The sequence below is a fragment of the Abramis brama genome (genome assembly GCF_963993115.1).
Source record: "Abramis brama genome assembly, chromosome: 3".
NCBI classification, from domain to species: Eukaryota; Metazoa; Chordata; class Actinopteri; order Cypriniformes; family Leuciscidae; genus Abramis; species Abramis brama.
In genome coordinates this window covers 9,402,292-9,466,474 of record NC_139965.1, presented here as the reverse complement: position 1 = coordinate 9,466,474, position 64,183 = coordinate 9,402,292, and the positions used below count along the sequence as shown (strand labels likewise).

The window sequence follows — 64,183 nt, the reverse complement described above, 5'->3', positions numbered from 1 at the left end:
TGTGGTTAGAAGAAGAGTCTCTAGTTTGCATGACATGTGGACTCAATAAATCCTGATCTTGAGCAAAATAAGCAATCTGAGTCTTTAATTAAGAATACATACAAATGTCATTTACGCCTTTTAGTTTGTCAAGAGATTTAAAGTGTAGTTTTTGAAGAGTGCGCGTGTGTGAACGAGCTTTAGTGTGTAAGAACGAGCCGATGACTGAATCTGGAAATAAAGCAAAATAACTGAGAAAAATGAGAAATAGTCCTCATGTCTGTAATATAGCAAAACATCTAGCGTTAATTAGATCTCAAACAGATTCATTAACAGTAGTTATTACTCCAACACCTGCGTGACATCATTAACCAACGTGGTTGAACGACCAATTTACGACAGTGTGGTTTCGGGAAACAGCCGTGACTAGCTAGTTGATTTCTTCAATGATGCACTATACTATGGCAGTGAAGCAGCGAGTTACGGCGCTGTACGGGAAACACACCCCTGATTGGTTATTGCAGCGTTTGGGGCGGTTCCTGAGGTCTGATTGGTTATTGCGGTGTTTGGGGCGGTTCCTGAGGTCTGATTGGTTAGTGTTAGACAGCACGCCTTCCAGACTGGCGAAATAAAGTGAAACTGGATGTGAAAGTCCCACACACACACACCTGTAGTCCTGAAGCTGGTCCTGGATGTCTGGAAGCACCTGCTGCTGGAGCTCAGAGAGCGGCCCTCGGATGTCCTCCTGCGCGTGGAGACGATTCTCTACACACACACACACACACCTCCATCATCATCATCACTGCCATCGCTTTCTGTTCAAGAGCTCGGAAAACTAGGGATGGGCATTTCAAGCAAAAATAATATTCGATGATCGCTGGGAATTTTTCGATTATAATTGCTCACCGGTAAAACGGCGTTCGCTCAAATCCCACTCCGACATTACATGTCTCTGTACTGTCTATACGGGTTGTAGTCATTAAAGAAAACACATTTATGTGTAATAATAACAATACTATTATGTAATATAAATAATAGTAACATTTATTTAAATAATATAATGTTAATTTTTAATTTCATCTATGTTGATTGTGTGAGAAGTGAACAGCATGAGTAAGATAGGATCATTAGATGCGCAGTATATCGGGAGACACATGGAGTGGGTCAGGCATGATTTTGACCATTTCATTAAGTTTTGTTTTGTAGAAAACCTTTCTTTAAAGTTAATTTTCGTTTTGTATGAATTGTATCTTAATTTTAATCAGTGTTTCATCAACCAATTGCCTGGATTTAATAAATAAGAAGCAAATACAGCAGAATATAATCAGGACATGGAGGCGCCGGCATGATCACTTGCATTGCTCGTGAACTGGAGCGCGTCTCATAAATGAACCGAAACTCAGCGTATAGGCTACTTCACAGGCATGAGAAATATATATAAAGAAAGCTTGAAATGTCTACTTTTAAACATAACAATTCAAAGCAAAAAGAAGTGGGCAACTCTCTGCTTATGTAAGCCGTATGAAATTTGCATTTCTCTCTATAGATCGTGAGTCAGCATCGTCAACTTCATCTTTGCAGCCGACACTGACACAGAAAACACTAGTTTATTAATAAACAATTAAAATGTGTCCTTGCTATATTTGACACATTCATAATCATTACTTTTGCCGGTTCTTTGTGACAGCTTATTGGCAGCGTCACCCTCTGATTACATGAACCGCATCAGCACCGAAAACATGGGGATTTTTTTTTTTTTTGATAATAATCGCACAACCAATTCGATATTCTATAATTAAATCAACTAATCGAATATTGGAAAATCGTGACTCATCCCTTCTGAAAACAGCACTGAATCTCACCTATATCAGTCAGAAACTCCTCACGGACTTTAATCTTCAGAGGCTGTGAAAAAGCATCAGAAATGGACAGTTAATAATCAGATCTGAGTCGGCTGGATCATGTGTGTGACCGGACACTCACGGCGTCGTGGTCCAGGAAGTGTGAGCAGATCTGAGGGGCGAGAGAACGCGCGTCTTTCGGGCTGGAGCCCAGGTACGCCTCCACACACAGGTAGAACAGCTACACACACACACACACACACACACACGTGAGGACTGATGGTTTATTCATACGGCTCATGTAAAGCTCCTGAAGCAGCACTGACCAGCGGGTTGGGGTCCAGGAGTTGACCGAACACATATCTCATGAACACCGTCATGTGTGCCGGACGACTCTTCAGCAGCTCGATGTCCTGAAACGGCCCGTCCATCTTACAACGGGAGAGAGTTCAAGATTAATCTCACTGGAAACATGTGAATTACAATCCCAGTGTGGCAAAACAGTATTATAAGATGTAATTTTAAAAACTAAAACTAGTAAAAAAAAAAAAAAACTGCTCATTAATTGAAATAAAGCTTAAATAAATAAAATTGTTTTAACTTTAAACACTTAAATGAGAAATGTTGCTAATTTGAAGTGACGACAATTTATAACATTTTATATTTGTATTGTATACTTTGAATGTACTTCTCTTTTATGAATGCTTTTCTTTTATATTGTTGTATTTATGTTTTATTTTTTCTTATTTTGTGAAGCGCTTTTAGATTTAACTTCTAAAGGCGCTAGAGAAAATAAAGTTTATTATTATTATTATTATTTATTAATATTTTGAATTGGCTTTCATTTAAAGGGGACATATCATGCTAAATCCACTTTTTTAGCCCTTAAATGCATTTTGTTGTATATTTGGAGTGTTTAGAAGTACAGAAAAGTTGAAATTATTCTCTTCAGGTGCTTCGTTGATATCTTTATATTCTGTTTTGGTCATATTTTTCAACCTGTTCCGATTTTTCTGTTCTCTATGACGTTTTTTGAACTATTACGTCACAGTATTTGCAGCGGAACTGCCAAATAAGGACACCGACTCCCGGCTCAACACTTCCAGCAATCCGCCATTTTTATTTCTCGCTGCAATTTTGTAGTCCAAGCTAAAGGATGCAGAAGTTACGAGAGGGTAAGTTAAAATGTTCGGTTGTTGGATGTAGTAACCCACACGCTTCATTACACCGTCTAATGTAGATGAACTGCGGCGCGTGACAGGACGCATGTTTAACTGAAAGAACGAGCAGAGAGAGAGACCCGGTCGCGCGCGCGCTCACTCTCTCTCTTCAGAGCCAGGCGAAAGTGTAAACAAGACATCACCGTCTCCAAACTAGACGCTGTCTTGCTCTCTCTCCCTCGCACATATTAATCAAAATAAATCGACACGGTGGTAAAAGATCGGAAGACCAAAGTTTCATGTGTAAATACAGTAACACACCATTGCGATACATCCATATGAAGACGTTGTTCTGCAGGTTCGTCGTCTTCATTTTCATCTCGCTCCGGCTCCGACTCTGGCTCGGACATGTAAGGCTGGCTGGACAAGTCTTCCGTTGTTGACATTTTGTTAATAATGTGTGAATAAAACGTTTCTGTGCTGCTAGATAATCGTATCTCTGCTATCAGACTACAAAAATGGCCGAACGGGGTGGAGTTGAACTGAGTGTGGGCGGGGTATGAAGTGTCTCAATTGTATTTAAAGAGACCGCACCAAAACGAGTTGCTCTCAGACGCACATCAGAAAAGGGGTAGAAAAGGGTCCTGTGGAGCTATAATAATGAGGAATTCAGACCCAAGCATTGCAGTTCCGCTTTATATAGACTACAAATGTATGATTTATATGTAAAAAGGAACGATTTAAAAGCATGATATGTCTCCTTTAAGTTTGTTTTAAGTTTGTTTACGTTTTGGTAATTTTGTTACATGCTTTTATTAGTTTATTGTTTTTATATATATTTTTTATTTTAATTTTGGTCATTTTAGCACTTCAAATTAGCAACATTTCTCATCCTTACATTTTTTATATATAATATTTAACTTATTTCAGCTTTATTTCAATTAAGAAATAGCAGAATATCCTGAACAAAAATCAACAGGCTAAAGAACACTTTGCCTGCGGTTTAAAAATACTATAGAAAAACTACTAGCCTAACTAATATAAATTTCAAGCATTATTAAAGACAAGTAAACACTCAGTAATTAAAAAAGAACCCCAAAAAATAGCAATAGCAAAAAATAGATGCAACTGAACAAAGATACGATTGAAATAAACCGTGTTTTAAGGTTTTCAGGTATTCAGGTTCAGAAACTGTAAATCAACTGTAAAATAGCACTGCACTTTATAAATAAAATATGCATTCAATCGATTTTCGATTCCCAACCCTAGAAGCGACATGTTATGAAAAGCAAATCTCAAAATTGAGCAGTGCGTGAAAAAAAAACAATGTTTCTCGCCGTAATAACTTCCTTTTCATCAACTCACGAACCCCAATTTGAGAAACCCCGTGAAGTATGCAGTGTCGACTCTCTCACCTCATTGATCGAATACCCATCATCCTCCTCTTCTTCTTCCTCTGGTCCAATGATCTGCGTCTTTCCTCCCTGAAGAGACACAAGATGATCAGACTCAAGACTCGACACCAATCGCTCTACGGGAAACAAGTGTGTGTCTCACCGGGTCGGAGGGGTGTGTGTCGGACCCCTGCCGGCGGAGCAGGGGGTTCCTGAGGAAGGTGGAGGGGGAAGAGAAGGGGCTCTCACTCGCCTAAACAGGGGAACAGGGGAACGGGAAACAAACGGTTGGGCGGATCCAAGGATCGAAGGATAGGGGACGTTTGCTTCTGAGGATAATGAAAGAAGCGAATGAAACTCACCTCGACGTCTCCTTCACTGGAGTCTATCGATAACCGACCTGCTCGAAAACAGGAAAGACAACGTTAATAACGAGAACGAATCAAATGAGCTCTTCAATATTAACATGCTGAACTCTGACCTTCTCCAGCTGTGAGATAGTTAGCAACAGCGTCAGATCGAGTGCCATCCTGGAAGAGAAGATCGCCGCATTAATGCAGTGATTCGTGCTAAACGAGCCTGGATCAAGTCTTAAGTGCATAAATGAACATTTCTGTGTTGTAAATAATTTATTTTGTATTGATATTAGGACATATTCTAATATTAATGAGCTGTAAGAGAGAAGATCCAGTAATTCGTGCTAAAGGAGCCTCAACCAAGTATTAAGAGCATAAATTAACATTACTGTATTATAAATGCTTTTTTTATTGATCATAGGACATATTCTAATATTTTGAGTATTGCTGTCAATCGATTAAAAATAATCTACTAGATTAATAATTTTTCTGTGATTAATCGCGATTAAAAACACTTACGTTTCAGTTTTTTTATATATTTTATAATGTAAACATTTCACAGTTAATATTCAAATGAATGTAAAGACATTCTAAAAACATTAATTATAGACATTCAAAATTACAGTGTAATTGAAAGCTATCAGATTTGCTTGATAGAAGAGTAAGGATAGAATAATGATAGAAGAGTAATGACCAAATCTCACCACATCCTGCTGGATCTTCACTCTGACTTGATTGGCTCTTCGTTTGGCACTTTCTATTCGCTCCTCTAGTGAAGGGGAGGGGTTTCGAGACTGTTCCTCCAGGAGGTTCTGCACAGCGAATCTCGTTAATGATGGGTTTAAATTTGACGTGACATAACACACACACACACACACACACACTAGAGGAACACTGAACTCATACCTGTAGCTCTGCCTCCTCCTGCTCCAACATCTTCCTGAGGATTTCTGTGGCGTGTTTCTTCACCTCGGGGTCCTGAGAATGACGGAGAACAACATTAAAGTGACGATCTCTATTCAGAGAGAGACACGCAGAACATGCAGACTTGTCTATGTACATTTTAATCTTCTTCAGAGACACTAAAGCCCTACACTAAGTGTACAGCCCTACTTTTGATTTATCCATCTAAAATGTGCAATATTATTTATATTCCATGTAAATTCCATTTTTATATCTATTATTTCTGCTAATCAGGGGTGTGTTTCCCGTACAGCGCCGTAACTCGCTGCTTCACTGCCATAGTATAGTGCATCGTTGAAGAAATCATCTAGCTAGTCACGACTGTTTCCCGAAACCACATTGTCGTAAATTCGTTGTTCAACCACGTTGGTTAATGATGTCACGCAGGTGTTGGAGAAATAACTACTGTTAATTAATCTGTTTGAGATCGAATTAATGCTAGATGTTTTGTTATAAAATTACAGTCATGACATCCGAGTACTTTTTCTAAAAAACATTCTCATTCTCAGTTATTTTGCTTTATTTCCAGATTCAATCATAGACTCGTTCTTACACACTAAAGCACGTTCGCACATGCGCACTCGTCAAAAACTACACTTTAAATCTCGACAAACTAAAAGACTAAATAAAAGACCCAGATTACACTGAATGTCAGATTGCTTATTTTGCTCAAGATCAGGATTTATTGAGTCAAACAAGAAACTCTGCTTCTAACCACAGGTCGAGATCTGTCGCTCCAAACACACAACTCTGCGATGCTGTTTGCGAATTTTCGTTAGAACGATGGTTTCGGGAAACACCGACTCGTTTAACTGCTGATAACGACAGAACTTGCGACCACAGTTGGCTAACGATGCTTTCGGGAAACACACCCCTGTTCGATTATTCCACATCTACGTCTATATGTTCTAGCCTTTCAAAACTCTTAAAGCCATGATGCACCTGTAATGGTTTGGGTCCTGTGATTCTCTGAGTTGGGGTACTGCTTCCTGTGGGAGGAGTTAGTGGAGGAGGCGGGGCTTCCCCACCCAGTGCTGTCCTGTGATTGGGCAAGAGGTCAGTGGGGAGGGGCTGAAGCGGGACAGACCCGACTAAAGGAGGCGGGCCCTGAAGAGTCAACGCCACATACGTCCCAGCTATCAGAAGAAGAGAACACACATCAGACACGAAACGCTTGAAACCTTCAAAAACAAGATGATCGACCACGAGACTCACATTTGATCATCTTTACTACTTCCTGATGAGACATGGACGAAACCACCGAACCATTGACCTGAAAAGCAAACAGACAGGACAAATATGAAGTTAGTTATTAATTAAATTAGTATCACTAATGATTCACAATGTCAAAGCGTGCTGTAGCTGGAATACCTTAATGATCCGGTCTCCTTCCTGAACTCCAGCTTTGACCGCTGCTCCACCTGAGAGGCCAAAGGAAGCAGGTTTGACTGTCATTATCTGACTGGGTGGATCAACATACATCACTGTTCAAAAGTTTGAGGTCAGTGAGATTTGACTTGTGTCTTGTGCTCACCAAGGCTGAAATTATTTGGGGGGAAAAATCCAGTAAAAACAGTGAGATAATATTATAATTTAATTTAACTTATCTTGTGTAATGTATTTTAAAATGTAATGAATTCCTGTGATTAAAGCTGAATTTTCAGCATCATTACTCCATCTGACCAATCAGTGCAGAGTAGACCAATCACAACAGACTGGGCCATCTGACCAATCAGAGCAGAGTAGACCAATCACAACAGACTGGGCCATCTGACCAATCAGAGCAGAGTAGACCAATCACAACAGACTGGGCCATCTGACCAATCAGAGCAGAGTAGACCAATCACAACAGACTGGGCCATCTGACCAATCAGAGCAGAGTAGACCAATCACAACAGACTGGGTCATCTGACCAATCAGAGCAGAGTAGACCAATCACAACAGACTGGGCCATCTGACCAATCAGAGCAGAGTAGACCAATCACAACAGACTGGGCCATCTGACCAATCAGAGCAGAGTAGACCAATCACAACAGACTGGGTCATCTGACCAATCAGAGCAGAGTAGACCAATCACAACAGACTGGGTCATCTGACCAATCAGAGCAGAGTAGACCAATCACAACAGACTGGGTCATCTGACCAATCAGAGCAGAGTAGACCAATCACAACAGACTGGGTCATCTGACCAATCAGAGCAGAGTAGACCAATCACAACAGACTGGGCCATCTGACCAATCAGAGCAGAGCAGACCAATCACAACAGACTGGGCCATCTGACCAATCAGAGCAGAGCAGACCAATCACAACAGACTGGGCCATCTGACCAATCAGAGCAGAGTAGACCAATCACAACAGACTGGGTCATCTGACCAATCAGAGCAGAGTAGACCAATCACAACAGACTGGGTCATCTGACCAATCAGAGCATTCATTTAAAAAAAAAAAATAAAATAAAATAATTCTTACTGCAAACTTTCAAAGGTTAGTTTAAGTGAGTGTGTGCGTTACCTGGCCGAACATTTTGCACTAGTTTGATTCTCTCGCCACACACGGTGAAGCCAAACCCCAGATTGTCCCTCTGCACAACCACACATCTTTGGACTAAACCCGTCCCTGTGAAACAAATGTCATTACTTTCATGAATAAAGTCATGTCATATAATGATTCCTGACTTTTACATATGTATATGTTTGTCTAGCATTACCTGTGTTGTCTGAGGAGAGATCGGACAGTGTCTCCCTCTGCTGGCCAGGAGGAGACCTGCGCTCCGAGTCTCCTAGTGTCAAACTGCTCAACCTAAAACAGAGGAACAATGAGATGCCAAAATGAATACAAGCGTGACGGGAAGAATAACTAGAGCTCCAGGGAGAACTAGACAAAAGCAAGGACATCCGAAGCAAGGAAGGAAGTTCATTGGACGTTATAGATGCACAATGCAAAATAAAACTGAAAGTTGGTGGTTTTAATGACACCTAACCAAAAGTGAAAGGACCTTGCACATATTTCTAAGTTTCACACCAGTACTGGCGTTACAAACAGTGGTTAACCGATACTGTGTTTTCAATGTGCAATGCAAACATCGATGTCTTGAGAGAATATATTATATAAAAAAGGGGTGTAATAACTAAAAATATATAAAAAAAAAAAAAAAAAATCAAGCATTTAAAAACAAAACATGCGTCATTCATTGACAGGGATATTAATCCTGGTCTGCCACTAATTATAACAGAACATTAAAATAAAATCAGAAAACTCACCAAGCAGCAAAAGGACTTAAAGGACGCATGAAAGAGAAAATGAAGGTGTTACAGAAGAGAAAGAGAGAAACGCAAAGAAAGAGCAAGTACACAACATGAGACAGACAGCAAATCTGAGTGAGAAAGTGAACGACGTGTGAAATCTGTGAATGCTAGAGTTTACAGCCCATGAAACTCCTCCTAAATAAGCACACAGTGAAAGAGTCGTGTGTGTGTGTGATTGACGGCTCAATTAACATGTCTTGAGACAATGAAATAGTGAACATTACTCAAGCGCGTATATCAACTGGCACCATAAATCTGTGGTTAATGACTGACAGATGGCATGTGTTCGGTTTCACTTTGGTTCATCATACCTGGGCAGGTGTGTGTGTTTCTTAATGGCTGCCCTGCAGTCACATGACACAAACAGGAAGTGGACGAACAGGAAAAACACGTGAATGGGAAAGAGAAATCAAGAGCTTGAGACAGAGAACAAGACACAGACACACATCAAAACAGAAGCACAAAAGACTGATACACACACACAGACAATGTGTGGACGTGGTCATAATCGTATGAAGTGAAACGTCTGTCACAGAGCGACTCCATCATTCACCAGTAAACAAACACAACGCTTGTAACTGAGGGTAAAAATAGCAACAAGGCAAACTAAGACACACTAGATGAATGGAAAAGCCTGTAGTGTTACACTGGAGATATGAAGGAAGCAGCAACTTTAATGTTAACTTCAGAGCGCACAAAAAAAACGTGCATTTAGCCAGTATTTTCACTGTAAACCATAAAACACATGACATATTAAAGCATCTTTGGTGTTTCTATGGTTTCTACAAAATAAGACCGGAAATCAAGGGTAATGTGGGTATGGGCGACGCACACACACGACCCGTGTCCTGGTTAAAAATGCTTATTTCTCTGTATTTAAACATTCTCAGAAACATTTGGGATAATGTAAGTGCACAAATCAACAAAATATATAACATTGTTCTAGTGTTTTTTGGATATTTTGGTAACACTTTACAATAAGGTGCATTAGTTAATGTATTAACTAACATGAACTAGCCATAATCAATACATTTGTTACTGTATTTGTTAATCTAAGTTAATTATTAAAAAAAAATCCAGCTGTTCATTTTTTGTTCTTGTTAGTTCACAGTGTATTAACTAACCTGATATTAAAGGCACACTATGTAAGATTTTTGGATTACAATATTGGTAACACTTTACAATAAGGTTCATTAGTTAACTACATTAGTTAGCATGAACTAATAATGAACTGCACTTATACAACATTTATCAATCTTTGTTAATGTTAATTTCAACATTTACTAATACTTTATTTTCGGGTTAAAATTGATCTACCAAAAACGTTTTCCTTAGTCATGCTTAAATGAATGTTCTCAGATCAATAGAAATTAATGGTCCACTCAATACGTACATTTACATGAGAAAATCGGTTTTATTTTGCAAGAAAATATAACTGACTAAAAAAGTCAGTTATACCAGTTATAAACTCACCCGTTTCTTGCAAAATAAAACCGATTTTTTCATGTAAATGTACGTATTGAGTGGACCATTAATTTCTATTGATCTGAGAACATCCATTTAAGCATGACTAAGGAAAACGTTTTTGGTAGATCAATTTTAACCCGAAAATAAAGTATTAGTAAATGTTGAAATTTACTAATACTCATCGGAATAATAACTCATATGCTATTGGTAATATTAAATTGTTTTATTTTACACTTTTATGTGATGCTATATCCACACTGCTGGGTTCATTTGTGACATAAGAATGTCAGTTATCACAGATAATAATTTAAAAAGATTAAGCTTGGTGAATAAGCTTGACTGTATGTTAGCACTCCGCTCGACCAATCAGATTACAGGACCGCAAATATTACTATCACACATGCTAACGGTATTATTCCAATCGTATAGTCGTCTTTTAGTTTTTGTTTCGTAAAGCAGAAGTAAAACAATGAGCACATTACCATAAAACAATCGCAATCGGTCAAAAGGTCGTTAAAAACATAATAAACTCACCTGTCCAGCGTGGAGGTCGGTTGTCGGACACTCATGGCTGCAAACCGTCAGAGGTCTGTCCGATTGTTTGTGTAGTGATTTTATGTCAGTTTGAGATCATTTCATTAGTGTGTGTTAGTTGTATTTCCTCTCCTTGTATCTCCGTTCCTTAGGGTGAACGTAGTCCTTTCGTCACGTCAAGGGTCAAAGTTCAACACAGTGGTCCTCCTCAACAGCATCGTCCCGTTTAATAAACACTCGAAAACCTGTGAAATAACTCCAGTACTCGTGTCAAAACAATGCAGGATCAATACGCCACATTTCTGTATTATCTCTGAAGCCTCCAGTTGGTGACCCGAACACAGATTCCTGAGGACTGAATCATAATTCTGCTTTACGGTCACATTAATAAAAAAAAAAAAAAAAAAAAAAAAAACATTAACAGATTTCACCAACTTTGCACACAACCATGCAGTCTTCAAACCCAGATGAGCAGAATCCGCTATTGTGTGTCTCCGACTACAGTGTTTAAAGGGTCACTATGATTCACAGTCACTTGGTCCTTCGGCTCTCAGTGTTTTTTTTAACAAGGTTATTCTGGTCTTTGAAGCTCATGATCTCAACGCAGTGCAAGTGAAGCTTATCAGAACCACACAACCCACAGTGATGATAGGAGAGAAATAAAGTGCATTTTAAACTAATTCATAAGCAGCAAGATCACAGTGGTGACAGTCAAATCCCTGCACCAATGCACTCAAATAAACATCTACTGTAATGATGTGCAATGCGCGAACATATATGATATCCTTGCGTTTATTGCTCGGCTCGATCCAGTTTGCTTCCAGTGTGCGCGAGGCCTTCACGCGCGTGCGACACAACGCTAGCGCGCGCGTTGTTGTGCAATAATAACCCGATCCAGACGCGATCTTCTGCACTGTTTATGCCGATAAACACGCATTGGATCGCTTTCGTTATGAGGTGCAATTATTCCCCGAATTTTGGCGATTTGCACACGCTCGTTTTGTGGCCAGCGAGATTCATTGTGGGTTCCGTAACGACTTGAATCTTGTGCGGTCACGTCTTTTAGCGTCAGTCTCTTGCTGTATGGACGTTTAAAGTTGATATCCTCTCATTGTTTCCAAGAGATGTGTGATCGGCATGTCTTTAAATGTAGTGTTATCCCAGTGTTCGAGCGTTCGCCATTCCGGAATAATACCCTCATCCTTGGGTTTATGTTTGGCTACTGGGAAGGCAAACAGACTCGCGCTCGCCCCTATCGGTTGGATACTGGTACTGCGCGTGAAATCCGTCCTCGGGTCACTAGAGTTACTGGAAAAACAAGGCAGGTTTAACTGAAGGGAAAAAAATGTAGAAGGAATTTTCACTCCGAAATAGTACATTTCTCAAAGATACGACATGTAACACTGAATTAAACGTGCATTTATGTAAGAAATTCAGTAACCTGTAAATGAAGACATTAAAAGTTACCATTCCCTGACCGGGAATCGAACCCGGGCCGCGGCGGTGAGAGCGCCGAATCCTAACCACTAGACCACCAGGGAACTGCAGGTCTGTGCGCAGGCTAAAACTAAGGCAAGTTAAAATCAGTAGATTCTGTAAACTCGCGAGAAGTCAGTAATGTTTGGAACACGTGATCATTCGTAATGTAGCGCTATGTGTGTTGTCAGACTGAAAATGAACCACAGACAGGCTACAACGAAATTAATGAATCCTGTTAAAACTGTTGTAAGTCTACTCGCAACAACATAAAACGTTAGATATTTGTTTTTTCTCATTTTCATTATCATTGTATACAATCTATTATTGGAACATCTTGTCCAGAAACATATTTACTTAAGATTATGTAGCGCCCAACCTCAGTAACGGGTTTCGATCATCGCAGAGAAAGCTGACAATACCACTCAGCATTTACTGAGTTTCCTCAAAAGACAAAATAGTATGAAAAAATAATAAAAAATAATAGTTTTTTTTTTTTGTCTGTATATAATTTATGCTAAAATATATACTAAATACAATATATTAAATAAATAAAAAGATACACAGAAAAAAAAGAGGAAAATATAACATAATAAAGTGCTAAAACCAACATGCATCTAATTTTAGCATAGAATTCCCTTCTCTGGTCTAGACTTCGTGGGTCAAATGATAAGAGAAAGGCAGTAGCTGCTACCTAATTTGGAAGAAATGGGCGTGGAGGAATGAAGTGAGTCCCGTTAAAGAAAGAGAAGAGAACATCTGGGCAGCGTCACAGGAGAGGGTTTCGATCTCCACTGTCATACAAACTGGAATAAAGGGGGAAAGTCTTTCTACATAACTTAAGTACAAGGTATGTCTATATCGTTTTGTTTTCTTCTTTTCTGTTGGGATTTGCGTTTGCATTGGTCTAGAATCAGTAATTAAGGGTTCAATTTGTGTTTTTGTAGACGGTACATTTCAGCTAGAGGAATGTGCCTCATTTACATAAATACACGCTTTTGTGAATATACTGCGTTGGGTTTATATGTGCGTAACGTATATTGCGTACTTTTTGAACCGTGTTCAACTTTTAAGCGTTTTTTTTAGCGCATTACGTATGCTAAGCGAGAAAAGTATGAATTTCGAGGTCGCTAAAATCGCTAAAAGCAGAACGTTTGTTTTTTCCCCGAAACCGTTTGGTTCACTATTACGGTCTCAACCTCATCCGAACCATAACCCAACAACCACACCCCTCACCGCATCCGCTAGAAAGATGGAGAGAGAAAAGAAACATTCGTTCACTGCGTAAATCAGTAAACTATCAGAGATGTGGGCTGATACAGGTTTTAAGTCATTATCAGCGGCTTTAAAAACTATTTTATTTTTCATTTATTTTTGTGTTTGCTGTCTCTGCTTGCGTCTAAAATGCGTAGTGAAATGTGGCGGAAGTGACCTGTAGCTGAGTCACCTCCGCTTATAAGGGGTTGGCTAACTTGTTAGATATATGTTTAAGTCTTTACTTGATTTTGGCCATGATGTGTGAAGTGTGGTGAAATACTAGATCTATAGCTGCAGCTCTTAAAGGAACACTCAAAAAATGAATCATTCCAAACCCATGACTTCATTTCCTCAACAGAAGGAGATCTTGAGCAATGTCCTGCCTGTACTTTTGTAGATGTAAATCTGAATTATTATCTGCTGAACTTGGCGTTGTAACACGGTTTAATGTGTGCTAGTGCGGACGAGGTTTGGGAGCTGAGGTTTGGGAGCTGTGGCGGAGCAGAGGGGAATATGTTTAGCAAATAACATTAAAAACATCATTAACATCTTAAAAAGCTGTTGTTTGTCTTTAGAAGATTTGTAACATAGCACACAAGTCATATAGACAACTTGTACAATGCATCTTACACACTCACTGTCATTGTGTGTAAAAGAGCAGGTTGGACATTTGCACAATTTATTTCCTCTTCTGTTAAAGTCTCCATGAAATCAAAATTACATTTTTTTTTTTGGCTTTTAGTATGAATGTTAGTCTTACGGTTAGCCTATCTATAAGATGGTTTTGATCCAAAACAATGACAAAATTCACATTTAAAACTTAGTCTCTCACTTCCGCCAATATGGCTCGATGGTTTTGATTGCATCACTCTGCACTTCAGCTTCTCATCAGATTTTCTGTCTAATCAAATAAGATTCTCTCTAGAATCGGAAGCCCCGTCCCTTACATTATAAGCTGCGCTCGGTCACTTGTTCACATATTTACTATATTCTACATGGTGAATGGCACAAAGTGCACTATATAGGGGATAGGGAATGATTCAGACAGTGTAATTAAAACACAAAACGTATTAGACCCATTTGAATTCTGCACAGAAAGCTGTATTTTTAAAGCCATATGGAGGAGAAAAGGTTAGATTAGGAGGAAAGTGCAGCTTTAATGAGCTCAACAGCCCTCGCTGAGCTGTGATATTATTAATCGCGGTTGATTCGTACGGATCAGGTCCCACAGTTCGGCACACATGTGATTCGAGGATTAACTGCTAAGTTTAACCATCATAGAGTGAAAATGCATAATTTAGGTGTGTTTTGTCTTGCCAATTTACACATTCAAACAATTTTAAGAGACTTGCGCGTTATCTGAGCTACTCTTTCGCGTTTCCTTGCCCTTGAACGGACACATACACGCATAATTATGTCAAAATACTCGTCTCGGCAAGTATTATCTCGGTTATGTCATGAATGAACAGTTGAGAAAGAAACCCGATGTTTTTAAGTTTATTTGCTCCGTGCATTCGGTCTTAAACTGAAGCATATTAATAAAACTAAAACATATTAATGTATTAAACCCAAGTTTTTATAAGCTGTCGGCCCCCAAAAAACAAGTGTTTAAGGACACAAAAGTAGATGCAGGCAATAAGACGTGAAGCATCAGCTGGAAGAATGGATAAATTGTGGGTATGCACTAAAAATACACTGTGTGCAGTAAACATTTTCTCACTGTAAGTCAAATGTCAGTTTATATATTAGCCCTATATTTCTGTAAGCTAAGCTATCCTGTAATTTGACATGTTGCACTCAGTCTCAATTCCCTGTATCCACTTCTGTGTCCTTAAACGCTCGTTTTTTGGGGTCGACAACTTAGGCCTAGTTCTGGGGGTTTTAGCTTGTTTGCTGTACACCTTGTCACAAAGCAGCTTTTAGGCATTGTTTTGTTTTTTGTTATGAGTCAGAAATGACAAGGAGGCAGCTTCACGCAATACAAAGTCAATGGAGACAGTTGGGTTGCCCCCCCCCCCCTCCCCCAGTGTGGGCGTGGCCTAAATGCGCTCTGTCTCTATGCAGTGAAGTAAACAGGCCACACAAGCTCCCCTTAAAAGTGTTGAACTTCCCAAATGGTCCACATGTTTACACAACCAGGCAGTAACATGGAGCATGTCAAATCTGTCAGCCAAAAGCATGCTTTGTTGATTCAGATGGTCCATCTGTCTCTCTTTTTGTCCTTTGCAGAGTCACCAGAAGCACCTTCATTTGACACATCATGCCTTTGGTGGTCTTTTTTTCTGTGCAGGACTGTGATATGAAGAGTGTGCAGAGTAACATATTTTACCAACTGTGTGAAAGTGAACAGCACATAACAGGCACTATAGCGGTATAAACATGAATATCTATGGGTTCAATATGCGTCACATGACTAAACTTGCGTCATCGTTTTTAAATGCCTCTGTTTTGACGGTCCACACAACAACGCGAAAACAGCATTTTCAAATTTATCCACTTTGGAGAGCGTTATCAAAAAGCTTAGTTTTCATTAATAAAAATGCCGTCTCGGTGTTAACGGAAGGCCAAAACGGAGAGAAAAAGATGTGTGGACAAAGCCTAAAGCATGATCAGCGATTAGAGCTTGTCAAATCTGTCAGCCAATAGACCAATTTCGAGCCGACGTCACAGTTACGTCACAGCGCTAGCTGGAGGCAAAACAAAGGGAAAACTGGAGGCGGCCAATACAAACCAGCACAGATTCGGCTACATAATAAGGAACTTAAATTATTATTATTATTATTAAATGTCATCTTGTTGTGTTGTTGGGTGAAAGAATCAATGAAAAATGAGTATGCTGTATCTGGAATTTTTATTTCTAGAAAATATTCACATCATTAAAATTGCACCGTAATGTCACTCTTTACATTGTCGTCTTCTTGGTGCTGGACTGCGGATCGTACCACGCAAGTCTTTACATGACCATTCAGCACATAGTTATAGGCATCTAAAGATTTATATGCCCTCAGTTTCTCTATCAGGTAGGTGTAGAAGTCAGGCCACTCAACCGGAGGTAGCGTTAACGTTAATCCTGTCAGATCGTCCATCCATTGACTGAGCGCGTACGGGTCGGCCAATCTGGTTCCGTCCGTTAAAATTAACTTTAGCCAATAACAATCGCGGTCCTGGACAGTGAGTGACCTTGCACATTAAGATAAAATCAGATTTTTTCCAGTCATTGTTAAAAAACAAGCTAACAAAACTTGCAAACTAGCGTTAGTGAAGCGTCCAGAGGGATCGTTCTGCCTCCACCTAAGCTCCGCCCACAAAAAAACATCACCATGTTTACTAACTGAAAAGGGGTCTATAGCATGCTCTGTTGATTCAGATGGTCCATCTGTCTCTCTTTTTGTCCTTTGCAGAGTCACCAGAATCACCTTCATCATGCCTTTGGTGGTCTTGAAGCCGTCCCGTTTGATGTGGGCGCGTTTGGCGGCTCTAGTGTTCACTTGTGTGGCGTTCAGCGTGGCGTCCCATGGAGGGGGGCTCAACGGCGGGACGGCCGACTGGAGCGTGTTCTGCTGGGCTTTCAGCTTCGCAGGAACCCTGCTGGTTCTCCTGGTGGAGATCCTGGGTCTGCAGTCTCGCGCCCCCGTGTCCTGGAACAACTTCCCCATTACGTTCGCCTGCTACGCCGCGCTTCTGTGCCTGTCCGCGTCCATCATCTTCCCGCTCTACTTTCTGAAGGGCTACACGTATCCAGGCGAGGTTCGGGATCACAGAATCGTCGCCACTGTGTTCTCCTGCCTGGCCACCGCCGCTTACTTCGTGGAGGTGTGTATGGCACGGGCGCGGCCGGGAGAAGTCGCCGGTTACATGGCGACGGTTCCGGGTCTCCTGAAGGTTTGCGAGACTTTTGTGGCCTGCGTCATATTTGTGTTCGTCAGCGACCCGGTCTCTTACGACAGTCACGCCGCTGTGAAGTGGTGCATGGCCGTGTACTGCATCTGTTTCGTGATCTCGGCAGCCATCGTGGTGTTGTGCATCGGCGAATGCACCGGGTGCCTTCCGTTCCCGTTCGCACGCTTCCTCTCCGCCTACGCTCTTCTGGCGGTTCTCATGTACCTCACCGCCACTATCATTTGGCCGGTCTTCAAGTTTGACAGCCGTTATTTGGGAAGCTCGAGGCGACCGGACATATGCCGAAACTATCACGGTTTGTGCCCGTGGGATAAATTGGTCGCCGTGGCCGTTCTCACCGCGCTCAACTTCCTGATTTATCTGGCGGATCTGGCGTATTCTGCCCGGCTGGTGTTCGTCACGGCGTAAGAGAGATCAAACAATCAGCTTTTCCTGGACATTGAGCTTTGAAAGCCAAAGATTTTAAATACAGTGTTTCAGTGAGTTCAGAAGCAGGAGGAAACGGTGAATAATGGCGCGTTCAAGTCATGTCGGAAAGATCGTTTTTATGAGTTAAATGCATATAAACGCCACGGCGAAGTCGTAATTACGAGTGGGAAACTGTTATTTTAGTATATGAAGGAAAATTGATAGACTAATGAAATCCGGTATTTTCTTTGAGCATGAGTTGAGTTTAAGAGTCGGGGCCGTTTCAGTAAAAAAATATGCAATGGATGCAGTGTGTTTACTGAAGGTAAATTTGTTTAAATTAATTACTTTTTCATAGATAAAAAAAAAAAAAAAAAAAAAAAAAAAACACACACCTGATACTCATTTTTTATTAAAGGATTAGTTCACTTCAGAATTAAAATTCATGTCAGAAAGATCGTATTTACGAGTTGCGCATATAAATATATATAACGCATATAAGCGCCACGACACAGTTGTAATTACGAGTTGGAAACAGTGTTATTTTAGTATTTACTACTAAGGAAATTCAGTATTTTCTTCAGTATTATCACAGAGTTTACGAGTTTGGGGCGTTTCAGTAAGACAATATGCAATGAATGCAGTGTGTTTATTGATAGTAGATTTGTTGAAATTAAGTACTTGTTTCCCCCTTTACACTAAAACTAGCTAAGTCTGTCCAAAATAACAATTACGATATAATATACACTGCCCGGCCAAAATAGTCACTGTTTGGATCTAAACGGGCAAATGCTGAAGAGTCTGTGATTGGATCAGTATTGCTGTGATTATTATGTTATATATGTGTGTACAGTTCTTCTAACCCTAATTGATGGAGTTTGTAGCTTTTTGTTTCTTAAACAACCAGACACATCATGGCCATATTCCAGGATGACAGTGTCAGGATTCATCAGGCTTAAATTGTGAGAAAAAAAAAGAAGATGAAGATTCATTTTCACACATGAATTGATGAGTCCAGATCTTAAATTCACTGAATGTGCTGGACTCTTGCATTGTCACTACCAGATCTTGAACAAAATTCGATGCCCATCTGAATGGAAATAACATCACAACATGTATTTGCATCAAGAGGTGCATCAATTTCTCTTAAAGCCACACCGCGGACTTTGTGACCTAAAGAGTTGACGCATACGAGTTATTTTAAATGATTCCTCAGGCCAATATACAGCGTTTGACACTATTAATGCTCCGAGCGGGGCTGCCCTCTTGAAATACCGCCTATGTAAGTTTGGAGAAGACGGACCGTCGTTGGCCAGGTCATGTGACCTGGAGAACGTATCGCTTTACGGCCATCACGTGACCATAGGCTCTGATATACTCATGGAGCAGACTTTTGCGACAGTGCTGCGGCGCTTGTGGCCTCTAGGGGCGCTAGACGTGAAAGTTACAGGTCTAGCGCCCGCAAAAGTTCCGCGGTGTGGCTTTAAGCATTTGCCTATTTAAATCCAACCAGAGACTTGTTTCTTGGCCGGGCAGTTTACAATGATTCAGTTTACAGCACATTCACAGATTGAGAAAAATAAATCGCTTTATTAATCAGAAGTCGAGAAAAAAATCTTTGTAAAAAAAAAGGTTCATCGCCATCTTGCTCCGACCAAAGTGATTTAAACACACCTGACGTCGTAACTTCCTAACTCATAAATACGAATTTCCCAGGAGGACTTGAACGCACCATAAGATTGTACTTTTAATGTGATTAGTGCATTTTCTGATTGTACCACTGCTGCCTTATTATGAGTGTATCGTGTTAATGTTGCTGTGTTCAACTACTGTACTTTTGCTGTGCTGTTTTACGTGACTTGAAGCGTATTTGTTTGTCATATAAGTGTTATCATTGACACATGGCATCATGATAGTGTTTCCGCAGGTCAAAGTTCATGTGTTATAATGAAAGCGAACAATCCCAGAGCAAACACGTTTTTATGTTATTTTCTATGATATTCAAATAAAGTTTCATTGTGATATGTAAACAAGTATGTATTCTAATTTGCATTTTGTTTATTGGTTTTGGGGGTTTTCAAGTTAACATATATTTGTGAAAGTCTGTTTCAAGATGTTTAAGGCATCAGATATTTATCAGACAAAAAACTGTTGCAGCTCATGGTCTTCTAAAGAAATACATTATTAAGACTTAACTGTCCACAAGCTTCCAGAATTAAATATCAGTTACGTGTTTAATTAATATAGAATTTATATAGATGAAATTATGTTATATGTTCAATATAAGGAGATAGCCAACTTTTATTCAATAACTTATAGAGTGATGTTCATCCAGACCATAAATTATCAAAGTCACAGGACTTTAAACATATTTTTTGAAAATATATGCTTTTTAACCCTCCTCTTTATTTGTATCCCTCTTAAGCTTTTGACTCGACCACTTCGATTGAATGAAGTCCACTTTTTGTTTGTTTAGATGGCATATATTCAAAGTTTTCAACCAATCAAAAATGATTGAAAAGCTTATAAGGGTTTAAAGGTTGCCTTTCTGACTCAGGATCAGGCTTATTTATTTCACAAAACAAGATTACACTACCGGGGCAGAACTGGGCCCTCATTAAATTATGGAATAAATATTTGTTAATAATATTTGTTATTGAATTAATAATAATATTTGTGGAAAAAATATGTAATATTTCAGTTACATGAATGCGTTTTATTTGTTTTCATCTTAATTGTACTTGAAATATTAGTCAAGAACAATCCGTGTAAATCCGTGTATCATTCGTTCAGTCGTTTTTTGATTTAATATTGAAAGTAGAAAAATGAGAAAACAGTTCCTTTTTCGAATCCTTTTCCTTTTTCATTTTTCATTCCGAGGTAGAAATATTCGATTTCTACACGTGGCTGGGAATGAAACGCCCCTTTCCTCTGATTTGTCAGCCGAAGATCAAACCAGAGAATGTCTAATAAGGGGAGAACTTCCACTCTCAGTGAACTTCCGGCTTCTGAACTGGTTGCAGTTCCACTCTGGCTCCACATGAGGGCGCGCACAGGACGAGTGCAGAATGAATGGAGGTCTATGGCACTATACCCCACAAAATCCACTTTTCTCAGGATATAATTTTTTGTCTAGTAATTTGAATGTTGTATTCGAAAGGAGATGCAAAGAAATTACACATTGCTGGGTGTTAGATTTTTTAGAGTCACTTATTTGCTTTAAAAAGTCTTTTAAAATGTCAATGACGTCATACACATCGTACGACCAGAGATACTGCTTTACGGCAATCCTTCAGACTCTTTGGTGCTTTCGCTCTGCACTTTCGCTCTGTGCTCTGCACTTTCTTTTCTCTCGAGGCATCGCCAACACAGCTGACACAGGTAAACACACGTGCTAGAAGAGTTTTTGTTTTGTTTGTTTCTGGTCCCGCTTCGGATGCCACGGTGCCATCAAGCGGTATCTCTGGTCGTAATCAGTCCTTCACTGACCAATCAGCGTTCATTAGCAGAATGCTAGCGTGTTACGGGCAACAACAACTCAACCTGTAAGAAATCAAAAGGAAATAAGTACTCGTTCATTCAACTTTCGACCTATAACCCATGTTGAACTTGCAAAACCTACAATCAAATCTGAGATTTCTCAACGGCAATCGGGTGAAAAAGACAAATTTAGCCGTCTAGCCCCATAGACTCCCATTCATTCTGCACTCATGGGCGATCGCCCCCAGTGGACCTCTGGTGGAACTACAACCGAAATTCAGTACAATAGGACTTAAAGGGGGGGGTGAAATTCTATTTCATGCATACTGAGTTTTTTACACTGTTAAAGAGTTGGATTCCCATGCTAAACATAGACAAAGTTTCAAAAATTAAATTGTACGTTTGAAGGAGTATTTCTGTGCCAAAAATTGTCCTTCCGGTTTGTCACAAGTTTCGGAAAGTTTTTTTCGAGTATGGGCCTGTGTCACGTAAGATGGGGCGGAATTTCCTTATATGGGTCCTAAGGGCACTTCTCCATGAATAGCGCGGGCGCGCGCGCACTCGTAGACCAGAGAGAGAGAGCGAAAGCAGTACCTCATCAAAGCGCTCTGCTCGGCTTCAGGGAAGTCAATGTCACCAAAGAAGTGTGTTTTTGGTTGCCAGGGCAAGACAACCCTGCACAGATTCCCAAAGAACCCAGCGCTAAGGGACCAGTGGATGGAGTTTGTTTTTTCAGAGCATCATCAACGGAGCTGTGTAAGACTTTGTTCCCTGCATTTCGAGATGATTGTTTTATAAACAAAGCCCAGATCGACGGATTTGCAGATCGTCTAATGCTTAAGGATCGAGCAGTCGCAATGATAAAGGTTCGCGGTCGTGATTGGAACCGGTGAGTAAAACTGCTTCAAATGTCTCTGTGTTGTTAGTGTGGCGCGTTAGCTCACTTAGCTTCGCCTCCAGCCGCTCGATTTTTTCCGGAAATACTCAGTACAGCCTATCTGTCTTTTATAAATATAATAAAACTAAATACTTTTTGGAGATATGAAGGATGCAATACTACTCTATAGGTACTCAAGATTAACAGGAGATTGAGTGAAAATTAGCTTTTCACCCCCCCTTTAATAGGGTGTGGGCAGGCTCTCCGTAGACGGGCTCTGATCAAACTGTCCCGTCATCAGTTCTTCCTCAGTTCTAGACTGCAGAATAAGAGTCCTCTGTTGTGTGGATTCTTAACGCATTTATTGCAACTACCAGACTAACGAATAGACGTAGGCAAATGTCAAAGGGGAAGTAAAGGTAAGGGGAAGTAAAATACGCATAGACATAGCCTATATGTTATTAATAGTGTTTATAATGTTAATGTTGTATTTTATTTACCGGTCTTTTGCACTATTTCTGAATAGGCTAATAATAAAATGCGTTTGTTTCCCTCTCAACATGACCCGGTGCATTGCGCACAAGCGCACATTTTTGAGATATAAATTAGTACATTTTAATAAAACACAAGGCCTACATTATAAAACTCAGAAGAGTATGTATTTTATCTCTGTTGTTCTCTGTTCTGCACTGTAGTCCGAGTCCAAAGTGGGCCGAGTCGGACTTGAGTCCGAGTCCGAGTCGAGTCCGGCCACAAAGATGATTTGAAATTGACCTTTCACAAAGACCCGCCCCTAGTTACTGTTGCTATGTCCGACAAGCCATTCTCACTCCACATGTTCTCACACAGTGAAAAATATATTGCGGAGCAAAGAGGACACTGACAATGCGCCAACAGACAAGACAGAGCTCAGTCTCAGCTTTGGAATGTGAAAATGAAATTCAAACAATAAATACTGTTTTGTGGTGCTCTATGTGTAGCGCCTCAGTTCAAGCAGCACGTGAACTGATAATCTCTTCTAGATATAGCACGAATTAAACATGAATGAACATCAGAATTGCAAAAAGACATCAATACACACCATTGTTCAAGTTCAAGTCCACCGACTTAAATTTGCTAACTGTTTGTAGGACAAAAATGGCGGGTATCTGCATTATGATTGGTCAGATCGCCTGTCAATCAAATTTCAGCGAAAGGTCTCAACACTGAGCTCTTAAATTAATATGTTAACCCTTACAAAATGATTGCAATGTATAGTTACAGTCATACGTTTACCTGTTGTAGGCTACATCTTTCTGCAAGGTAATGCTCAAGAAGTCAGGGGTAAACTTTTGAGCAAGATGATGGTGATGTTTAAATGTGTCTTATTTTGTTTTACATGCTAATATCTTATTTAGCCTCTGAAGGGCAGGACTAAATTCATTAATTAATTTTTAAACAAAATAAGAACAATTGACGATCTAGTTCAAAAGTTCACTCTCAAAAAGGATACTTAATAACACATTTTTTTGTGTTATGGCTATTTTGACACATTTTGTGTAATTTTAAGTTGATCATGTGTAAAAAGGAAAATAAAGAGAGAGAGAGAGAGACCAACACCGTGTGTCCAACACAATATGTATCAACTATAATCAAATCACATTGCTGCAACGTCACTGGCATTGAAGAAGAAGAAGCAAGTTCGCGCCTCTTTTTGAGGATGACTCGATGGATGACTTGGATGCACATGTCAGGTTTTTTAATTTATTTTTTATTAGAAATTGTCAAATATAAATTGTCAAATGTATTGTATTATTGCTATTTTTTTAGACAGTCAAATGTGCATTTAGTTAGCGACCTCTACTGTGTACGGGTATTTTCCATAGACACTTGTTGATCAAGGCAGTGAACCGCATCTGATAGTTAACGTTAGTGCTTTACAAATTATTTTTATTTCTCCTCATAGACTTTGATAGGTTTGTCCCTCACTTTCTAGAGAGAACTCATTTTTAACGAGTTTTGTTTTTCTTTGATTTGTTGCAAATGGCATGATGTCTGATAAAACGCTGCAGCTCGTTAACGAGTTTGACAAAGTGGTTACCACTTTCATTGCTATCTGTCGCCTCTCTTTCATTAAACAACATGACTATTTAAACACAGTTTGCTCATTTCGTGTACGTAATTGACACAAATTGTGTAATAATAACACATTGGTGTGTAGAAAATTAGCATGAATAACACATTGTTGAGTTAAAAGTAACACAAAATGTGTTGTCCTCAACACAGGTTGTGTTGTTTTCAACATCCTTTTAAGAGAAGAGTAGTTAACAAGCAGTGTTAGAATGAACAATATCTATTTATTTACGAAAACTAGCACAATAAACTTCCGAGATAAAACTAAAACAATCTTTTGACCTCCGAAAACCAGTCGTCCATTTTCAATGAAGAGTCTTCCTGAATTTGGTACTTCATACTAGGCTACTTTTACTATTTCTGCCATACATTCTGAATTCCGAATCTGTTTGTCTTGTATTACACTGCACTCTCTCTCTCTCTTTTTTTTTAAAATCTTTTAAGAGAAGTGCCGATCCCGGGGGTGCGAGAGACCCTGAGCACCCCCGGGATTGGCGCTTTTACATTATGAATGTGATGCTTAATCAGTATATGTAACATTATATATAACAGATTTGTGTTTTTGTTTGCCCTTTTGCAGCTTCAAATTGAGGACACTCCGAAAACACTAGTGGCTGTAGGCTACTACTTGATGAAAAGGAGATAAGTGCAGCAGAAATAATTGATGCTTCCAAATGTCTCCTCCCCTGTGCTGCAGAGTACCAGCGAATTTTAAAATGTAATGCTGATTTTAAAGAATTTATTGACACCGAGCTAACTGAGAAAGTGGAAGCCTTGGACAAGTTTCAAGTTTTGTTTTAGTTGATTAAGAGAAGTGGATCACATGCATCGGTCATTTCCCTTTTCAGTAACATAACTTATAATAAGTGACCTGTGTGTCATGCATAGATTCCAGTATTATTGTACTTTTCTTAAGCATTAAATATTAATATTGCTTTTCAATTTTGAGAATGGTAAGAAACCGTTCAAGTGGCATTTCCATTCAAACATGGTGTGGGATAATGATTACAAATGATAATGTAAAGTTGTATAGTATTCATCTACACTTTCTTTTGTCGTTTGCATGGTACATAATGGTAGCAATTGAAAACTCATATTAATAGTAAACATGCTTTACTAGTTTGGGATTGTTTAACTTTGTAAATATTATATGATCATCCACCATAGAATGCTTCAGCATTTTCCTACAGTATTACACTTTTGTGTCGCATACATTGTAATCCTGATTTCATATAAACACAATTAAAACAAAATAATAATAAAAAAATCACCATGCCATCTGGCCCATTGACACTGTTTTTTGCAAGGAGCACTATTCAGACCAGAAACAGACAACTTTATAAATTAAACATATCCATTGATAAAAGATTACTTTAACCTTTTTGTGCATAACATAAGAGCAGTTTCATTTTATTTCATATATTATTATACTTCTTTTTGTTACATTTGTTGTCCTTTGAGGATGAAAAATTGGATGTAGATGCGGCCAGTCCAAGTCATCAATATAATGTATGTTCATGGAGGACTTGCGTATACAAGTAATATACTTGAACATATTTTAACTGGCTTTTTTTTTTTTTTTTTTTTTTGAAGGTTGCGCCAAAGAACACACATGAAGCTGGTCCAAGTAGTCAACAGACGGTTTGTATATATCTGAGTGCTGAAATAACAGCACTCTTTTCATTATTTGTATCACTCTGATTGAATTTGTTTGGCCATTTCACATAATCTAACAGTCTGTACACTTGTACAGTACATCTGTACATCTTGCCAGTCGATGTTGCCTGTCTTGAGTGAATCATTCATCAGTTCATTCAAATCTGCTGATTCATTCAGGAGCAATATAAGTGAGTGACTCTGAGTAACTGAATCACTAACTCATCTAATCATAACTACTTTGTGCTTTTTATATTTCCAGCATCAACGTAATATAATTGATGTAGACACAATGCCAGCACTAACTGAAAGCAAAGGTTTGAGTACATATGTAAGGATTATGAAGCTTCAGGAATGTGTTGTGGAGTAAAGGTGTTGCACAATGTATTTTATATTGCATGATCACATTTCATTGCTGTGTTTTCTTTTGTGTGAATTGCTGTTTTCTTTTGTTGATTGCTGTGTTTTTGCAGGCAGTATTCCTATAGCCACACCTCTATTTGTGATAATTCAATGAACTAATCAGTGATGGACTTTGGGGTGGAGCGGTGAATATGTTCCCCTATAAAAACGTAACCGTGACTGAGACTGATGGTGGCAGTATCGCGCATCCGTTACTGAAGTCAACAGCGAGAGCGAGAGAAGGAGAAACCACGTTGTGCTTGCATCAGAGAGTGAGTGTTTCACTTGCATTGAGACGGCTTAAGGCTATTCGAGATTGCAGCACATTGTAGACGAGTAATCACAAAGTCGGTGATTCGCGGAGCACTGTCGGAGTAGCAGTGCGTGAGACGGGTTGATGACCGTATGCAAGAGACTACCGCGAGTGCTGAGGAGACGAGTGAATGATTGACGTGGTTATTCTGCCGTGAATACATTGGACTGGATAGCAGGCTTGCTGTCCAGTCATGCTGTGAGTACATTCTGACTTCTACTTGCGAGGTGTCTATTAAATCCAGATTATTGCCTCCTAACGGACGAGAACGAGCCGACGTTGCATAATTTTACTTGAGTGACTTTTGAATCGGCCGATATTTTAAGGAAGTTCTATTTTTAATTTAATAAACTCATAAATTGTTTATACATGAAGTAATGTGAGTTGGGCGTCGTATGCTGGCAGTTCTTTCTCTTCTGTGTTCCAGCATCGGGCTGATACTGGCCTCTATGAGGGACTGAGCGTGAATGGACGTCGGCTGTAACATAGATGTCTAGCAAAGACTGAGTTGAACTTTGACGGTCGCCTGGATTGGAGATCTGGACTTGGACTTGCTGCCCTCTTTTATTTTATTTGATTCATCTTTCTTACAGACAATTTTATTGTAATAAAATAGTTTTTCTACTGCTATTTTTGGGTGTTTTCCACTGTTCCTTTCTCCGTTAAAGGACCTGGTTTTAATATTGAGTTCCTGGGGTCTCAGTTTCAACTCTAGGTGGCGTAGTCGGCTACAAAGTTTAAATATATCTCTTAGAGTCTTTTGGCCACTGACAAATGCTTTCAGAGACCTCAAGAAAGCTCCTTGTGAAGATAGGAGTCAGTGCGTTGGTGGAACACAGTGGATTGTAAGTTTACAGTTGAGAAATTAACTAAAACAACTGTGAATGTGATAATGTATAAAGATGTTGAATACTTTGTAAACACACTGATTACTTTTAATAATTTGAACATAATTGGGGAAAAAACTGCTGATCAGCAGCAGAGAAAACTGACTGAATTTGGTTCCTGTATTTTATTTTAATGTATTATGTATTTTAACAGTGAAAAATCCTCTGGTCAAGCCAACTGATAATGAGAGTGGATGTAGGCTACTTTGCTCGTTCTGTCAAAATGTTGTTTTTCTTTCAGTGGACCCCATTAGTTTTAGTAGTTCAAAGAGTTTAAAGTCAGCCATTATCCCAGCCATGAAAAATGTCTTTTTTTTTTTTTTTCTATCATACTACAGATTCATGTTACAGAGCTCTTCAAATTTTTATTACATTAAGAACAATAACACACCCTACAGGCTTCTCAATGTGTCTTAAACCTAACCCATCATCGAGAAGCCAGTAGCCACCTACCTGAGCAGAACATGTTTGACCTTCTCCACAAACAGAAGGGACTTGGTGGGTATGAGAGTTCCTTGAAGGCATTCCGGTTGGAATTGGCAGTTGAGCAGTTTTTTTTGTTTGTTTTTTTTGGGCGGCCAATTTGCGCAGCATCAAGGCAGTATGCCTCACCCCTTGGTGTTTGCTCCACCAACACGAACAGCTTATCTCGAATGAGGGGATTTCTCGGCCTGAGTCCTATTGGTTCGGCAAGTGTGGGTGAAGGTCCTCCTCCCCTGGGGACATGGATCAAAGATGAACTCCAGGAGTTAAAACTTCTACATCTCTTTCCCCTGACATATCTCCTTCTGGCTGGCCCACAAGTGGTGGGTGAAGATTTGGTTAGGATTCTTCTGTCAGACCTGTATGAGAGGAATGATTGCATTCCAATGGATTCCTGGAAAGGGCCTGACCGTCCAATCGGCCGATTAACAGACTGCAATACAGTTGGTGAGTTGGCAAGGGAAGTCTGTGAACGGAAAGGGTTCGGCTATCCCCACACATTTGGTAGGGCATGGAAATGGTCACTTCCAAGAGCTTGGATCCTGTCCGTTGTCTGGAGTTTGGATTGTCCAAGCTGGAGTTCTTCCCATATATAAAATATTGGGATGAAAACCGGAACTGGAAGGCACGTTGGAATTTCAAGGACTTCGTTGAGCTCTATCGCCCAACTCAAATTCCATCTGCTGCGTCTCGAGCAGAAGCCTACCTCAGAGATGTCTGCGCAAAGATCGAGGAGTTGGATCTGTCCTACTCACAGAACTTGGTGAAATATCGTGAGCATGGGATGCCATTATAGACTGTAAAAAAGATGAATGACGCCCCTTCGCTCTCTTCCATTGATGAGAACTGAAGCTGCCAGTGTCCCGATATGACGCTGACACCGATCTCGGGACCAGACCTGCGCAGTAGCGATCTCGGGACCAGACCTGCGCAGTAGCGATCTCGGGACCAGACCTGCGCAGTAGTGAGCAGGAAGTAAAGCCACGAAATCAATGCTCCGCCCTCACTCTCGCAGAATGCACTCGGGTAGAGTGAATTCTGCACACTTTTTTTAAAAATTGATTGCAGTACGACAAGAGGCTTGTTAAAATAAAGTAAATACAATCTCCTCAGTCCTCCGAAGACCCCGAAAAAAATGTCCGTTGGTGCTTCAGAACCTGTCAATCACAAATGTCAATCATGCATCACGTAACTAACTAAAAACCAACTTATTTTTGAAACAGACACTTGAAGTTACACCAGGGTGATAAAAACGACTGCAAATGAAAGAAACCACCTTTGGAAAAAAGATATTTGAACTGTAATTTAATTGTTTAGTTGGTCTCACGTCCCGTTGAATAACACGGGGAGGCGGGGCTTATGACCTATACTAGGACCAGTCACTGGGGGGCGATTGAGACGTTTTGGCTTCACTTTTCAGGGCTTGTGCGGCACGCCTGGATGCCATGGTTGGAGACATGCATAGACAGCCTATCAAAGTGTTTGCCAAAAACTTGGAGAGTTGGAGCTTCTCTTGGTGCAGTCTCCTGCAGTCTGGAGATTCCATGAATCTATACCAACAAAGCTAATCCTGCCTCCGGTTGCACCACCTAGACTGGCCCGTCCACGTCCTCCTGTTCAGGAGGAAAGAAGAGAAGTGGCAGACTTTGAGATTGATGAGGAACCTGAAGAGGAGTTGGTAGAAAAGATCCAACCAGGCGGTCCACTAGGTGGACAGACCTGGCGACAAGCTACATCACTGTGAGCTGAGAAGTAAGCCACATCCGAGCCTACATTTCTGTCTCCATCTTTGTATTTAAAGGTGCTCTAAATGATGTTGGGTGACGTCACTTCTTGTTGACGTTCGAAGTATTGTCAAACAAAACGGAGGCTAGCTAGACCCTCCCTCCTTGTCATCCACGCACTTTCCTGTAACTGTCCTCCGATCTCGACTCACTCTTGCTACGTCAAAGAGTGAACCCGCCCATCTGCCGTCTTCGGCGCTCCGCGAGCCCCGTAGTAAGAAGCGGCGCGAAAAGAGGATCCCTGAAGGCGGAGACTTCAGCGTGTGCAAGCCGGGTCCTTCCCCGCGTGCCTCGCTGACACCCTCATCTCCGGTTCTGTTCGCCAAAAGTGACCAACGCCCCTCTTTCGAAGCGGCAGGGCTCCTTTCCTTTGGCGGATCTGCTGAGGAACTGGATGACGCAGTTTCAATGGCGGCATCTGAGGGTGAGGATTGGTCGGGCTCCGCGGACCCCGCCCCTCCCTCTCAGAGTGAGCGTTTTGACACCAGAGCGAGCATTGATGCCGAGCATTGATGCCGAGCTTCTCCATGTTATGACTCACGCTATCGATTAGCTGGGTCTCGACTGGCTTTCACCAGCTGAACCCGCTAGAAGCCACCTCGACGAGTGGTATCTGCCGGGGCGCCAACAGGCCCCTCGCCAGCGTGCCACTCCATTTCTCTCTAAAGTCCATGAGGAGCTCACTAAGTGCTGGCGCACGCCATTTTCAGCGTGAACGCGCTCTACTTCCTCCACCACACTCTCTACTGTGAACGTCTCGGAGGAAAAAGCATACGTGACGCTCCCGCCACTTGAAGAAGCGGTCGCCGCTCATTTGTGCCCTCCCACTGCAGGAAGTTGGAGAACAAAAGCGGTGCACCCGTCAAAGCCGTGCAGGACCACTTCGGCTATGGCCAGCCGCGCATATTCCGCCGCCGGTCAAGCCGCCTCTGCACTTCACGCCATGGCAACCCTTCAGGTGTTTCAAGCTAAGCTCCTCCGTGCTATGGACGAGTCAGGACCTGACCTGGACGTCTTCAAGGACCTCTGGAGTGCTACAGACTTGGCGCTAAGGGCTACTAAGACCACTGCTCAGGCCATCGGCCGCAACATGGCCAGCCTGGTAGTGTTGGAGCGCCATCTATGGCTTAACTTAACTGAGATCAGGGATGCGGACAAGAGCGCCTTCCTTGACTCACTGGTCTCTACAACTGGTCTCTTCGGCCCATCCGTCAGTGGCTTTGCGGAGCGCTTCACAGAAGCTCAAAAGGCTTCCAGTGCTATGTAGCACTTCCTCCCGAAGCGCACCAGTTCGGCTTCACGGCGCCCCAAGAGCACAACGCAGCCAGAGAGGACAGTGCAGCAGGTTCATCAGCCCAGCCCAGCGGCTGAGACCAGCCAACGTCTGATAGCTCTGTGGCCAATCCCGCTAAGGAGCGACCTCCTTGCCAAGTCAAGTCAAGTCAAGTTCAATTTATTGTCAATTCTTACTCTATGTACAGAACATAAAGAGGATTGAAATTTCGTTTCCCTCAGACCCATGGTGTTAAAATCCCCAACACAACACTAGACAATTATTAAAAATTATATATAAAATCACAATACAAACATTCGGCACATGATCATTTCAATAAGTTATAAGTATAATAGCAGCAATTTTTAAAGTGTCTAGTGCATTGTGTTCATATGTATGTATCTATGTGTGTGCGCATGTTTGTATGTATGCGTGTGTATATACATGTGTGCATATCCATTGCTATTATGACAAAGAGTCAAAGTTCAGTGCAGAGAGGGAAGTACTAAAAAGGCAGGAGGAAGAGAGTTCAATTTCCTGACGGCCTGGTGGATAAAACTTTTTGTCAGTCTAGTGGTTCGGGCCTGCAGGCTCCGAAACCTCCTCCCAGATGGCAAAAGTCTAAAAAAGCCGTGTGAGGGGTGGGTGGGATCACCCACTATGCTGAGTGCTTTTTTGGTTAATTGGGAGTTATAAATGTCATTGAGGGGAAGCAATGTAGCACCTACGATTTTTCCGGCTGCATTCACTATACGCTGCAGCATTTTCTGGTTGTGAGTAGTGGAATTACCAAACCACACAGTGATGCAGCATGTCAGGACGCTCTCAATGGTACCACGATAAAAAGAGCACATGATGGGTGCCGGGGCTCTAGCTTTCTTCAGTTTGCGCAGGAAATAAAGGCGCTGTTGGGCCTTCTTAGCCAGTGATGCGGTGTTAGTAGACCAGGAGAGGTCCTCTGTTATGTGCACACCCAGGAACTTGGTGCTGCTTACTCTCTCCACAGCAGCACCATTGATGGTCAAAGAAGGGTGCTGGGTATGAGCTCTCCGAAAGTCCACAACAATCTCCTTTGTTTTCTCTACGTTTAAACAGAGATTGTTTTCTCTGCACCACCTGGCCAATTGGCACACTTCATTTCTGTAGTTTGTCTCATCATTGTTGTTGATGAGACCCACCACAGTTGTGTCATCCGCAAACTTAATAAAACGATTTGTGCCGAACTGCCTGTGGCGCAGGCAAACAGGATTGATAGGCAAACCAACAGGATTGCGCAGGCAAACAGGACTATCTGGCACCCCCGTCCCGACTTGTGGGCCCTCCCAGAAGGTATCCTGAATACCATTATGGAGGCTAGAGCTCCGTCTACTAGGCGCCTCTACAAAATCAAATGGTCAGTGTTCTTTAGCCCGGGACCTCAACCCACACACTTGCGAAGTACCAACGGTACTTTCTTTTCTCCAAGAGCTGCTGGACGCGGGACGCTCCCCCTCCAAGCTCAAAGTGTATGTGGCAGCTATCACAGCCTTCCATGTGCAGGTGGCTGGCTCTTCCTTAGGTAAAAGCGACCTCAAAGTTCGCTTCCTTAAAGGAGCCAGAAGGCTTAACCCGCCTCGACCACCTTCTCTGGACCTTTCTCTGGTTCTACAAGCTCTTAAGAGACCCCCTTTCGAGCCACTTCAGTCCGCTGATTTAAGACCTTTTTTTCTTAATACCGCTCTGCTGTTAGCACAGTTAAAAGAGTAGGGGACTTACAAGCGCTCTCCACAAGCTCGTCCTGTCTTGAGTTTGGACCAAATGACTCTAAAGTCGTCCTTAGGCCAAGACACGGATATGAACCTAAGGTGCCCTCAACACCGTTCAGAGCCCAGGTTATTTCTCTATCAGCCCTCCCAGTCACGGGAGAAGATAGTGATGCTCTCACGCTCTGCCTCTGGCTCTATGGACCCAGGCCAGTGTATAACTCAGACACTCTGTTGTGACTTCACAATTCTATGTGGGAGTGATATTCTAGGTCCCTGGCTCTCTTGACCCAGCCCTATGTATATTCTGAGTGGCCTTTGTGCTTCACTAATAACTTGCATATCATAATAGAGCCGAAGTTCTGGTCTGTGATATTCAGACTACTCTGTTAGTCCCAGGGTTCCCTGGATTCTTAGAGTAGTCACAGGCGAATAGCACAGCGTTTTAAATTGGGTTCCCACAGTGTTCGCAACGCAGTACGAGAGAACGTTCTCATAAGGGAACGTACTTGGTTACTTACGTAACCTCGGTTCCCTTAGAGATAAGAGAACGAGTACTGTGTTGCCTTGCCGTGCTATTTCGCTCATATCAGGTGTTTTGCTTCAGTCGATATAGACCTGTCATATGGCGAGTTTTCTCTGAATTTATACTCTCCTGAGGCGTCCGAATTGGCGCGCTCGAGTCTGGCAGGGTGGCAAGCGCTCCTATTGGATTGCGCGCTCCTGCTCACTCACCATAGGTTTGTGCAGTTGCCGCAGCACAGCCAATCAGCTCGCTCGCACAAGCTGTGATGCTCTCGCTGTGCAGCTGCAATGCATTTTAAAATAAAGGCTTCAATATTCTCGAGAAAAGGAGTTTTCCTACAGCGTTTGCAACGCAGTACGAGAGAACCGAGGTTACGTAAGTAACCAAGTATGTTTTGTTTGTTATTTTGGCCTTGACCCAACCCTGAAGTCAATATACTTCTTTTTTGATGTCATGTGCTGACAGGGACCATTTTAAAAACTTTTTGATAAATAAAATTAGCAGTCAGGTGTAAAGACTTTATTTATTTTATGTTATACTCCTGGACCCTAGACCTGGGACGTAACAATATATTTATACCCATCTCTGCAAATTAATAAGACTAAAAATTAAAAAATTAAATTAAATTGAATGAAATATGACTAGAACAATAACACTCACTGTTTCTCCTGTTTCACGTCAGAAATGTAAATGTTGTCCAGCCTGAACGTCTAAACGGGGACATAAACAAATGAGTGATGAGGATGTGTTTACATGCAAATGTGTTCATGTGTTATAGACAACAGTAAACAGCAGGAGTATGAAACAACTAAATAAGAATTTCCACAAAAAGTAATGTTTTAATTTTATTTTCTATAATATTCAAACAAAGTTTCATTGTCATATGTATTTGAGATGTAACTCTTCAGGGCTTTTGAGTTGACATATTTGTGAAAGTTTGTTTAAAGATGTTAAGGCATCAGATATTTATCAGAAAAAAATTAATATGTTAATTAATTAATATAACTTTACTGTCTACAAGCTTCCAGATTTAAATATCAGTTTTGTGTTTAATTAATGTACATAGTATTTATTTAGATGATGTGATATTATATGTTCAATATAAGGAGATAACGTCTCAGTTACTTACATAGCCTACTTACTAATTAATTGCATAATTCAAAAGCGCTCGTTACGTAAGTAACCGAGACGTTCCCTTTCGAAATGTTTACTCATAAAAAGAAAGCTGTGTTCGGAGTTTTGCCGACCGCGACCGGATACGGCAAACGTTTAATCTATCAACTAGCTCCTGGTGGGAAAACACTCTGGTTGGTTGTAGCGCTATCCTATTGTGTGCAGAGGGAATTTGAAGACAACAGTTTATCCCGGCCCTCGGATTGAGTCCTGCCGATGGTGTGCTCCCAGACCCAACATCTCGATGTGTGTCTGGCTTGTCAGGCTAGGTCTTTGGTGGTCCAGGGTTTTAACATTGACATACGCCACAAGAAGGGTGCAGAAAATCTTATCGCTGATGCTCTTTTAGGATGTGAGGAAAGTTTTGTTATTAAACTAGTTGTGAAAATAGTAGTTTTGCTACTATAAATACTGTAATATCACTTAAAAACAGAAGCTGTAGGGGTTGGGTGCCATTTTCTTTGTTGTGAATATTAATTGTCTCTTATTTTATTGGTTAGTAAGGGAGTCAGTTCAGTAGTGTTTAGTTTAGACTTTTTCTTTGAGAGGGTAATACGTTTTCTTTGGGGAAAAGGGTTGATTCATTGTTTGTTATTTTGGCCTTGACCCAACCCTGAAGTCAACATACTTCCTTTTTGATGTCATGTGCTGACAGTGACCATTTTAACAACTTTTTAATAAATAAAATTAGGAGTCAGGTGTAAAGACTTTATTTATGTTATACTCCTGGACCCTAGACCTCTGGGACGTAACAATGTATTTATACCCATCTCTGCAAATGAATAAGCCTGAATTAAATTTAATGAAATATGACTAGAACAATAACACTCACTGTTTCTCCTGTTTCACGTCAGAAATGTAAATGTTGTCCAGCCTGAATGTCTAAACGGGGACATAAACAAATGAGTGATGAGGATGTTTACATGCAAATGTGTTCATGTTTTATAGACAACAGTAAACAGCAGGAGTATGAAACAACAAAATAAGAATTTTCACAAAAAGTAATATTTTAATTGTATTTTCTATAATATTCAAACAAAGTTTCATTGTCATATGTAAATGAGATTGTAACTCTTCAGGGCTTTTGAGTTGACATATTTGTGAAAATTTGTTTAAAGATTTTAAGGCATCAGATATTTATCAGAAAGAAAAAAAAACTTTTATTTTCATATGTTCATGCTGTCTTGCAGCTTATGTGATCTTCCAAAGAAATACATTAATATTACTTCACTGTCTACAAGCTTCCAGAATTAAATTTCAGTTATGGGTTTAATTAATGTACTTAGTATTTATTTAGATGATATGATGTTATATGTTCAATATAAGGAGATAACGTCTCGGTTACTTACGTAACCTAGGTTCCCTTAGATAACGGGAACTTGTATGGCATCGCTAGACTCTGTGGGGAAAACTCCTTTTCTACAAATTTTTAAGCCTATAATTCAAAAGCACAGTGCCACTGTACAGCCATAACAGAGCGGTGATCTGAGCGCGCTCATCGGCTGCTCAGGGGGAACTGCACGAACCCATGGCGAAACAGTGTGTCTGAGCGAGACAATCGTGGCTGGGCGTCTGCCTATAAAAGCAGCTCATTTCGCCATAGGAATCAAGTTTAATTTGAATGAATCAATGAACGCCAGACGTGAAGCGATATAGCACAGCCGTCCACGCAATACTCATTCCCGTTATCTCAGGGAACCAAGGTTACGTAAGTAACCGAGACGTTCCCTTTCGAAATATTTACTCGTATTGTGTCGCTTGACGCTATGGGGAACCAATCCAATCACGCCGTGCTTATGAGCAGAACGACATGTTCTGTGGCCCTAGCCTGGAACGCTCCAATGAGGGTCCCTATGCGTAGGGCGAAGAGCAAGATATGCCTACAATGAAGGGCTCGGACTGAGATCGGAGCCTCTGGAAGGGTAATAGCGGGTTGAGCTTGCCTCGAGGTCAACTCCAGCAAGACAGAGAGGATTTGTGGGGACAGAGGGACCTCCAGATTGTAAAATCTGTTGAAGGTGGACGGCAAGGACCAGCCGGCCGCCGTACAGATGTCACCAATAGACACTCCTCTGGTAGAGTGAGCTCTGACTCCGAGGGTGCGTTGAAGGCCCACTGAAGCGTAAGCCAACGCAATAGCATCCACTACCCAACGGGATAGTCTCTGCTTCGGCAGAGCACTGAATGTATACTCTTAAAGGGTTAGTTCACCCAAAAATGAAAATTCTGTCAGTAATTACTCATCCTCATGTTGTTCTAACCGCGTAAGACCTTCGTTCATCTTCGGAACACAAATTAAGATATTTTTGATTAAATCTGAGAGCTGGATCACTCCTCCATAGGTTTCTATGTGATTGAAACTTGCTGGCCCAGAAAAGTTATTAAAGAGATCGTTAATATAGTCCAAGTGACTACAGTGGCTCAATCTTAAGTTTATCAAGCGACGAGAATACTTTTTGTGCGCAAAAACAAACAAAAATAACGACTTTATTCCACTATTCATTCTTCTCTCTGGGCCTCTAGTTGGTTCACGTAGTGTTTTTGCGCTGCGCGTCTGTGTTGCACGTCACCACGTAGGCTCACTATTGGCCGACGCTGGTCATGTGTGTGATGCGTGATGACGTGTAACACAGACGCGCAGCGCAAAAACACTACGAGGCCCAGAGAGAAGGAAATGAATAGTGGAATAAAGTCGTTATTTTTGTTTGTTTTTGCGCACAAAAAGTATTCTCGTCGCTTGATAAACTTAAGATTGAGTCACTGTCTGCAGGCAGGAACATGTCAGAATCACCTACGAAAAAATGCAGTTCTGTTAGGATCAGCATAAGTGTATGTAATACAGTGAGCTTGATATTTAATTGTGGAACTTTCCTTACCACTTTCAAATAATGTGCATAAATGTGAATCTCTGAAAATTCTTAAGTCATGAACAGATCCTGGCCATTTTGCTTTCACATTTGTGATATGGAAGATTTTAGTCAACTGCCTTTTTCTACACTGTAGTCACTTGGACTATATTAACGATCTCTTTAATAACTTTTCTGGGCCAGCAAGTTTCAATCACATAGAAACCTATGGAGGAGTGATCAGCTCTCAGATTTCATCAAAAATATCTTAATTTGTGTTCCGAAGATGAACAAAGGTCTTACGCGGTTGGAACAACATGAGGGTGAGTAATTACTGACAGAATTTTCATTTTTGGGTGAACTAACCCTTTAAGGCCTGAACAGGGCAGAGTAAGTGAGGTTGACACTCGTCTTCTGAATCGGGAAGAACGGACAGCGTAATCACTTGTGCTCTGAACGGAGTAGAGAGCACTTTGGGCACGTAGCCATGCCTCGGCTTGAGGACAACCTTGGAGTCGTTAGGCCCAAACTCGAGGCAGGAAGCGCTGACAGAGAGCTTGTAGGTCTCCCACTCGCGTGACCGATGCTAATGCTAGCAGTGATGCGGTCTTAAGCGAAAGTAAGCTCATTAGTTTGGCGTGGAGGACGTGAACCACGTTGCTCTTCATCAACGTATCGACTATGCTAGCGAATCGGGGAGGCCTGCGAGCGAACAGGAGCGAGTAACCTCGAGTCACCGTACACAGAACCCAGATCGCCGCTCTGTTATGGCTGTGCCACTGCGCTTTTGAATTATAGGTTCAGAGAAAATGAGTTTTCCCCATAGTGTCTACTGACGCAATATGAGTAAATGTTTCGAAAGGGAACCAACTTTTATTCAATAACTTATAGAGATGTTCATTCACACCATAAATTATCAATCAAAGTCAGAGGACTTTAAACATGTTTTAGAAAATATATGTTTTTAACCCTCCTTTTTATTTTTATTTCTCCTAAGATTTTGACTCATCCACTCGACCACTTGAATGACTCCCACCAGATTGAAAGTCCTTTTTTTTAGTTTTTTTTTAGATGGCATATCTAAAAAAGACCAAGTTTTGAACCACTCAAAAATTATTTGATTGCATCTCTTTAAAGGTCAATGGTGTTTATCCTTCTTTTCCACGTCAGAGATGTAAATATCATCCATCCTGAATGTCTAAATGTGGTCTGTATAAGCAAATGAGTGATCGAAGGGCTCGAAGAAGGCCGTCACTAAAACCGCTGACAAGGGCGGAAGAAGCGCAGAAAGTCCAGGAAGGAGAGCTACGCGATCTACGTGTACAAAGTCCTGAAGCAGGTTCAGGTTTAGCAGGTGAACAAGTTTCAAACCTTTCTTTAAGATTAAATGTATTCACTCTAACAGCATATTGGCTGTGATCTTCAGCTAATGTAAGTTCAAAACATTTTCAACATTTAGCTTTGAATTGTTGTTCCCTTTCAAGGCGGTCACTTCAACATTACGTCAAAGACGTATATGGGAACTCCCTTCCTCCTCATTTTCACTGAAATCTTATAGGCTAACGCCAGCTGGAGACAGCTGGCCAATTGACGCGAAACATGTAAATGCTGACCGGTCCGCGGGCAGTATAAATAGCATGGGCGCGACAATTACGTCAGAATCTCTTTCTTCACGCTAGAAGTCTTATCTGAAGTCATCGTGGAAGTTGCAATAGAGGTTACTCACCATGTTTCCTCCCCGCATCCGATGGCTGCTAACTTACATGCCAGATATGTGCGGGTCCTATCGACTCGCTCTACCCTAACAAGTTCAACCGAGGCCGCACTCACGGACGACGGGCATGTGCCGGACAGTGCGCGCCCTCAGGGGAATAAACCCGGGCATCCGCGGGGATGAGGCCCACTGCCGCCAGCAGGCCGCTGGTGGGCCCTCTCCCGCCCTAGGACGAGTACGCTGCCCGTCGCCACTCCGGTCCTCTTCGCGGGCTCGCTAGAAGGACTCGACGCGATAGCCCCTGTTGATAGGAATACTTCAGCCCGGTATCTCAGCCAGGCTACTTCAAGAAGACTCCGTCTTCCACGGCGTCCCTTGGTAGTCGTGCGCAAGACGCGCGTCTAGAGAGACGAGGCAAAGGCCATGGCTCCGTGTCTAAAAGGGAAAAAAAGTACGGATGCTATAGATCTCTAGCAGAGAGGTCTCTAGCCGCCTCGCTCTGACAATGGAAGTGCACAGCCGCAATCCGGTGAGTGTTGTTGCGCAGTCGTTACTGCTTATGCTGTTGACGCTGGGCCTACGTAACATTACATTTTGATGTGCTTACAGCTGATGTTGCCCTGTATCCTTCAGTGCAACTGGCCATGCTGATTTAACTACATATTCACAGTCGTTGTCGCTACGCCACTGACGCTGTGTTTATGTTCACACTGCTCACTGTTATGTGCTATGATTTGTGCCGTTATATTGCCCTGTATCCTTCAGTGCAACTGGCCATTCAACTACGTATTCACAGTTGTTGTCGCTACGCCACTGACGCTGTGTTTATGTACTCACTGCACACTATATGTGCTATGATTTGTGCCGTTATATTTTGCCCTGTATCCTTCAGTGCAACTGGCCATTCAACTACGTATTCACAGTTGTTGTCGCTACGCCACTGACGCTGTGTTTATGTACTCACTGCACACTATATGTGCTATGATTTGTGCCGTTATATTTTGCCCTGTATCCTTCAGTGCAAATGGCTATTCTGATTACAACATTCACAGTTGTTGTGCTGCCACTGACGCTGTGTTTATGTACACTGATATGTGTGTGTTATGCTTATGCCGCGATATTGCCCTGTATCCTTCAGTGCAATTGGCTATTCTGATTACTACGAAGACACAGTTGTTGTGTGATGCAACTGACTCTGTGTTACGTACACGCGTCACACTGTTGTGTTAGGATTTATGCCACTATATATTGCCCTGTATTTTTCAGCGCAAATGGCTATTCTGATTGCTACACAGCACGTAATACCACGTATTCAGTTGTTGCGCGATGCATCTGACGCTGTGTTTAAGTACACACTACACACTGATATGTGTTATGAATTTGCCGTATATTGCCCTGTATCCATCAGTGCAATGGCGATTCTGACCACTACGTATTCACAGTTGTTGCGCGATGCAACTGACGCTGTGTTTATGTGTACACTACACACTATATGTGCTATGAATTTTGCCGTTGTATATTGCCCTGTATCCTTCAGTGCAATGGCTATTCTGATTACTACACAGTACTTATTCCAGTTGTGGCGCGATACAACTGACGCTGTATTTACGTACACATTACACACTGATATGTGTTATGAATTTGCCGTATATTGCCCTGTATCCTTCAGTGCAATGGCTATTCTGATTACTACACAGTACGTATTCACAGTTGTTGCGTGATGCAACTGACGCTGTGTTATGTACACACCGCACTCTGTTACGTGTAATGATTTATGCCATTATATATTGCCCTGTATCATTCATTGCAATGGCTATTCTGATTACTACTCAGTACGTATTCACAGTTGTTGCGCGATGCAACTACGCTGTGTTTACGTACACACTACACACTGATATGTGTTATGAATTTTGCCGTTGTATATTGCCCTGTATCCTTCAGTGCAAATGGCTATTCTGACTACTACGTATTCACAGTTGTTGCGCGATGCAACTGACGCTGTGTTGTACACACCGCACTCTATGTGTAATGATTTATGCCATTAGCCTATATATTGCCCTGTATCATTCAGTGCAATGGCTATTCTGATTATTACACAGTGCGTATTCAGTTGTTGCGCGATGCGACTGACGCGGTGTTTACGTACACACTACACACTCATATGTGTTATGATTTTTGCCGTGATATATTGCCCTGTATCCTAAAGTGCATATGGCTATTCTGATTACTACGTATTCACAGTTGCTGTGCGACGCAACTGACGCTGTGTACACACTACGCACTGATATGTGTTACAATTACGCCGTTATATATTGCCCTGTTCCTTCAGTGCAACTGGCTACTCTGATTACTGTGTATTCACAGTTGTTGTGGGCTGCCACTGACGCTGTGTTATGTACATTGATATGTGTCTATGATTTATGCCGTTATATATTGCCCTGTATCCTCAGTGCAATCGGCTATTCTGATTAACGACGTCGATGTCGCTATGCCTCTGACGCTGTGCTTGTACAGCATCAATGTAACTATGCTATCACGTTGCCCTGTATCCTTCAGTGCAACTAGCTATCCTATCTAACTGTGCATAGTCACAGTCGTCGCCACGGCGACTTGCGCTGCATCTGTGTACACACTGAAGCGTTATGCTGTTATGTTGCCCTCAACGTAACTGACGATTGTGTTTGAACTGCGCTTGTTCATGCAGTTCGGTCGCTTCGATGACTAGCGCTGCATTATACACACAGATGTTCTAAATGTGCACACTGATGTGTTATGCTGTTATGTTGCCCTCTATCCTTCAGTGCAACAACCAGCTGTCCTATCTAACTATGCATATTCACAGTTCTGTCGCTACGGCGACTACACTGCACTTATGTACGTACAAGGACGTGTTTTTGCTATTTTGTTGCCCTGTTCCTTCAGTGCAAAACTAGCTATCTTAATCTAACCGTGCATATTCACAGTTTCTGGATATATGTACGTGCACGGATGTGTTAGGCTGTAATGCTGCCCTGTTTCCTTCAGTGCAGCTAGCCATCCTGATCTAACTGTGCATCTCAGCTATGGTGACTTACGCTGCGTTATGTACATACATGGATGCACTATTCTTACGCACTTGTGTTATGCTGTCATGTTGCCCTGTATCTAGTGCAACTAGCTATCCCAGTCGAACTGTGCATATTCACAGTCTCTGTCGATACGGCGACCTGCGCTGCATTATTGCACATGGATGTGTTCATGCTGCGGTGTTGCCCCGTATCCTTCAGTGCCTATACTGAGCTACTGCGTATAGTTGGCGCTACAGCGACCGATGCTGTTACGTACAGGTGCTACGCTGTTATGTTGCCCCGTTTCCTTCACTGCAACTGGCTATTCTGTACTAACTCGTATACTCACAGTTCTAGCTACGGCTACGACTGTGTTTGTGTACTTCTGAGGTGCTATGCTATTATGGGGCTATTATCTAACTGCGTATATTCACAGTTGTTGTCGCTACGGCCACTGGCACTGTGTTTATGTACATTCAGTTATGTGTTAAATTGCACTTCTGTACATCGGCTATAGAACATCGGACTATGTTCTACAAGGGAGTGTCAGTTTCCTCGTGACCCCCTTGCTGGCCTATCATCCCCGGTTCACGGACCTGAGAGAGTTATGGGGCCCCCCCATGACAATCCCCCTCAGTAAGGTCCTGCTTCTACAGGCGATCGGCACGATTGGCACCCCAGCCCCAAGCTGTGGAACCTTCTTGTGTGTCCGCTGTTGGGTCCTTCGTTTGAGCAAGACACTTCACACTAATAAGTGCTGAGAGATCTCCTTGAGAAGGACCTTTCCACCTGTTCTCGCCCCAGCGAAGCACTTGGAGACCTACGCTCATTCTATTGAATGATGTTACATTGTCTCGGACCTAGTGACTGCAGCGTCACTCTCCGTCCGATACCAAACTGCGTTCCGAAGACGCTTACACCGTTCAGAGCACAGATTTATCATTGCCCGCCTTCTGCTGAAGCTGTCAGCCTCACATGATGCTGATGCTCAGAGTGCTGTTAGCCTTGTAAGGGCTTTGCGGATGTACGTGGACCACCAGGCAGCAGTCTGACTAGCTGTTTGTGTGCTTGGTGGATGGTACTAGGGACTGAGACTTTCTCACTGAATTCGACGCTTTTCATGTGATTTAATGCCTACGGGATATAGGTATGCTGGCTGTCTTCTCAGAACACGTTCGCCAGGGGTTCAAGTTTTATGCACTGCCTATAGCGTCGTGGGTTCGGTGAGTTTTATTAATGTACTCATGAACTGTTTCCACCAGCTGTGCAGTAGTCTGCATTATGCAGAGTTACCATTGCTGCTAACTCTGTGTTATGACTATAATGTTACATAGCTGTTTCCGCATTACACAGTAGTTTTCAATTTCTGTTAACTCTGTGTATGGCTATAAGGTTATGCAGCTGTCACCGCTATTGCCGTCGACACTGTGTTAACTCTTGTGCTTGAGTGCTTATGGTGTTGTGCTGCCCTCCAGTGCAGCCTTCGCTTCATTGCATTGGATATGCAACTTGGTAGGTCGGAACAGACGTTTCTTGGTCTAGCTTCGCCATCAGTTCGAGTGCTCCTAGCGGCGCTGCTGGCTTAGAACTGTTGTCTCTCGTGGGAGTGTAGCTTGACCCCGTTTAGGGCTTATCTTCACTGCTCTCACGGCGGGATTCTATACAGTTCCCATATACGTCTTTGACGTAATGTTGAAGTGACCGCCTTGAAAGGGAACGTCTCCGGTTACTATCGTAACCTCGGTTCCCTGAGAGGCGGGAACGAGACATTACGTCAGCCGCCGTGCTCGCCGTTTGATCAGCTGTGCTAGCGTTCAGTCTTGATTCTGACGTAATTGTCGCGCCCATGCTATTTATACTGCCCGCGGACCGGTCAGCATTTGCATGTTTCGCGTCAATTGGCCAGCTGTCTCCAGCTGGCGTTAGCCTATAAGATTTCAGTGAAAATGAGGAGGAAGGGAGTTCCCATATACGTCTTTGACGTAATGTCTCGTTCCCGCCTCTCAGGGAACCGAGGTTACGATAGTAACCGGAGACGTTTTTCTGCACAATCAGCTTTGTTTTACAGTAGCAGAAACTCTTCTGAGAAATACTCTCAACACTATTGTTGATCCTGTAGAGGATGATGATGATGATGATGTGAAACTTGTGCTCCAGGGACCCGTTCTTCGTACGTCGCTAACTCAGTTAGCTGGATTTGATTGTTGGCGATTTGGCATGATCTTCGATTGTTTGGTTCTTCGACGCTCATCCTGGACTTGTTGTCATAGCAACAGGTGCGCAAGCTTAAACCTGCTCGGGAGCAGGCTTATTTCATGTAAACAGGATTAGACTGCGGCTTCATAAGCGGAGCTGATACGTGAAGTCCAGCGCAGCGCGATAGTGCACTTTCTGAGATATATATTTTTTCTTGTGACTCGTGAGATTGTCGTTTACATTATTAAATTGTTGGAAACGCACATTTATTTTCGACTTGTCGGAGTCTGGCTTTAACTACAGCACAAACTTTGCATTGCCCTAAGATTATTTGCGAGTGGCTCTTTCCTTTACACTATTGGAGATGCGGAGGACTTGATGGAAAGTGCTGTCTGTCGTGTCATTCGAGTTTACCTGGCGCTTTTAGGTTTAAAAAACAGTTTTAGGTTTTTTGTGGCATTGCCAAGCCACTTAAGACCCAATGTTGTAAAGCAGTTTTTTTAAAGCAGTTTTTTTTTTTTTAGGCTATCATAATTTTTTATGAAGACCATGCAATCATGACCATGCCGATTACAGTATATGTCACTCAGGCTTCACTAACTTGATGGTACCATAGACTATAGGCTACCATAGACTGCCATCAAGGCCTCAATGAAGGGGATTAGAAAGGGGGTTCACAGTGTAAATGTGCAGCCCAGTTACTATTGGGATTCTTAATATTCCAGATACTTAATATTATATAAAATAAAATAAAAAGGCAGTTGACTAAATCTTCCATATCACAAATGTGAAAGCAAAATGGCCAGGATCTGTGCATGACTTAAGAATTTTCAGAGATTCACATTTATGCACATTATTTGAAAGTGGTAAGAAAAGTTCCACAATTAAATATCAAGCTCACTGTATTACATACACTTATGCTGATCCTAACAGAACTGCATTTTTTCATAGGTGATTATGACATGTTCCTGCCTGCAGACAGGTGTTTTATGACCCCATTCCCTGACCCAGAACCAGTTACAATGCAGCTCCAGGACAAGGGCACACAATGATATGAACTTTGGCTAACTAAAGGGAAGATTTCAGTGTCTGAAAAGTCTGAGGGTTGCACACCTGACAGGGCCTGTGACATTGTTGCATGTGCCATATTACACGACACTGTCAAAAAACACACTTTTCATTTAATGTTTAATAAAAGACAAATAAGCTTAGTTCCTTGAGTTTTATTTTAATTGTTCTTTGTAAAGAAAAGCCAGTGGTCAAGTGCCTGCAACAAGAGATATTAGACGCATGCCTCATGCAACTACAGTGGCCGAGAGAGCTGAACGCGCTGCAACTGAAGAAAACACATGCAAATAGAAAAAACATCTTCATCAGTTTCACAACACATGTGTGCTCCAAATACTCACAACACAACCAAATACAGAAACGCACTGCAAAAGTTCACAACACAAACAAATACAGAAACGCGCTGCAAAAGTTCACAACACAAACAAATACAGAAACGCGCTGCAAATAGGACAGAACACAACGGAAATGTTTCCGGGGAACCCAATAAGTGACGGACGGACGGCTGGGACGTGCTTATTGCTCGTGAGCTTTACCTATGCCCTACTCTCTTAAAAGGGCAGACTGCAGAGCCCTTGAATTGGGCACTTTGGAGGGAGCGGGGCACTTGTGTGCCATTATGTTGATGAAGGGAGCAACCAGAGAATGTCTAAGCAACGAAAGACAATGTAATTTCCTCATTATTTTCACCTGGGATGTTCCCATGACAACGCAGCGCGTGTCCATCAGCTGAATAGCTGTTCTTACCAGAAATATAGTATTATTGCTGTTAACATAACTGTTGCAAATAAATATACATTTTATACAACAAAGTTTTTAAAATATGCATTATATCTGTGTGTGAGTGTATCAACTTTAAAACTTGCCGTCTCATATTTGGACCCTAGCTGCATTCTAACATTTCTTATGAAACTTATTTTAACATAACATGACAAAATGTGTACAATGTAACTGATGTATAGATTAATGTCTTTCCCTCATGTTCTTTTTCTCTATATTTATTTATTTATTTATTTTAGTCTTCAGCTCATTGTTCTTTTTAGTATTCTTATGACATTGAACATATTGTAGGCTAAATACATTTTGTATATTGTATACAAAGTTGTATGTCATAAACGTGTCATCTCTGTATGTTTTGCAAAAAAAATAATAATAATAATAATAAAAGTAGACCGCTGTAAGCATAGATATCATATATAAACGCTAAATGTCTTATGGCTTAGTCACTTCCGGCATCACCGTTCGGCCATCTTGTCACAGTGAAGCTGTGAATTAAGGTGAGTGATCAGCACGCACACAAATCCTCTTATCTCGCTGAAATCTTGACGGATTTACAAACGGTTTGGTTTCTTACAAACGTTATTAACGTGGCTATAATTCCGAATGCTTGAACATGCATGTTATAATTTTTCATATGTATGCAGTGTATGTATGCAGTGTCATAACTACATCTCTGACGTTTATAACAAACCAAACCGTTTGAAAAGCGGTAGAAAATTGAGCAAGTTATGGTTTTTTAAAAGTAGCCTACATGCACCATTAAACGAGTGAGCGAGCACACTGTGGCAAGATGGCCGCCACGTGCGGACGACGACCTCCATTGGCCAGCAGCGCGCACGAGACATCTAGCCTTTATATATGATATCTATGGCTGTAAGCACGTCCCAGCCGGGTCCGTCACTTATTGGGTTCCCCGGAAACATTTCCGTTGTGTTCTGTCCTATTTGCAGCGCGTTTCTGTATTTGTTTGTGTTGTGAGTATTTGGAGCACACATGTGTTGTGAAACTGATGAAGATGTTTTCTTAATTTGCAGGTGTTTTTCTATTTGCATGTGTTTTCTTCAGTTGCAGCGAGTTGAACTCTCTCGGCCACCGTATGCAACAAATAAAAAGGAAAAGTTGTCTATACACTGCCCACCTGTTGGCCTATGTCTCCTCTGTCTGTGCAGACTCTTCTGTAGGCCTTTCTGTAGATGTGGAATCCTGCAACTTATATTGCAGCCATAAAGCATACAAGTATTAATGAAGTAAAGTTATTTATGCACTTGCAGGTAGGCTAGTTCCTCCATATGACAGTTATCTGAGAGGGTTTATTCACTGTCCAGTGCAATGGAAACAAATGGACATTACAAAGTCTTATACTTTATTTCCTTTGGAAAGTTAGAAAATGTCCACTACTGCACATGTTTCAGCCACCACTTTCTTGTGAACAGATACAAGTGTTGGTGTATTATGTAAAAGTGCACAAAAGAGGAAAACACAATGTCATTACAATGAACTACACTCTGGAAACGTGATCAATAACTCATGGCAAAATATTTTTACATTAACATAAGTTTATCAGTTTTCACTTTCACAAGTCAAAGCAATTCATCATTACTCAAGATTTAACAGTTGAAATGACTATACGGCCTTAATTTAATGCAGCAACAATTATTTTACAGTGTAGGCTACTAAGATCTTTTCTCTTTTTTTTCTCAGCCTTTTTCTTGGTTGCTTTTATAAACAGACAACCATTTATTTAACAGTGCCTTTTATAAAATAAAATACTATAATATAACTAAAAATTACCATTATGTAGGCTAGAATATTTTTGTACTTCACTTTTATTTGTTCCCATGTTCTAGTGTGGTGACTCTGACATTACAATGAACAAAGTAATTATGCAATTATTAAAATACACAAATATAGGCTAATAAGTGATAAAAACATCTAACATGGCCACTTCTAACGGATTTAAATTGTCTGTTACTTTTTGCCAGCCCTCTCTCCTGGCTTTTGCAGACTTTGAGGTGTTCCCTGGCGTTTTGATTGAAACATTAAAATTCCGAATAAACTTCGACTATTAGTTCTTGCTCTGCTGAGGAGAAAAACTGAGCGCGCTCTTTGGCCACGCTGAACAGCCAATAGCAGCGTTGCTGATCAATGTTTCTACTATCGATACATATCCCCTTTAAACCAGCGCATGAACGCGCAATTATCTCAGATAACTCAATCCAGCTATACTAATCATAAACAACAGGTGTGTTCGAAGAACCTAATTAGCCAGATCATGATTAGCACGATGATATCAGGCTTGTTCGACTTCATGCAGCTCTGCGCAGACCGATCGGCGGCTGACTTGAAGCAGTGCATGCCGGTTAGAAATTTTGTCCGACTTGATACAGCACTGACGCCACATGACTGTGACGTATGCCATCAAAGTACCGCGAGAGCAATTCGAGAGTAGCCGGAGAACTCAGCCAGCGCAGCTTCTCAAGAGCGGCTGCAGGAGGGCTGATGACGACACAGCTGTTCCACGATTGGCCGGATTCACCGCATGACAACGATCACGTGTGTTTCGTGTTTATTCGAACACCTTTAGTTCCTCTAAAGCTCTCAAATCAGTTTATTATAACAGTGAAAACTCTTTTCGTGTCGTTGTCATGTTATATTGTGTCATGTTTATCAAATTAAAACTGCTTAAAAAACGTAGACTCCACTTCATTGATAGTAGCTTATGTTGAACTTTATTCTTGTTCAAACAGACGCTGTATAAAGCTGTACATAAAGTATTGAATGAAAATGTCTCTGAAACATCTGTGTATTATTTGGCAAATATTGCATTTATTTCACTGCAGCTGTGGTAAAGTATGCAAACACCACGTGAGCGGTCACTACGGGAACCAGAAAGTGTCCTACTTCACATCTCCGTTTGCAGCTCCTCCCCGCCTGCACGCGGCTACTCTCGCCGATCGGTTGCATCCAGCCGCAGCCGATGTCGAACACACCTTTTATCTTGGATGTGTCGTTTGATCTCGGTTGTTTTAAGCAACGTACGAAGAACGGGCCCCTGGAGTATGAAACAAAACAAAACAAAAATATTACACAAAGAGATGGATTCTAAAAACTCATAACAATGTTTTAATCTCTGCATTCCAGCCAATCACAATCAAGTATTTAGACGGAGGAAATAAAGACACGTTTATTCTGAAACAGCAGAAGATGATGATATTATTTCAGTGAGATAATGAGAGTCCAACAACCTTTACTAACATTAGAAATGGACTTCAGGGGAACGAAATCTTTAATGTCTTTATCTCGTCTCTGTTGTGAATGTCTGTCGTGATCTCCTCCTCAACAAGGAAACATCTTTCCTTTCTCTTCATTTTCTCTTTGTTAATTCCTCAAACCCTCTTCTCAACACAAAGGCTACATCTGAAATCCCATTCATCACTATATAGTAGGAGAAAACAGTATGTGACAGTAGAAGTATGTCTGAATTCACAGCACTCAAAAGAGTTGTTAAAAAGTACCCGGATGATCTACTTCTTCCTGTGAGATTCTGAAGTGTGTATATGATGGACACTTTACTATCCCATGAGGCCACAGGAGAGGATTGATGAATGGTAGTGAAGCGACGCAACTGACGCTCATGATAATGACAACATGGTGAATGTAGTACGTCTGCATTACATTCATACTACACACACACACACACACACACACACTATATATATATAGAACATTCTTTTTTTCTGGTCATGAAGTAATTTCTTATTCAAAATAAGCACCGACTTTAAGAGAGATTGTGATTTCAGACACAGCCAAACTCTCTCAATAGTCAAACTCACTCCTTCATCTCACACACGTTTCTTTCTCTTTGACTGGAGTCTCAAACAGGGGTTTATAAAGGCTCTCAGTAACCAGTATCACCAGTCTTCACTAATGAACTCAACCCTCATCAATCAGATCATTAGTGGGTTGTTCAGTTCACACACAAACAGATAAAAAGTGACCAAAAACACACATCAAGTTGAACAGGGATGATACACGAGTTATACAGTCCAGCAATAAAATTAGAGACACTGTTTAGTTATTAAAATGAAAATATAAATTATGAATGTTCATATGTATATAGTGTTCTGATCAAGGATGTTAACATAGACTGATACAGACTGACAGGCGCCAAGATGCAAATAAGGGGGAAGAGTTGGAAAAACACACAAATAAGGAGGAAGTAAAATATGAAATAGGGGTTTTCAGAGAAATAAACAAGTGACGTGATGAGCTGAATGAGGGATGAGAGCAGATATAATAATCACGTAGTTTAAATCTGCAGACAGAAACATCAGACTCAGGACAGAAACACACGACCTCTAAAGTAAGAACATGTTCATTCTTCAAACACAATTACACTTTCAGATGTTAATATTGTCTCAATGATTGTGAATCAAGTTATGCTGCTAAAATATTTTTATTACATAATCATGTTAAAACAAGTTTGTTTGTTTTTTTACTTGAGTTTTTGAGTTTTTCACTGTGTTTCTTCCTCAGAAATGGACCAAACTCTATATTTGATTCTTCTTCTCATTGGTGAGTGTGTTTGTTGTTTTATTTATGGTTTATAGTTTCATCAGGTTTGACCCTGTTATGAAAAGCATTAAATCAAACGCTCTCTTTCACAGCTCTCTGCTCCGTATCTGAATGTGTTCAGCGTCAGTATCACTTTATAAACATGAACAAGACCTGGACTGAAGCTCAGAGATTCTGCAGAGAGAAATACACAGATCTGGCCACCGCTGACAACATGAACGACATGAACGAGCTGAAGAAGAGTGAGACTGATGGAGGTGATCAGAATATCTGGATTGGGCTGAAGAGGACGAGTGTTGATAAATGGCAGTGGTCTTCAGGTGAACCTGCGCTCTATCTGAACTGGAGATCTGGACAACCTAATGGTGGAGTTGAGAGCTGTGGTTTAATGAAAAATGGAGAATGGGAAGATTATCCATGTAGTATCAGCCTGACTTTCATCTGCAGTTCATCTAACAGTAAGTGCAGCTCCATACAATCACAATAACATTCATATAAACATTCTTATAAAAAGATACACCATATACTGTACAAAATTTTAATGCAATACTAATTTCCTCTACTTTTTAATGTGGTCATAAATATAGGGGACACCACTTGAAGTAAATTTCTAGACACAAACCGATATTGGACTGGAAAAAAATTAATTAATGCATGTTGATATTTTGTTTTTGATAACTTTCAGAATCTGCCATTAGAGAGCATAGAGAATAATTTTTTATGAATTAAATTAAATTATTTAATTTTAGGGTTTTTTTCAGCAAAATATTCACAATTGTTACTTAATGTTTTATCAGCAAAAACGTCATGAATATACTGTGAATATTTAATATATCATCAGCTGTAGAAACAGTCTTTGAATGTCACGTGTTTCTGATGCTTCGCCGCTCTTATTCACATTAAAAAACATAAACCGTAAATCAGAATAAGAATAATGAACAAACTGATTCATGAAAATGTTTCCATTTGTTTTTCTTAAAGTGAACACAGGACTCGTCTTTGTCAATCAGAAGAAGAACTGGAGCGGCGCTCAGAGTTACTGCAGACAGAATCACATTGATCTGGTCAGTGTGAGGAACCAGAATGAGAATCAACAGATTCAGAAGTTCATCAATGATAGTCACATATCTAATGATGTCTGGATCGGTCTGTTCAAAGACTCATGGCAGTGGTCAGATCAGAGTGACTCCTCATTCAGATACTGGGATTCTGGTGAACCTAATAATGTTGGAGGTGTTGAAAACTGTACAGTTCTCAATACAAACACTCTGAGACAATGGTATGACACCCGTTGCGACAACCAATATCCTTTTGTGTGTCATGAAGGTGAGCAGATCCTCACAAACACACACAATCCATCCATCACCTCCAGATATCTTAAAGTTCACGCTACATGTCTGACATGACAGATTCCTCCACAGTGTTTGTTCTGCATGTTGTTTTTGATCAGTCTCTCTCTAGTTTTTGCTTGTGGTTTGTTTTGTGTCCAGATAAACTGATTCTGATCAAAGAGAATCTGACGTGGCCTGAAGCTCTGAGATACTGCAGACAGAATTATACGGATCTGGTCTCGGTTCAGTCAGTCGAGATGCAGGAGGAGGTGATGAATGTGGTTAAATGTGCGTCTACTGAGGCGGTGTGGTTGGGTTTACGTCACTCCTGCACTGTGGGCCTCTGGTTCTGGGTGAGCGGAGAGACTGTGTGCTATCAGAACTGGGCTCCAGGGAACGGCACAGGAGACGAGGACTGTGAGTCTGGAGTGAGATCTGGAGCAGTTCAGTCTGGAGGAGATCAGCGCTGGATCAGCCGTCCTGAACACGACAAACTCAACTTCATCTGCAGCAGATCTGAGGAGTGAAGGATATGTTTGTGTTCTTTCATAACTGGCAAACACTTCTTGTACTGTTTTTATATGTGCTTATATCAATTTACAATGATAATTTCGGTAACTGAAGATTATCGTATGTTTTTTTTAATATCAGATTTTAAAATACTTTTCTGCAATATATATAAAAAATTTTTTTTTTTTTTTTTGACACAGTCTGTTCAATCCAATGTACTTGCAGTCAACTAGAAAGTAGAAGATGGCTTTAAAAAAACAAAAGCCACATCAGTTGATTTCATGAGTGTTTTGGTGGTTTGGCAACTTTCTTCTGATCACTTCATGTGTTTTGCACTAGTCATACAATTAAAAATTACTTGTTTAAAAAGTGATTGTGAGCATCGATGTTTGTTTCAATGAAGTGAAATATAGTTTATTCTTAAAGTAAAAAGTGGAAGTTGAGTATAAAATATCTTGTGAACTGTATTTGATGTTGAAACTAATTCAAAGGAGCACCAGCTCAACTGAACTGACTTAGAAGCAGAATTATTTTACATTTATAAAAACCTAAACACATACACACAAAATGTTTACTAATAAAAGACATATACAGTACATCTCAACATGAATTTGTGGTATGCCACATGTACTCTAACATGTGATGTTTTTTATTAACGAAGTTCGGGAGGAGCACGTTCAGATAATTAACACGAGTGGAGAGCTCTCAGCAATCATCGCTAAGAGGTGTATATATATATATATATATTCAGCAGTCTCACCTCTGTTCATTGACAGATTAGCAGCATCCCTCCATCACCCCTTCTCCACACTTCTAGTCCTAACCATTTACATAAGGGGGGAGTACTCTGGGTTCGGGCCGAACTCCCCCCGGACAGCACGCCAAATACACATTAAACTTTACTCCCTCTAATTGTATGTAAGTGTGAACTCGTGAAGTAAAGTCAGCGACACCGGAAAACTGCAGCCTTACAAAGAGAAAAGGAGCAGTTCAGTCTGGAGGAGATCAGCGCTGGATCAGCCTTCCTGAGACTCACAAACTCAACTTCATCTGCAGCAGATCTTAGGAGTGAAGGATATGTTTGTGTTCTTTCATAACTGGCAAACACTTCTTGTACTGTTTTTATATGTGCTTATATCAATTTACAATGATAATTTCTGTTACTGAAGATTATCGTATGAGTCTTTTTAATAAAAGATTTTAAAATACTTTTTTGCAATATATCAGGGGTCGGCAACCTTTTTGTCATAAAGTGACATTTTTAAGTTTCCGAGTTCATCACTGTACCATAACACACACATAGCCTATATATATATATATATATACACACACACACACACTCATATAAATACACAAAAATTTACATTTTCATAATGGCTTACACATATAGTACAGAATTTTAAATATTTCTCTTGAAATTTGTTTTAGATTTAGATAGACAATTTAATAGTATTAATAACTCCTAACTAGAGATGCACCGATTACAATTTTCTAGGCCGATTCCGATTTTTCATTGAGTTTGACCTGCCAATTTACCAATTTACAGCACACACAAATATTTATTTTCTATATATTTTTTTATATATATATAAAATACCATATCCTTTTACCCAAACTGAATAATAAAAACAAGTTTAAATGGGTAAATTTTATATAGGCTAAATATTTTGAGTCTTCATGTTCTTTTCTGACATAACCTAATCCATTTCTTGTTAAAACACACTAGACATGCACATTCTGTGCATTTTGGGCACTTTTGTTTGAAATCATATTTATTTTGTCCATCAGAAGTGTGCTTTCACTTAATTGAGCATGAGCAGCGCAGGCAGACGCTCCTGCTCCCGGTGTGAATGCACTCATTGATTAACATGCACGCCGAAAAAAATATGTGTGAAATGGCCGTAATTCACAAGGTTTCCTAGGTTTCCGTGTGCACGTGTGATGCTGATGTTGCGCGATGTTAATCATGGGGAGCCCGAGTGCATTTGACCGGCATAAAATCGGCATATGTCAGACTGACCGATCACGTGAAAATCGGCCAATTCCGGTCACCAGCGGATCAATCGGTGCATCTCTACTCCTAACTTAATAAAATACGTTTTTTTACTATGAGGAATTATTACGTCAAAATGTAGATCTGTGTGCAGGTAGACAACTTTATCTGAATACATAAGCTGTGTCCCAATGTGAAGGCTGCATCCTTCGAAGGACGCACCATGTAGCCTTCTAGGATTTCCTAATTGCGCAACCAGGTGTTTCTGATCACCGCTCCTGGCGCCAAGCAACGGTGCGAGAGGACTGCTGCCATCCTGATAATAATTCATTTGATATACCCTAATTGAGTAAACAGCTATGGACAGGGCGTGCACAGACCTTTTGAGGGGCATGTGCTGAAACTGAAAAAGGGCACCCCCCCCTACCTTTTTTTATATCAAAATTATTTAGTAAGCCTACATAAAAGGAAGAAATGGTCACATCTTCATGACAAATTCAATAACACAAAATAATAATAGTCTCAAAAGCTTTAGATTTAGGCTATTCGATTAATAACAACCATAATAATAATATAGATAATGTAAAAAATTTCTAACCCTCCCAAATCAAAAATTTTAAGTGACCGATAACATCTAAATTTTTCAATTGGCCCAGGTGAAATTCTTGTTGCAATAGTCTGTTAACATTGGCTCAATGAGAAATAATACGTCAGACTAATTGAAAAATTTAGATGTTATCGGTCACTTGAAATTTTTGACTTGGGGATGTAATTTTTTTTTACAGTGTAGATAAACATGGTTTTACTACAGTAATGTTGTAGTAATAAAAAAAGAAAATTACAGAAGATCACTGTGAAATCTTTATATGTTATCATGCAGAATGTAATTCATGATTTAATTCATTCCAAGGCTTCATTTATTTGATCCAAAATACAGCAAAAACAGTAATATTGTGAAATATTTTTAGTGAATAAGAGACCTTCAAGAGACCAACATCCCTGGTCCTCCACAGTATCAAATTTTTGCCAGGTAGGCAGATACATGTTGGATATGCTATAGTAAAGGTATGGCTATAGTTTCTTATAATCTGGAATTGAGCTGGACATAATTACTTAAATTATATTTCAAAATAGTTTGTCAAAAATACTTGACTCATTGCTCTACCTTCCCCTCTTCTCAATGTCATATATAATCATGTTAACCAAATAATATTAGCTTATAAAACCAAACAGAATAGCTAAAAAAGAGTATAGCTATATATATATAATTTTTTCTCTGCAAAGTTCAAAAAAAAAAGTGCATAAAGTTCAATAAAAAAAGAAAGAATTTTTTTAGCTATTCTGTTTGGTTTTATAAGCTAATTTGTATTATTTGGTTAACATGTTTATGTATGAGTCAAGTATTTTTGACATTTCTATAAACGCAATTTAAAAAAGAGGGAGTACACAAGAGCAACAGAAGGTTGCTGTTGTAATAGGTTTAAAGAAGCCCTTAAAACCATGTTTTACTAAATGTTATAGCCTATGTGAGGACAAGCAGAGAGTATAGAATAATATAGATTAAAAAATTAGCTAGATAGCGAATACGTGCATATTAACAGCCTTGAAATAACCATAATTGAATATTATTACCATAACATGATTAGCCTAAATGTTAAATAATTAAGTGTATCAGCAATCATAAATCAAAGAAGAAATTTCTTAGAAAAAGAAACTAACTGAACTGAACTGTGTAAGTTCCAGTGCGAAACAGCACGGGGGCGCACCTGTTATGATTTTCCGATGGTAAAAATAAATTATATGTTGTTGTATTACTTATCAATATATAGTTTTTGACCAGCAAATGTGTGCAAATGTGCACTTTTTTTGTCCGTCATTAAAACGGCGTCGGCGCCTGCCGGCATCACATTACATTTTCATCAACAGGTTACAAACTAACTTATTTGTTGTAAGTTAGCTATATAGGCGGGGCGCTCAGTTTTTCCTGTTGTAAAATACATTTGGCCAAAATCGCATTTTATAAAAGATGAAATGCTACTGTATGCACAGGCTATTTAAGTGTAACGTTAGGCTATGTATTGGCTATGACTAGATGGCAAATGCTAGCCTAGCTCTCTCTCAGGCGACGTCCCACATGTCTCAGTCAGTGAGTCATCAAATAAATAAAATATGAGCCTTTATAGACATGGTGTTTAGTAGTATTTATTCAAACAACAATATATTTATTTACCCTTCGCAAAACTGCGTTCAGCTGCTGTCTACTGTGCGGCTGCTGTGGAACTTCAGTTGATTCAGTGAATATAGAGGGGGCGGAGTTATCAGCTTACTCACAGCTTGAGGATCGAATAAGATTTACACAAGCTCGGTTTAAGAACTTTAATTGGCTAAATATTTGTAAAACAGACAGACAGGCGTAAAGGGTGACCAATAGCATTGATTAAAAAAAAAAAAAAAAAAAAAAAGGGCACTTCGGAGTGTAAGGGCAAAAAGGGCATGTGCTCTGCACAGGTTGAGCCCTACCTGTGCACGTGCCTGGCTATGGAGCCAGAATTGGCTATTGTCATTTTTATGTTTGATATTTTACTGGAGGACATGGTGAGGATGTTTCAGCCCCGGCGCTGCCAGGTCATGTATTTTCGGTTTAGCCCTGTTTGAATATAAAACCCAATTGAATATAAAAAAGTCCAGTATAGGGCTTGGGCGTCGTGACGTCATACTTGGCGTGGCGGCCATGTTGATGGCCTCGCGAATGTAAACATACAGCAAGTCGAACGAGGAGAAGCAGAGTTGGGAGAAAAAAAATAAAGAAAAAAGATATTAAAGTCCCGAAAAGGATGTGGAATTTACGGGGATACGTTAAATAGGGAAGCCAGGGACCAGTAACGTTATGTGGACAAAATCGGCAAAAAAGTGTAGTTAGTAGCTGTCAACCCTCCCGTTTTTTCCGGGTTTCTCACGCATTTGAGCTCTTTTCCCGCTGTCTTCCCGTTTTAGTATTTTCCTATAAAATATCCCGAAAAATGACAATTTCAACATTCATCTTTCTGTTGCTATCCCTCTGCTGACAGCAAAAATTCGTACTACAAAACTGCAGCATTAACTAAGCGAGTTGTTAAGCTAGATCTAACGTGACTTTGCTTACAGATTGGCGTGAGATCGTGCTCTCACAACAACCACGCTGTTATATTAAAAAGGCCAATATCACGCTAAGGTTGCCTTCAAGTAAGCAAAACGATGCTTTGAAAACATCTGTTTCGCTGGAAGGGCAAGGGGGTAGCAACAGGACAATAGTAACGTTACAGAGACTGACAGGTCCGATGGAAGGGCTAACATTAATGTTATGAGAGAGTAAGGTATTAAAATACGGGATATTTTACAGGAAAATTTGTCCACATACTGGTCCCTGGTTTCCCTAACGTATCCCGGTAAATTCCACATCCTTTTCGGGATTTTAACATCTTTTTTCTTTCTTCCAACTCTGCTTCTCCTCGTTCGACTTGCTGTATGTTTACATTCGCGAGGCCATCAACATGGCCGCCACGCCAAGTATGACGTCACGACGCCCAAGCCCTATTTCTCGCGCTCGTCATCGGCAGCTGTCACAGTTGCCAGGCGACAAGAACAGTCCTCCGTAGACTAGACCGTCCGAGCGCTTCAGATGAGCCCTTTGTATGAGACGCAGCTGTAGTTAGAAACAATTTGTTAATATTGTGACAATAGACCTACATTTTGTTTCTTTAATTTTCGGAACTGCATATTTCGTTAAGTATTCACGTATAAATGTGAAGTAACCTACTGAAGTACTTTTTTCCCACACATATGATTACATCAAACTACACAAAGTATATAATGTAACAACCTTGAAAATATACAGAAGTAAAATTCAGTAGTAGCATAATATAAATACAAAACTATAATAAAAACCCTGACAAAGAGTTTTTTCCCCTGCAGAATACATACCTCTAGTTTTACTCTTGATACTTTAAGTACATTAGAGTATGCAAGATAATTTTGCTTAACTAAGGTTTTAGTAGTTTTTCCCCAATACAGTATTAGTAGTTATTAAAAGTAATTTTTTCAGAAATATACTCTCTAAAAAAAGAAAAGAAAAAAAAACCCTCAGTGACATGGGAGCAGTCGATTGAATCAGCCCTGCAAACCTGTTGGTAGACAACTTAGTGGACAGTGTAAATATGCACTCAAACACTCTGGAGACCATCCCAGATGATGTCCCACCAGCAGGAGGCCTTGCCAGGGGCCGGTCCAGCACCACCAGGGTCTCCCTGCTCAGCTCAATAAAAGTATACAAAATTTTTATGTATTGTAAATGTTTATGTTGATTTGTTTAACGTATGTTGTTCATAGTTGGAAAAAGTACTTTAATGTAGCCCATGGAACAAATGATTTTCATTTACCAATTGTATTTGGAAAAAAAAGTATAGAAGAATTTGTTTCATGTAGAAATTATTACTGTCATTACAAAAACAAACAATGACCAGAACAATGCATTCTCTTTTATTTACACATTTAAAGTTGCATAAAAACAATGTACAGATTTTTTCTTTCCTTTTAAAAAAATAAAAGTTAAAAAAGTTAAACAAGAATAATAGAAAAAATATATTCTTCAATCATTCTCTCAAGAAGAGAAAACAGCCTGTCCATCCTCTCCCTACTCTCCTCCTGTGCTCTCCTCGCCTCTGCCTTCGTGCGGGTGCTGCTGGTGCCCGTGCTGGTGCTGGCCCTGGCTCCTCCTCACCGTGGTCACACACTGCTGAACTCTGCCCTGGTGTGTCCTCAGGGATTGAGGCAATGATGACACGGGGGCAGGGCCGGCGCTAGCCATTTGGGTGCCCTAAGCACAAATGCTTGGCGGTGCCCCGCTAAATAAAATAAATGCAAATAAATAATTTTACATTAACAATGGCACCAAACATGAAAAGAAATAAATTATATAAAGGTTAAAATATAAATACCAAATACCACCACAATTACTAAAAACACAGATTTGGAACTGAACAATGTAAACACAGAAAGTTAAAAGTGCAAAGGTCTGATGAGGCACAATATAATAATTCTGTACATAATTTGACAACTCTGTGAATATGAAAATATACAAACACTGAGATTGTGTTTTTTTTTTCTTATTGCAGTTTCAAAGTTTTTAAAATAAAAGACTCAACATGCAGGGCTAAAAGCCCCGGATCTTTTGCACTACTAGCGACGCCCCTGGACATGCCCCCACCACTATTTTCTAAGGTCGATATTGTCCCCACCACTTTTGAAACATCTCGCGGCACGAATGTACCAATACAAACAAACAAAACATCTCCAGTTAACCAGCAGAGCATTCATTTCATTCGTTTTTTTAAATAAGAGGCGATCTAGCGCTGAAATGTGTTTTTTTTTTAAATCAACTGATCAAAGTGCTCGTTGCCGCTGCGATCAGTGGCGCGGATACTATGTTTGTTTCTGGCTCGCGCACAGCCTTCACTCAGACGCGCGCTTCAATCCGTTGTGGAGACTCTCTATTCGTTCCGGTGAAATTAGAAAACAAAAAGCACAAAAAAAGTGTCCCTGCCTGATATACAACCACTGAAAAACATAATCGGTTTTGATGAGAAAAAAAAAAAAAAAAACTATATGAGTGCGGATTAGAACTCAGAACCTCTGACACGCTTGGCAAAAATTCTACCCCTGGACCACTTAAATACACGCTTAATTTCGTCGGATCAACATATAATAGGCCTCATTGAACGACCACTTAAACCCAATCAATGTACTAGCCTATTTAAATCGATTGCTGGACATCGTAGTGTTATATCTGTTTTATGATTAAGCATTGTGTTCCCCCCCGCACCCGCAGTGTCCCACCCACTTTTTAAAACAAAGTTACGCCACTGCATACACGCAAGGGCTACAAAACTAACATTTTTATTTAAAACATTGTCTTACATGCAAGCGACGCGCGACTCGGCGCGAGCATCATCCCGCTGTCTCTTCTTTTTTCTTTTTCCCGCCCCCGACTCTTGGTGCTTTTCGACGCGATGTCTGAGGTCGGTGTCTGCCAAATTTTGACATTGATTGAGGCATAATCGAACAGACCACTGGGAGGTGGGGAGGGGGGGCACCAGAGGGAGACTGGCACAGGAGATTCACCTCTTTCTCGACTAATTTGGTCTAGGCCTATATTACTTTTGTATTGCTTTTGTATATTAACATGCTTTAGACATATTTTATTTGTTAAATACTAGTAGCCTATTGTGATGATTTTTCACGACGATTTTTTGGTGCCCCCACAAGCACTTGGTGCCCTACGCGCAGTGCGTGATGTGCGTGTGCGGAGCGCCGGCCCTGCACGGGGGGTTGGTGCAATGCCTCTGTCCCAACACCTCATCCATGAGGACAAACCAGGACCAAGTTTCAGCAGTGGGTTTCCCCACTCACACCCTCACCTGTCCCAGGACACTTGCAATCCTAAGGGCAGAGCAAATTAACCATGGCTTGTTAACAACAACAGCACAATACACTTCAGCAAAGACGTGTGTATTAACTTTCTTACTTTGTATTTTTTTTTCTTCTGAATTGCTCTAAAAAAGCTTAACACAGGGGTGCAATCTTAAGTGCATTGTTAACACTGCAAAATATGACACATCCAGACACGCATACAAAATACTTCAGAAATCATATTTCTATATACTCAAATTTGGTTAAAACCACATAGCTTTCATGACAGCACCACAAAAACACATAAAAGTGAAACCCTATCCCCTTATCTACTGCTTTTCTTATTGTTGTGGACTTTATAGGGTGAGTGATATTTCTTATAATACACAAGTGAGATAGACTAGTGCAAATATTAGGTCATTAAACTAATATTAGCACAAGTTTTGCCTCAAACTACCTGACAAATGAAGCCACGCAATGATGACGAAGGAGTTAAGATGAAGTTTATAATAAACTTTCTCTGGTTACGCTAGCTAGGCTATTTGAGTAAATGAAAACATAATACTTACATTTAAATGTGAATTTGCTGTCCACCACCGATCTCTAGTCTCAGCCGCCTTTAAAAATATATATAAAAAAATGCTGTCGTCTCCGGTGCGCAATGACTTATGGGGTAGAATAGGGTAGGATAGGCCGGTAAGTGTCCATTTATGTATCCTTTCTTTCACGGGGAAACGAAGGGCGTCGCTTTTGAATCAGGGTAGCCTTCGTCTAGAAACAGTGTAACTTGCATTAGACTAGTCTATGAGCAAATGTTAGACTTGTCTAACACTAAAATAGCTTTGTGAAACCGGCCCCTGGTGTTGAGGAGCAGATCATGACAGACATTCACAACAGAGACGAGATAAAGACATTAAAGTGCTCATATCATGCTTTCATTCCCCTGAAGTCCATTTCTAATGTTAGTAAAGGTTGTTGGACTCTCATTATCTCACTGAAATAATATCATCATCTTCTGCTGTTTCAGAATAAACTTCTCTTTATTTCCTCCGTCTAAATACTTGATTGTTATTGGCTGGAATGCGGACATTAAAACCTTTTTTAGACTTTTTTTAGAATTCATGTCTTTGTGAAAATTATTATTTAGTTTCATTTCATACTCCTGCTGTTTACTGTTTCTTTGTTTGTTAATAAAACATGAACACATTTGCATGTTAACACATCCTCATCACTCATTTGTTTATGTCCACATTTAGATGTTCAGGCTGGACAATATTTCCATCTCTGACGTGAAACAGGAGAAACAGAGTGTTATTGTTCTAGTCATATTTCATTAAATTTCCTTCAGTCTTATTCATTATTTTTTCAGAAGGCATCGCTGAGACAAGACCATAGTTAAAAGAAGTCTGGTTAAACTGTGTAATGTTAATTTTATGTAATTATCAGCAATTACTGAAGATTATTTAGATTATTTACTTAGATTATTTCTCATGTTATTTAGCTGTACACATTTTCGTTTCATATTTGAAATAAGCAGTGGTGGAACAACTCTCTCCAAACACCTCATCCATCAGGACGAACCACGGTCCAGTTACAATACTTAAAACCCAGCAGACACTGGACGTCAAAATTGTGTTGAAAATTTAAATTTGGTTGACGTCTAAACACAACATTTGTTTGATGTCAAGCTCTGATGTTGGGCAGAACAAACACCACTGAATAAAAAAATCTCTGAATAAGATCAGTGAATCAGACCTTCCAAGGATGCAGCCTTTAGGCTTGTTCGACTTCATGCAGCTTTGCGCAGACCGATCGGCGGCTGACTTGAAGAAGTGCATGCCAGTTAGAAATTTTGTCAGAAACAATAAGGTCGGCAACCTAAGGCACGCGTGCCAACACTGGAGGGTTAAATGCTGGCACACAAGCAAATGCGAGAGAAGTGTATAGCTGTGTCCCAATGTGAAGGCTGCATCCTCCGAAGGCCGTATTTGAAGGCCGATTGCCGATTTCTAAGGAGGGAACATCAGGGGGATTGTCGGAGATCTCCAAGGAAAAGGTTGCTATGCAAACTTAATCAGATCATTAACAGAAGTCTCTTATGTGACCCACGCCGTGTGAGCAGTAGCCTGGCGCACTAAAAATATAAGCGGGAGAATGTTATCATTGAAAAGTGGTCAGGCTAATGTCTTGTGTTTATTGCACAAGATTAATGGATAAGCTGATTTATAATTATTAGATTATTTTCAAATGTCACTCACCCTGCTGTGCATGCACATAGCTGTTCCTCAATCTGTGTGTTTCCCATTTGAATGGTCAGCGTACGAGGCGGCTGCTGCCTGCGTTGGGACCTTTAGGCTTTAGCTTCAATTTTGATGAAATTATTCTCTCAATGATTGCATATTATGTCGTGGATATATCCCTTGAATGCATACTGCAGTCCCTTTTGTCTTGCTCTCTCAGATATTTCACCTGTTCGCCAAAAATGACTAATTATCTCCTTAGGAATGTCTGACACCGGTGCATACATACTGTAAGAGACGTGCCAGGCGCTAAAGCTTGTCAGGCGTAGCAACAGTAACTAAGGAGGGCGGGGCTTAGCGAAGGGTCAATTAACAGAGGTTTAGATGTTGATGTTTTATTGAAAATAACAAGTTTGGTTTGAATTAAGTAATATATAAAATACGTTTGGTTTCATTGTTTGCTTTAGTTGCGCAGTTTGACTTGATTTGTTAATGTTAGTTTTACTCTGGCTGCTGTTTCTGATAAAAATATAATCACAGTGGTCTGATTCACTGATCTTATTCAGAGATTTTTTTATTCAGTGGTGTTTGTTCTGCCCAACATCAGAGCTTGACAATTTTGACGTCCAGTGTCTGCTGGGTTTTAAGTATTGTAACTGGACCGTGGTTCGTCCTGATGGATGAGGTGTTT

At 40.6% G+C, this 64,183-nt stretch overlaps 3 protein-coding genes across 9 annotated transcripts in view; 2 read left to right on the top strand and 1 right to left on the bottom strand.

Annotated features, from left to right (window-relative positions):
* The window catches only part of arhgef11 (Rho guanine nucleotide exchange factor (GEF) 11), a 39,110-nt gene extending 26,863 nt beyond the window's left edge, over positions 1-12,247 (bottom strand). For 3 of the 6 annotated variants that reach the window (XM_084108132.1, XM_084108134.1, XM_084108135.1), the window contains exons 1-16: positions 11,000-12,247; positions 8,401-8,492; positions 8,205-8,309; positions 7,065-7,114; positions 6,909-6,966; positions 6,636-6,829; positions 5,637-5,708; positions 5,435-5,542; positions 4,856-4,904; positions 4,737-4,774; positions 4,538-4,627; positions 4,396-4,464; positions 2,147-2,251; positions 1,963-2,061; positions 1,842-1,884; positions 648-744 (exon numbers count right to left, since the gene is read on the bottom strand). In XM_084108132.1, the coding sequence (XP_083964258.1) occupies positions 648-744; positions 1,842-1,884; positions 1,963-2,061; positions 2,147-2,251; positions 4,396-4,464; positions 4,538-4,627; positions 4,737-4,774; positions 4,856-4,904; positions 5,435-5,542; positions 5,637-5,708; positions 6,636-6,829; positions 6,909-6,966; positions 7,065-7,114; positions 8,205-8,309; positions 8,401-8,492; positions 11,000-11,034 (1,304 nt within the window). In that variant the 5' untranslated portion in view covers positions 11,035-12,247. Of the gene's footprint in view, positions 1-647; positions 745-1,841; positions 1,885-1,962; positions 2,062-2,146; positions 2,252-4,395; positions 4,465-4,537; positions 4,628-4,736; positions 4,775-4,855; positions 4,905-5,434; positions 5,543-5,636; positions 5,709-6,635; positions 6,830-6,908; positions 6,967-7,064; positions 7,115-8,204; positions 8,310-8,400; positions 8,493-8,953; positions 8,969-9,309; positions 9,343-10,999 lie in introns of all 6 variants that reach the window. The other 3 variants (XM_084108130.1, XM_084108133.1, XM_084108131.1) reach the window with 3 other exon arrangements.
* Positions 12,248-12,661: 414 nt separating this feature from the next.
* myadma (myeloid associated differentiation marker a) lies at positions 12,662-20,073 on the top strand. 2 transcript variants are annotated; one of them, XM_084108271.1, is made up of 3 exons: positions 12,662-12,724; positions 13,103-13,325; positions 17,134-20,073. In XM_084108271.1, the coding sequence occupies exon 3, from the start codon at positions 17,156-17,158 to the stop codon at positions 18,038-18,040; it is 885 nt and encodes a 294-aa protein (XP_083964397.1). In that variant the 5' UTR covers positions 12,662-12,724; positions 13,103-13,325; positions 17,134-17,155; the 3' UTR covers positions 18,041-20,073. The 2 variants fall into 2 exon arrangements, with proteins under 2 accessions (XP_083964397.1, XP_083964398.1); XM_084108272.1 differs by having other exon boundaries at positions 12,664-12,724; positions 13,128-13,325.
* Positions 20,074-50,718: 30,645 nt separating this feature from the next.
* LOC311080080 (C-type mannose receptor 2-like) lies at positions 50,719-53,187 on the top strand. Its single transcript, XM_084109845.1, has 5 exons — positions 50,719-50,762; positions 50,936-50,974; positions 51,067-51,432; positions 51,956-52,300; positions 52,465-53,187. Exons 2-5 carry the CDS (start codon positions 50,938-50,940, stop codon positions 52,830-52,832), a joined length of 1,116 nt encoding a protein of 371 aa, XP_083965971.1. The 5' UTR covers positions 50,719-50,762; positions 50,936-50,937; the 3' UTR covers positions 52,833-53,187.
* The last annotated feature ends 10,996 nt before the right edge of the window (positions 53,188-64,183 follow it).

What these genes read in the sequence shown, in the direction of transcription:
- myadma (XM_084108271.1), top strand. Translation starts at nt 17,156, where the DNA reads ATGCCTTTGGTGGTCTTGAAGCCGTCCCGTTTGATGTGGGCGCGTTTG.
- LOC311080080 (XM_084109845.1), top strand. Translation starts at nt 50,938, where the DNA reads ATGGACCAAACTCTATATTTGATTCTTCTTCTCATTG. An exon ending in TTTGATTCTTCTTCTCATTG is followed by an intron (nt 50,975 to 51,066) that starts GTGAGTGTGTTT and finishes TCTCTTTCACAG; the next exon opens with CTCTCTGCTCCGTATCTGAA. An exon ending in TCCTTTTGTGTGTCATGAAG is followed by an intron (nt 52,301 to 52,464) that starts GTGAGCAGATCC and finishes TTTTGTGTCCAG; the next exon opens with ATAAACTGATTCTGATCAAA.